At 42.9% G+C, this 72089-nt stretch overlaps 3 protein-coding genes across 3 annotated transcripts in view; 2 read left to right on the forward strand and 1 right to left on the reverse strand.

Moving 5' to 3' along the window:
• The first annotated feature begins 13942 nt into the window (after positions 1-13942).
• On the forward strand, positions 13943-26741 carry LOC113009978 (uncharacterized). The gene is made up of 6 exons (XM_026148712.1): positions 13943-13979; positions 24366-24407; positions 24496-24765; positions 24857-25096; positions 26002-26286; positions 26393-26741. The coding sequence occupies exons 1-5, from the start codon at positions 13943-13945 to the stop codon at positions 26256-26258; spliced, it is 846 nt and encodes a 281-aa protein (XP_026004497.1). The 3' UTR covers positions 26259-26286; positions 26393-26741.
• A 19238-nt stretch (positions 26742-45979) lies between these two features.
• On the forward strand, positions 45980-49430 carry LOC113014861 (CXADR-like membrane protein). The gene is made up of 6 exons (XM_026156649.1): positions 45980-46025; positions 47592-47933; positions 48008-48343; positions 48675-48759; positions 49106-49169; positions 49401-49430. The coding sequence occupies exons 1-5, from the start codon at positions 45980-45982 to the stop codon at positions 49146-49148; spliced, it is 852 nt and encodes a 283-aa protein (XP_026012434.1). The 3' UTR covers positions 49149-49169; positions 49401-49430.
• A 21160-nt stretch (positions 49431-70590) lies between these two features.
• Positions 70591-72089, reverse strand: part of LOC113014869 (uncharacterized) — a 4430-nt gene continuing 2931 nt past the window's right edge. Inside the window, exons 6-9 of the mRNA XM_026156662.1 lie at positions 71349-71651; positions 70986-71255; positions 70779-70863; positions 70591-70656 (exon numbers count right to left, since the gene is read on the reverse strand). Coding sequence (XP_026012447.1) covers positions 70591-70656; positions 70779-70863; positions 70986-71255; positions 71349-71651 — 724 coding nt within the window. The remainder of the gene's footprint in view (positions 70657-70778; positions 70864-70985; positions 71256-71348; positions 71652-72089) is intronic.

Below are 72089 nucleotides of genomic sequence, written 5' to 3' on the forward strand. Positions count from 1 at the left end.
ATTGTGAAATCTACTGCAGCATCATGCTTCCATCTGCAGACGATCAAGCTTGATTTGAACTTTTTTTTAAAAGATGTTCGTGTTTGGGCATTCTGTGAGGAGCTTGCATGTCCTCCCACAGTCCACAGATATGCATCTGAGGTCAACTGCTGACCTGCGTGGATAATTGTGGCTCTGAGTGGGAAAGTTCCACCTATTATTCTGTGAGCCAGACTCTGTGGTTCACATCAGAGAGGACAGTGCTGATGAATGTCACAAGACCTTTGCACATGCAGTAAGGAAGCATTTTCCTGTGTATGCAGATATCCTTAATTCATCCTTTTCATATAGTCAATAAGATTCTGAGAATTGTGATTTATTTTCAGTACATACGTTTTTATTGCAGCTTTTAATGACTTTGTTGAACTTGTTAGTGCTCTAGGATACGGTCTTCTTATGGTCTCTGTTCTTCTTCATTGCCCACTTTGCTGCTTCTGAAAAAGCATTCGAAACACAACAAGTTCAGTCATCAACATTCACATGAGTCTTTATATTTCCTGCTCACTAACAAATCTGAATGTCTTCCAGTCAGCAGCTCTTCATCACCCCTCAGTATCACTCCTCTGCTGTTGTGATATTGTTCTGCATTGCAGACAGGTGAATGTATACATCATCACAGCTCATTTCTTCATTGATGGAAGTTGTATTGGATCTGAATCTAAATCAGAGCTCATCATAATTAACGTCCACCAGTCTGATGAAGGTCTCTACTCATGTTCAATTCAATTCAGTTTAATGCAATCCAATTCAATTCCATTCAAATCAATTCAATTTTATTTATGTAGCGTCAAATCAAAACAACAGTTGCCTCAAGGTGCTTTATATTGTAAGGTAGACCCTACAATAATACATACAGAGAAAACCAAAACCCAACAATCAATCCATAAACAAGGGCTTCCAATGATTTTCAGGTCATTGGTCTACCGACCTAGTGCTGGACTTACCAATACTCAGCTGACGAACTTCTCTGACTCCGCTTTCACCTAACTGCTCCACCGCCGGCTGCGCTTTATCTCCACACAGCTATCGCATTCCTCCCTCGCCGAAAGTACATTCGCCGGGACTCTCGTCGGAATTTTCACCATGACGACTCTAAGCCAATACAGTCCCTCTGGTCTCGTCACCCTTCACGGAACTTCGAAAGGGATGTTGACCACAGTGTTTTAGCCAGCCTGCCCAGGTCACCAAATACCTCTCTCCAGTCTGACAGCACCGATGTCAACTTTGGCTTCCTTAACAGCCGCTCCCTTACGAGCAAGGGTCATCTCATCTTGGATCTCCTCACAGATCGTAAGTTTGACTTTTTCTGTTTGACTGACATGTGGCAACAGCCCAATGACTTTTCGCAGCTCAACGACTCCACTTTTTGTACACCTGCCAACCTCGTGGGTGCGGCCGTGGTGAAGGTCTCGCAGTAATCTATCGTGAGAACTGGAAAGTCACGCTGTCTGTACCTGTCTACAATTCCTTTGAATCCATTGTTTGTCAACTCTCAGCACCTGTTCCAACTGTTATAGCTATCATTTACCGCCCTGCAAAGTCTAATTCTGTCTTCATAAGTGACTTTGTTGATCTGCTGACTCACATAGCTGTTTCCCCAAATACCATACTTCTGGGAGACTTTAATAATCATATGGATAGCAGTGATCATCCTCTCATACAAAGACTTCTCATCCTGCTTCGATAGTTGTGGCTTTAAACAACAAATAACTTTCCTACTCATAATAAGCACCATACTTTGGACCTAGTTTGCTGCTCTGGACTTATTCCTTTCAACTGCAAAGCTGATGAACTGCTAATTTCTGATGACTTTACTTCTTTCAAAATGACCTTTTCTATAACCAAGAACCTTTGTACCATTTCTTTTCAGGAAACTGACAGACCTGGGCATCAGTTCCCTCATCTGCAAATGGTTACTGGACTTCCTGACCAACCGCCCCCAACATGTCCGGCTGGATAACCACTGCTCATCTACCATCACAATGAACACCGGTGTACCACAAGGCTGTGTGATGAGCCCTTTCCTCTACTCCCTCTTCACCCACGACTGCAGACCTGCTGATGGTTCCAACACCATCATTAAGTTTGCAGATGACACCACGGTGATTGGCCTCATCAGTGACAACGATGAGGCCGCCTAGAGGGAGGAGCATCGTCTGGCTGAGTGGTGCGACACAAACAACCTGCTGCTTAACACCGAGAAGACTAAGGAGCTCATCGTGGACTACAGGAGGAATGCTGACCCACATCCACCCATCCACATTAAGGGGACGGCTGTGGAGTGTGTGAGCAGCTTTAAGTTCCTGGGAGTCCACATCTCCGAGGATCTCACCTGGACGACCAACTGCTCCAAGCTGGTCAAGAAGGCTCAACAGCGCCTCTTCTTCTTGAGGACTCTGAGGAAGAACCACCTGTCCTCAGACATCCTGGTGAACTTCTATCGCTGCACCATCAAGAGCATCCTGACCAACTGTATAACAGTCTGGTACGGGAACTGCTCTGCCTCGGACCGGAAGGCGTTGCAGAGGGTCGTGAAAACTGCCCAGCGCATCGCCGGAGCACCACTTCCTGCCATAAAAGACATCTACAGAAAGCGGTGTCTGAAAAGGGCTGGGAAAATCATCAAAGACCCCAGTCACCCATCACATGGACTCTTCACCCTCCTGCCCTCTGGGAGGCGCTACAGGAGCCTCCGGACTAAGACCACCAGGTACCGGAACAGCTTCTTCCCCACAGCTGTCAGACTCAGATGTCGGAGTGCAGGATGCCATCCTGTACCTCCTGCATAGAGCCCACTCACACCTGGATGGGGGAAAAGGCACAGTCAGGATCCTGTTTCTTGACTTTTCCAGTGCCTTTAATACCATCCGGCCCTGTATGCTTCAGGAAAAACTGAACAGGATGGAGGTGGACCCCTGCCTGGTGGCTTGGATCTCCAACTACCTCACTGACAGACCACAGTACGTCAGGCTGAAGGACATCATGTCTGACACTGTGGTCAGCAGCACAGGAGCACCACAGGGAATTGTGCTGTCCCCTCTTCTCTTCACCCTGTACACCTCTGACTTTTGCTACAACTATGAATTATGCCACATTCAGAAGTTTGCAGATGACACAGCCATCATGGGGTGTATCTGGGATGATCAGGAAGAGGAGTACAGAAGTCTGGTGAGGAACTTTGTCGCATGGAGTCACACAAACCACCTGCAACTCAACACCTCAAAGACAAAGGAACTGGTTGTGGACTTCGGGACGTCCAGAGAAGGTCCACTGCCGGTTCAGATAGAGGGGGAGGAGGTGGTCAAGAAGTACAAGTACCTCGGGCTGTGGGTGGACAATAAACTGGACTGGTCATGCAACACAGAGCACCTGTATAAAAAAGCCCAAAGCCGACTGTACTTCCTCAGGAGGCTGAGGTCTTTTAACATCTGCAGGAAGCTCCTGAGGATGTTTTACCAGTCAGTGGTTGCTGGAGTCCTTTTCTATGCTGTGGTGTGCTGGGGGAGCAGCACAGCAAAGAAGGACTCATCCAGGCTGGAGAAACTGATCAGGAAGGCTAGCTCTGTGGTCGGCATGAAGCTGGACACTCTGGTGACAGTGGCAGAGAAAAGGACATTAAAGAAACTGCTGGACATTATGAACAATGCTGGGCATCCTCTGCACACGGCCATAAACAATCAGAAGAGTCTGTTCAGTGACAGGTTGCTTCTCCCCAAGACAAGAACTAACAGACTTAAAAACTCCTTTGTCCCACACGCCATCAAACTGTTTAACTCCTCTCTGGAGGGGAGAGGGAGGGGAGACAGGAGGACAAAGGAGGGGGGAACAACTAAGCTGTAGTGCCTCTTCACTTCACTGTGCAATACTTTTTGTTAATATCCAACGGTGCAATAGACTTTAATACTTGAAATGTGCAATTCCCTTGTATTCTTATTCCTATTTTTTCTATTTATCCCGTTGTATACTCTTTATTTATCTATGTCTCTGTATGTATATATGTGTCTATATGGTATATTTCGGTGCTGTGCTAATTGGAAACCGAATTTCCCGGAGGAACCCACCCAAGGGATTAATAAAGTTTTATCTAATCTAACATGTAGTTCCTGCTTTTCCTTATTTGTCATGGATTTGCTGTGTTATTGAGTGATGGTTCTACTTGTCAGCTCAGGTCTGTAGGTTTCTGCAAGTGTTAGCATGTCTGATGTGCTGGCAGTCACGCTTTGCTTTGTAAATTGACGCTAAGTTGTTGTTTCTTTCTGTTTGTTGTAATCTACTTTATTCATCTCTTTTCCAGAACCACAAGCAACTCCATGTCCCTGTGTGACACTAACATGCTGACGCTCGTCCTCTGTGAGCGGTTGGTGTCTTGGCTCAGGTGATCAGTTTCTGTTTCAGGTCACTTTCTACATGCTGATCATAACATGCAGGTGACCTCAGTCAGAAGGATGATCCAGGTGTTGTGTTTACCTGTCTGCTGTGGTTTCTTACAGATACCAGACTGCATCAGCTTGAAGCCTCTGTCCAGAACTGTTGGCTGGTCACGCAGATGATTAAGATGAATTCAAGGTCACCTGAACAGAGAACTGTCCCTGCAGTAGCCATTTCTGTAGTGATGTGTTTCAGTACAGTAGTTACTTTATACACAGCAAAAATGCCAGTATTGATTTTTCAGTGTTAGCAGAATTCAACAGAGTTCCGAGTTAGTTCAACACTTAATCGAGTTAAAATAACACATCGGGAGTTGATTCCTGAAAAGTGTTAGTGTGGATTTTAGTCGTTACTGCATTTTAACACTGTGGGTGTTAAATTAGACCACACCTTCATTTCCTGTGGAGCTTCGCATTTCAGAATCTTCGGTCGCCATTTTTTCTTGCTGCTGCGGTAAGTTTTATTCGGTCAAATATTAAGTTTTAGATTGATGTTAGAGCAAGTAACATGATAACTAGTAAAAAAAATAGTATTTATATCAAAATACATCATCTTTAAGTGTCATATTTGAATTTTAACTGTTTTTGTTAAGCTGGGCTACTGCTAGCTAGAACTCTGCAAAGTACCAGTTTCTTTCCTAATATTCATTTAGCATAATCTGGGTGTTGGCAGACTGTAATGAATATTACTTGTTAATATATGTCACAGTTTTTATTAAATGCCTTTTATTTATTTTCAAATTAAACTGCTAAAGCCTTAGGGTCAGTGGTCTCAAACACGCGGCCCAGAGGCCACTTACGGCCCACGTCAGGTGAGGTGAAGAAGTATAATGCAATTTGGCCCTTAAAGTGACTTTTTTTTGTCATTAGCCAAAAATGATTTAATATGAAGGCAATAAGGGCAGAGTGTTACGGGCCCTCATAGGCAGCGTAGTCCGTGCTGCGGGGAGAACGTGGAACTGCCCCTCCCGTTGTGTGTTTGAGCGCGAGAGAGGGAGAAAGTAGGAGCTGTTACCGAGGAGAAATGGAAGAAGAAAGCATGTAAATATAATAATAACCACTGCCGCCAAAATGAGTGCCTGGTTGTAAGAAAGCTGTTAAGACTCGACTGTACACTGTGTTCGCTGACAGTAAAGTTACAAGCCCGACAACCCGACGTATTAGCCAGAGGTGTCATTACCACGGTTCAGAGCCGCGGACCTGGCCGAGGTAACAAGAGAGTACAAACATGTGGTTTGATTGGCTTTGTTAGTTCAGTGAGAGTCAAAAACTAATGTGAACACTTCTTTCTGCATTTTTATTTTGTTAAATATGAACAAAATTACAGCTGCAGTGCTGCAAAGTGTCTGACCAGAAAGAGAGGACCATTGTGTTCATTTGGTAGTTCAATTAAAGGCATCGGTTAGTTAAGAGTGAGGGGGGGGGGGGGGGGGGGGGTGTTCATATTTGCAGTTTTGTCTTGTTATACAATATTTGAAACTTAAAAACGAACAAACCAAACGCTACATTGTCAGGAATATTTGTGGGTGTTTTCTTTGTGGTTTCTGTTTTTTTGAAGTAGCCCTCCAATGAGATGACAGCTCATTTAAGTTTGAGACCCTTCCTTAGGTGAACTAGGATGCTTAAGGGTAACCTGGGAGTATTTTTAAACTATAATGGCCCCTACATCTTGTAAATTATGGGAATTTCATCATAGTGCGCATTTCTGTAGCCAGTAGGTATTTTTCTTTTTTTTTCTTCTTTTTTTTAGATTTTGTTTGTGGTACATTAAGCATTTTCTAGTCTAAAAATGAATAACAGGGTTATATTAGGGTTTGTTAGAGAGTGGGGAGGGGTTTTATGGCTTAAAATATATAAAAATAATAAAATAGAAATATGGTTCCTACTAACCCCTGCGATAATTGAGACAATACTGTGTTGCAGTCATGTTACACAGCTTGTACTACTTAAAAATGGACCAAGGATGTTTTTTCTTAACAAAATTAATTTAACCCTTGTGTGGTGTTCATATTTTTGTTACTCAGCCAGTGTTCATGGGTCTGGTGGACCCGCTAGAGTTTTGGCTTTCCAAATTAACACTATTAAACAATTTTATGTTAAATTACTCAACAGATGTTTACTTCATCCCAATTACAAGCCATATGAACAGCAAACATGGTTAATTTTTTCCCTTTACCTTTGTTAGATCACATTTATGAATTAATGTGCTTCTCGTTTTTTTTTTTTTGTTGTTTTTTTTATAAAATGTTATAAAAAAATAAATCAGTTGTAATCAAGTGGAGTGAGTGGAAAGACACAACACATTTACACGTGAAGCAATATGTTTCATAACTAAATGGGATCAGCTGCTCATCAATGGTGACATTAGGCCCAGGGATGTAAAACAGAGGGAGGAGGTGCACCCACTTATCCCACACTGTCCTGATGGCATCTAGCTTGTCTCACTGCCGTCGAGCTGGTCTGTAGTGTCCGTTATCAAAACGGATAATCCTGGAAATTTTGTGGAAGTTTTCCAGAGACATTGATGCACGGAAAGGTTCTTGCCGGTTTCTGCATCCCACAGGGATTCTGTGGATTCCCCTTTGGACCTGAAAACTCCTGCAAGGATAAGAACCCCAAAGTAGGCCTTTGGGGTTCTTAGATGAATTTGGTCCATCTCCTTCCACCTCTCTCCAAAAACACACCTTCCTTCTAGATTACTGCAATCCAGAATAATTTTCTGGATGGAATCTGGGATGAAAAACTCAAATGAAGACTTGATGTCCTGCACATGAGTAACCGTCAGCCGTGTTGGCCCTGGCTTATCACAGTAACAGCTCTGCAGGGTGGCTCATTTCTTGGGTAAGAAGACCAATTTCACCAGTTATTGACATCCATATTTCTTCACTTGCTGTCTGGTGGGCTTGTTCTGGTCCTAGAGCTGGCTGCAGATGGGGTACTCGTCTTCGTTTTGTTACTAAATGGTGCTCAACCTCATCCTCTTCTTCAAAGTCACTGTCAGACTCTGAATTTTCAGAAATGTGAAATATTCTGAAACCTCTTTGTCAACATCATCATCCGAAGCTCCTCTCTCTTCCAAAATCAATTGGACGGCCCTCGCAGCAGATAATCTTTTGCCATCTTGATCAGTTGTGATAAAGAACCACACTGGCAAAGTCTTATTTACAGCATTATGCCCCTAATTTGCAGGTGGGACAGGGTATGAGAAAATAAAATTTGGATCCCTCAAGAAAGAGGGTAAAATGTGTGAGATGTAAGAGCAGACGGTGTTGATAGTTGAATTTTCAACAATGTGGCAACTTTGTGCGGAGCAGGAGGGGAAGAAAACACTATCAGCAGCACCAGAAAGGAAGACAGAGTGTGGGAACACAGGACCTGCACTTTCAACACTTTTATTGGACCTGGGTCCAGTGGACCCGAACACCTTGCATGTAATGTAAATGCGTGGGGGGAGGTACAGTATGAGGTCATTGAAAATTAGTTTGGATTTATGTTCTTCACAGAAAATAAGCCAAAGCCAATGAATTTCAGGTTGAAAAAATAATTAATTGTTTAATTTTTCTTTTGAGGAAAACTGAAAACGGGTCTCACAGACCCGAACACTATACAAGGGTTAGGCTCAGTCTAAAGGGACTAGACATGCTAGATATTTTGCAAAGAAATGGTGTTATATGCTGGACCTTATTTTACTCTTGGAAGGTGGTGATATGCTGGTTCCTGAGAAGAGATGAAGTAATCAAAGTCAGCTTTTCAAGACAGCCCCAAGACTCTTCGCAACTTGTGTTCAAATGTGAGGCCGTTGTGAGGTGATAAATGCAAGGAAGAGGCACTCAACTGACATGAAACATGTCAAAGACAATATGAAGGTGACATTTCAACATAGGCAAAAAGTGGTTCAAGAACCTGCCACAGCTTCTGCTGTCCTGGACCTTTTCCCAAGGTTTCTGGATACACCTGGCTTGGTAAGGCATAAAATGATTTAATGACTGCTTTGTGGTTCCTTTGTTTGTTTTCTTGTTAAAGTGTTGTTTCTGTTGTTACACTTTGTGTTTAAGATTGACCAAGACTTCACAATACTGTTTGTTGGGCAGGAAGTGTCTGCAAAGTTCCTTGCAAAGTGGCCAACATTCTTCAAGCCAAGGATCATCAAAGATTGCAAAAATCTGTCTCAGAGTACAGAATTGGATGAGCTGCTCATTTCTGCACAGCGTTACTCTGACGAGGCTGGTAAGTGTAAGTTGGAAATGGTAGATTTTGCATGCCTTTACAGCATTTGCTTAATTCCCACAACACAATATATCACTGGACCATACTGGTAAACCTTTACTACAAATTGGAATACAGCTGTCCATTTTCTAAATCACATTGGGTTTCTGTTCATTTCTGTATGGTATGAAAATAAGCTTACAAACATGTTAAACCTGAAATGACATTTAATGTAGTTTGAACACAAAAAAGTTACATAATCTTACTATTGTTATGACTCGATATCTACTTCACTTGGTGGCCAGAAGATTTTAAGTCTCTAGAAATGGATTTTTATACCAAAGCGCTGGTTTGGTAGTTGAAAAATTATCAGGTGTCTAAGACGTCATCATGGTATTACATAACGTGGAAAAAATGGCTGCTGGGGTCCTTTAAATGACAGTAATTGTGATGATCTTAATTCCTATTCTGTAGTTTGGGACTGCGAGGCGGCTGCCATCTTTTGCTGCTTCACTTGTTACTCCAACATCTAAGGGAAGGACGTCTTCAAAGATTAGCACATCAGATGCTGCTCACCACCTAATGAAATTCATCAAGGTATGTGTGCTTTTTAGATTTGTATATTTCTCTTTTGATGAGAACAGATGCAAAATATCAAGGGCTGATATTTTAAGATGGCAAGGTGATCCAACCTGCAGCAGATGTATCTATCGCAGACAGGCTTGGTGTTGCAGGACTGACATGTCATTGTTTCTATTAAAACTAAATGTACACATTGAAACAAAAATAATTGTGCGCGCGGAGTGAAACATTTTAATATTGTCATAATTTCCAGCAGCAAAGCCTCAACATCAGATTATCAATTTTGTTTAATGTCAATCACTTGGTTTCTTTCTCTCCCTCAGGTGGGAGGTAGCACGGAGGCTTTTCCTAAGGCTGGCCCCACTCAGCCATTCGTCCTGTGTGTTGGAGAAAGAAAGAACATCATCCAGAGTTTCTACATTGTCCTGTGTGACACAGATGGGAGATGCAGTTTTTTTGACAAGGCAAAACTTTTCAAGGCACATTTTTTATTTGCCGTGTCCTTTGATGAGGCATTGGACAACTTCTACACATTCATCCAGACCACCGTGTATGGCATTGATGTTGGCAGCTTTGAAGGACAGTCAGGGAAACAAGAGGAAGTCTTCACTGTACAGTTTAAAAATATCCACTATTCAGCACTTTGACTGGAAATGTTCACCTGTTACATTTGCAAGATACACCACACAAGTTGCTCAGTGTTATTCAGACATTTGAAGAAGTTCCAGCATGGTTTGTACCCAGGAAGGTTTTTACGTTTGACCTGTGGAGAGCCTGGATGTTCATTTATCTTTCGCACGTACTCTGGTTACAAGCGGCACTTATTCCGAGCACATGGAGACTGTGTTCACTCTGAGGTCATCAATAATTTTGAGCCTGTACCTAACGATGGAACCTCTGTTTCACAGCCTGTAAATGTGGCTCATCCCATGACAATAACTACACAGGTTCCAGTTGGAAAAAGGCAAATACTGAACATGTGCAGCTCTGTTTTTGCTCAAGTATCAAGTGAGATGCCTTTGTTCAATAAGATTGTCAATATAATTGTTAGAGATTGCAATGCTTATCTTCTAACTTGTAAGGTCTCAACAGTATATTTCAATGACCACTTAAATGCATTTGTTAATGAGGATGGATTAGATGTCTTTGCACTGATCTCTGTAGATGATCTGGTGTACTATAGACCTCATGATAGGCAATTTTCAAATGGCACTGATGACAAAATGTACATTGTCCCATACTGTAATTTTGTATAACTTGTTTACTTGTGGTCTATCTGAATACAAAGTATTTTGGAACCTTAATGTCTTGTAATGGGTAGATGTTAGGGGTTAATTGTAGCAGTAGAGATATCAGAGATTAATGGGAGTTTATTGTAATCTGGTGGTATTAATGATTTGACTGACACTAGTGTTAGTATTAGAAAATTAACACTATTCAGAGTTGAATTTTTAAACACCAGGGCTAGTGTAAAGTACCACCAACACTATTCGGTGTTAATTTTTAACACTTAACACCAGTGTAGAATATTTTTGACACTGGTCAGTGTTACTCAGTGTTAATCTTTAACTCTGTGCAGTGTCAAAATAACACTAGCTCATTGTTAAAAATATAACACTTTGAAAAGTGTTAATTTAACACTCAAAAGAGTGGACACATATAGACACTTTTCTAGTGTTAAATTTAACACTCACAGTGTTAATTTCACACTAGCGATTTTGCTGTGTAGCTGATAACAGTCTTTACAAGGTTAATGCAGCGTTCCTGTCATGATCGCTGTGTGGCAGGCAGGATGAGGACTCAAAATGCAAACTCACGGACTCAGGGGATAAACTCAAAATCACAGCCTTATTGCTGGAAGGCAGATTACAAGAAATACAAAACTTAAACTGGGAACAATAACTAACACTCGCAGAGAGACACAGGGAAATCCACGCAGCATGAGGGAGAACGCGACACAGAACTGAGGGAGACGCAGACATAAATACACAGAGGGTTAACGAGGGAAGTGGGAACACACGGGGAACACAGGTGACACAGATAATCATAACAAGACACGGCAGGAGTGAACGCAACACTAACGGGAGACGGGAAAAGTAAAACAGGAAGTACAGAGGTTCAGACAGGAGGAGAGAGAGCACGGGGAGAACACAGACATAACGGGCTGGGGAAAACATAGAATAAAACACAAAGAGAGACGAGGGCTCATAAATACACAGAGGGGCACACAGGGGGTAAGAGTCACGAAGGGAAAACACTTAGGGAACAACACAACAGGACAACTCAGGAAACATGGCCTAAATAAGGAACGAAATACAAAAATACAAGGAACTAAGAATACTGGGCCCACATGGCCCAGGACCATGACAGTTCCAGGATTCTGGTCCAGTAACTGGGGTATCTGGTCACACAGCTCCACCTCTGGTGGCAGATGTCCAGTTTCAGTTGCAAGCTTGCTATCACTCTCTTCCTATTGTTCTATTAGCTATCAATAGGAGTATCATTAGAATATAGTTTTTGACTGGACTATACGTCTCTCTAGGTATAACTCCTAAAAGAGATCTGATTGGATTTAGTGGAGACATAACTTGTCTGTTTCTTCTTTGATTCTTATCCTGAATCATTGGATTAATGGACAATCCCAAAAAGTATGTGAATAATTTCCTATTTTCTCATCCGATTTTAAGTTCCAAAGGCCTGCATTGTCCCACCTACTAAAGCCACTGACTCACACAGAAGTCTGGAATTCTTGCGATTGCCTCTCACTGGTACGGTCTTTGAAACAGATAATTGTTGTCCACACCTTGAGAGTACTTTCTATTGTTGGGTTTTTGACCGACGTTGCATTAATGAAAGGTCGTGTTGATAAAGACACGTTCTTAGCTTTACGTTCCTTAATCTGGACCCAGTTTTCTGTCATCAGTTAAGTTTTGTAATGTTTTGTAGCGGCTCTTATCGCGGTCAGCAAATCAAGCTGCATTTTGAGTTTAAGCCCAGTTTATGTGAGTGTGCATGGCTGCACACAGCAGCTTTCATTACAGGATGAAGCTTGTCATGTTCTTCTTTGTCTTATGGTGGCTAGAAATTATTTTTTGAAGTCGCACAAATAATTTGTGTGGAGCTTATTTGATGCAGAACACCTGATTGTTCTGTAAATAGTAAATCATTAAAAGAAAAGCTGCATTTTTATGCAAATAGCTGCAAATGGATTTGCTATTTGCAAAACTCGTGCACAGGTTTTTAAAATGTACAATTTATATTTTTTATTTTAAGTTCTGAAAATGATTCGTTAAACATGTTTGTGGTTGTTACAGTAAAAAAATTAAAACTTTTTCTACTGAGAGTTTGTTTTCTTTATCTGATTTTAGATCAATTGTGTTAATACAGTATGTCAAAATGAAAAAAATAACAGTAAATTCAGACATGTGAGGTTGTGCTGAAAAGAATGATACCAAACAAGGCAAAGTAAATCGTTTTTAAAGGTGAAATGTGGAGGAAACATCAAAAGCAGTCAAAAACAGCTGATTGTACCCTGGACCTCAGCAGGTAGCACACTGTTTTCTAAGTAACGCAATAGTTACTTTACCTAATATTTAGTTACTTTTAAAATATTGTAACTCAGTTACTTTATTAAAGAATTAACTAGTAAGTATAACTGATAGGTTTGTAGCTTGAACCTATTCGCTGGAACGTTGAAGACAATATAATTACACAGCAAAGCAAGACACGAAGTAGGCAAAGCTCTTCATGTTCCTCGTGCACGGGAGAGAACCGGACAGACGCCGTTCCTTCGCTTGACCCCAGTTGCTCTCGTCCGCTCCCCCGTAACACTGCTCTTTTATTGAGGTTACATGAATATGCATAGGTTCATTAACATACGACGTATACATACAAACAAAGAGCACCTTTGACCCCATAAAGACTTCCCTAAACCTGCTGGTCTGGAAGTCCAGCAGTTCATCTAAACCAAAGGCACTTAGCCTAAAACAGATAGAGCCACGTTTATCCTGCCATAAAACAATAAGACAAGGTACGACCTCTCCCATACTCCCAGGATGTAGGTGTGCACACAAAGTTTGCAGACTATTAAGGATCAAACCTCTACCAATCTACAACTAATTATAAAACTCTGAGCATATATAAGTAGATATTTCTAAGCATAAATGACGATCAACAACACAAAACCTGACAATAACTAATTACTTTTTGAAATTAACCAACACTGCTGATGTTGACCTCTCCCAGTTTGAGTTCCGACTCAACTGTCCAATCAAAGCTCTTTGTTTCTCTCTTCACTTTCTTCCAGTAAAATTTAATCACGGCTCATGTTGGATGACTTTGATCACATCACTGTAAACTTGTCCAGTCATTTTCACTCCAGGCTACATTTATATTGTGCCATATTGTAAGGTGAATACAGTATTACAACAACAGAAAGAAAACTTGAAGACTAATCCAGTGTTGGCTGTGGTTGGGAGGCCTGTGCTGTCTGAGCCTGATGCTGGATACTGGTTAACTTGTACGTGTCTGAAACACATGATCAGGACGCGACTGGCACAGGTGTTTGTCTAGGACAGCTTTTATTGTGGCGGTGCCTCCTGTCAGAGTGCTACAGCTTCCTGTTGAGAGTCTCCTGAGAGGAGGGTGAGGTCGGAGGCAGTGAGGAGCTCTGTAACGGGACTGTGAGGATGAAAATGAGGCTACTGTCTGTGATCCTGCTGCACGGTAAGAAGAATTTCCAACCTCTGATCCAGCACACACTCTGAAGGAGCTGCTTTTTCAGTGTGTGTGTCTCCTTTACACACAGAGATGCTGGCAGGGTGTCAGTATGTTCAGTATGTGTTCAGCTTCTGTCTGCTTGCTGTGCAAACACATGCAAAAGTAACACACAAACAATAACTATAATACAGAAAGGGGCCATTAGATTAATAAATAAAGTAGGGTACAGGGACCATACAAATGTACTCTTTGTCAAAATGCAAGCTATTAAATTCCAAGACTTGGTGAAGCTTAAAACAGCGCAAATAATGTATAAGGTAAGAAATAAATTGCTTCTAAAAGAAATCTGTAAATGGTTCATAGAAAGAGAAGGTGGGTATAACTTAAGAGGGAAATGGAATTTAAATACAAAGTGCTAGAACAACTTTAAAAATCTAACAGAAGAAATAAAAGAAATGAAAACATAAACCAGTTGAAAATAAAATATAAAAAACGTATTTCAAATAATTATAAGAATGAAGGAAACAGGGTTAATGCAGGACGGTGATGTTGCTGTAAATGGTGTTGTAGTTCTTTTCTGTTTTGTTTGTTTGTTTTCATAACTTGTGAATCTGCAGATTTACACATTCTGTCTTTTTCATATGAAAAACTTACTTTTGGTTCATATGTTGTTTGTTTAATTTAAGACTAAAAGAAAATTAAATGGATGAGAGGTCAAACATGAGGGGATAGGGACAAATAAAGATATACTTCTGGTTGTTTTGTAACGATTGTGAGGCACATGTGTGAAAGGAAATGAACTGAGCTGGATCACAGTGTGTGTGCATTAACTTCAGTATTGTTTGGAAAAACTTCTTCCTGAGAGAAGGTTTTCATAAACCCTGTTTCTGTGCTCACAAGTCTTTATGCATCCGAGCTGTGTGCCTTTATTTCTATTTATTTCTATTTTTGACTTACTGTTTAGAGGCTTCATTGACCAGCACCTCCATCTGACGGTGCTGGAGATTGATTTGGTGCATTTTATATTAAAAAAAAATTGTTTTGTTTTGTTTTTCAAAGGGGAAAGTCTGCACGTTCATGTGGACACAAGCCTGTTCATGATACGAGTCAGGGTGATGCGGGGGTGGGATTGACAGTTTCTAATGAAAAGGACACAGAAAGAGAAAGAGAAGGATGAGACCGTTACACTAGTCTGTACTTGTCAAAACTGGCATCTTACACCATGAAACTGTTCTTACACTGTTGTTTTATAACCTGTTCAAAACACTGACATGAGTCCACTATCAGATAAGATCATTAGTAACCTTCACTGTTTCTGTGCTGTGATGAAACCTGACTGAAACTCTTCCAATAAACCATTCCTCTGCAGATGATCTGTTAGCTGTTTGACAACTACTCTTTCAAGGATGTTTGATATGAAAGGAAGGTTGGAGATTGGCCTATAATTAGCTAAGACTGCTGGGTCTAGAGATGCTTTTTGAGTAAAGGTTTAACTACAGCCAGCTTGAAGGCCTGTGGTACATAGCTGATCATTAGAGATAGGTTGATCATATTTAAGATCGAAGAATTAATTAATGGCAGGACTTCTCTTGGCAGTCTTTACAGATTATTTTTTTCAAGAGTAATTAGTTACTTTATTACTAGGGATGGGTACCGGTATTCGGTACCATTATTGCACCGGTTCTGACATAAAGGGTAGTAACCAGACCGAAAGGCAGCGTACATTTCGTTTTTTGTTTTTTTTGGTAGTGATGTGCGGATCGATCCTGAAATATCGATTCCTCCGATACCAATCATTTATGTTCTAGAATCGATTCTCACATTAAAATATCAATATTTTAGTAATTTTGAGTAAATTTGTAGTTTATCATTAACAGGAACACAGTGGAAAGAAACTATAACATTGGATTGTCTACATTTGAAGGAACTACTTCCTCTTCCGCCTTTCATAGTCATGTGCGAAATACGGCTGTATAAACATGTTGCAGCCCCTTGGCGCGCGCACTCACAACAATGGCTGAGTGTAATTGGACTTATGTGCGGACTTATTTTACCTCCACAAACAGCTGACACGTGGTTTGCAATCCATGTGGCAAAAAAGTGAGGTATTGCTGCAACATCACTAACCTTGTCAAACACCTCAGAGTAAATCATATCACAGAATATGACGAGCGTATGTTGAGGCGAACTGAAGAGGAGGACAGGGACAGGTGCTGCTAGGGCGAGACAGACGTCTCTCACGGAGTCCTTTAGTGCTGCAGGCAGGCAACGTGTTCAAATAACACAACTTCAGTTTTTTTATTTCTATATGATGAACTCTGCATTATTAAGTGATAAGAACAAGTAATCTGATGTCCTGTAATCATTATGACGCTATAATTTGAGATACAATAAATAAAATACGTTTTTGTACAAAGTATCGTATCGGATCAGTATCGTCGATACCACCCTGAATATTACTTGGAAAGGAAATCTTAACCCTACCATAGAACCAAGTCTGCCAGAGCTTATATTATATTTTTACCTGCTGTGGAGCCATTTTTGGGAGCATTTGAAGTTGCTATACATCAATACAACCATTACAGCCTAAATTTTAATAATATGTCTGCATTAAGTGCATAGTAATTACATAAATTGCAAAAAAGTGCAATAAACTACAAAAAAATTGAAAATCGTTTTTGCTTTTTTTAACATATATTTGTAGTTAGAGAAATTTAAGAGGCTTATCCCTCAAAACTGTAAATACAAAAAAGTTGCACAAAATAGTTTCCCACCACAGGAAATTTATTTTGAGTGTCTTCATGGTTTTATTTTTGAAATACACCAATTTCTATACACTGCAGGAAAAACGAAAATAAATATTATAGTGCAAATTTGCAAAAAAAAAAACAGCATGTGCATCAAAATAAACTATTTCCAGCAGTGCAATATGAGTCCTAAGCATCCCAGAAACAACACAGAAAGTCATAAAGTCAAACATAACTTTTAAAAACACCAGTATAGGCTCATGAGGCCTTGATGGTAAAAAACTACATTTCCGCGAAAATGACGTCACTTCCGGTTTCGGGCAGGTAATGGCGGACATGCGATAGTTCGTGCTGATGGACTAGGAAGTGTTACAAACAGCTGATCGGATCGGCAAAGCGTGTTTCTGGAATATTATGTTTTTTTTCCTTCAAGTGCTTTTTATGCAGTTTTTGCAAAGCTATATGTGGAAGGAAACTGTGACCAAGGACAAGCTGATGGCATAAGATGTAAGTACAACTCCTTTCATATGCAAAAAAAATTATTGTGCTAGCTCACGTGGTTGCAGTGCTACCGGGATTTAAAAATAGTTACGCAAAACGGAGCGTGCCCGCTCTGACCGGTTTTAAAGGGTTAAATAATCAGGCCCCATCTTATCTTAATGACCTTGTAGTACCATATCACTCTATTAGAGCACTTCACTCTCGCTCTGCAGGCCTACTTGTTGTTCCTAGAGTATTTAAAAGTAGAATGGGAGGCAGAGCCTTCAGTTTTCAGGCCCATCTTCTGTGGAACCAGCTTCCAGTTTGGATTCAGGAGACAGACACTATCTCTACTTTTAAGTTTAGGCTTCAAACTTTCCTTTTTGCTAAAGCATATAGTTAGGGCTGGACCAGGTGACCCTGAATCCTCCCTTAGTTATGCTGCAATAGACGTAGGCTGCCGGAGGATTCCCATGATGCATTGAGTTTTTCCTTTCCAGCCACCTGTCTCACTCACTATGTATTAATAGACCTCTCTGCATTGAATCATATCTGTTATTAACCTCTGTCTCTCTTCCACAGCATGTCTTTATCCTGTCTTCCTTCTCTCACCCCAACCGGTCGCAGCAGATGGCCCCGCCCCTCCCTGAGCCTGGTTCTGCCGGAGGTTTCTTCCTGTTAAAAGGGAGTTTTTCCTTCCCACTGTCGCCAAAGTGCTTGCTCATAGGGGGTTATATGATTGTTGGGTTTTTCTCTGTATCTATGAAGCGCCTTGAGACGACTTATGTTGTGATGTGGTGCTATATAAATAAAATTGAATTGAATTGGATGTTATTCCATCCAAATTCTCATTATAATCAGCTTGAATCTGTTATATATAATCTTTGATTTTGACTTTGCGTGCACAACCAATCAGAAAAATGAGAACAGCCAAAGTGATAATGTAAGGTTTGGCATCTAGGGCAACCCTAAGATCACTAGAAGATCAGCAGATGTAGTGGTGGGCAGATCAATCCAAGTATCGTTAACATTGATTTATATGGATCAGTACAAGTGTAATGAGATCGGTGCTTCAGTTTCTGTTTCTCTCCTGTATGCACTGATGAGGTTTCATCAGAGGCGGCCTGGCTGCTGCTTCTTTCAAGTGTCACAGCCAGGGCCGGTTCCCTTTTCTCCCGTCTTGTACTTTGATGTTTTCCTGTCACATGACCCAACAGCGCTAGGCAAACAAGCAAGCAGGTTCAGCTAGCCAGGCCCGCTCAGCACTGCATCAATGACAGAGAATATCCTGGTAGATAGCTGTGGGAATAGTAATAATATTGTTATCTTCAGACTTAATTTTCACAGTGCAACTGGCTCATTCTTATTTATCCAACTGAAAAAGTATTTTTGCTAAGACCCTTATCTAATACATTTACCTTAGTGACGCTCATGAACACCACAGTCACTGCAGATGGATAGAAAGATACTTTATTGATCCCACAAATGAAATATTTGTGTTACAGCAGCATCAGTCTACAAATAACAGAGCTAAAATAATAATAAAAAACGAATGTAAAAATGAAATTAATTAAAAGCAGTAAAGTTCAGACTGACACAGGAAGAATTTTATGTTCTTCATGGCAGCAGGGTTGAATCTGTCTGAGGGATGAGGAAGCTCTGCTGCCTCAGCAGTGAGGACTGTGATGGTTGTGCATGATAGAGAGCAGTTTGTTCAGTGACCTCCGACCCTCACTGGCTCAAGACATTCTAAATAATTCACCACAGTGCTGCAAGCTAACCTGTTTATCCTGCACAAAAAAACTACCCAGGATTTTCATGTATTAATGGAAGAACATGAAATAAGTATACCTTACTTTGTTTTGCAAGACATTTCACAATATGAAAGTACATCACATACAGATAAGGCTGCCACAAACGATTATTTTGATAGTCCACTAGTCACTAATCGGAAGATTAGTTAGACTAATCATATCATGCATCCATTGGACGTACAACGTGCACCAGCACGCATCTGCTCTAATATAACTATCATTAGCTTAGAGCTTTAAGTGATTAAGATATGTGCTATCTAAAAATAAAGACAAGATGACAGTTTTAGATTTAGATTAGATTTAGATTTAAGTATTTATTGTCATTGTCAGAAAACAATGAAATTGCGTTTGGAGCTTCCGTACAACCCGGAGCTTCCGTACAACCCAAGATGGCGGCGCGCACAGACGCAGCGGCCCGGAGCTCCTACATTTTTGCACTTTTGGTGGTACTGGGTATTATTTCACACAGTCTGGGGTTACTTCAATACAACAGAGACGATCTACTACAACTAAGCCGTGGAGATCTTCAACTAACATCCGAGTATCTCATCCCCCCCGGAGTTCGTTAAGCAACCCCCGGGGCTACCCGCAACAGCAAGCCGCAGGAGGAGACGTTGCGAGCAGAGGCAGAAGAGGGGCAGGCGGGGAGGCTTGTGGGCACGGCTAAAGACTAGTCCGTTTAAACCACCACTCCCAACCATATTCCTCTCCAATGCCCGTTCAATCCGTTACAAACTGGATGAAATACGACTGCAGATCGCCACTAGACGGACTTTTAATAACTGTTCGTGCATGACAGTTTATTGACTTTAAATTAAATTTGCAGATTGTTTCGGTGAAGTTTAATAAAGTCGGCCGTCTGCTCCTTGCTATCTAAATGTCATGGTCCGCGGCCCGGCCGTGGCTGTTAACTCCACACCTGCACCCCATCCCAGGCGATCATCAGGTGGACTATTTGATCCAGCCCAGCCTGCTGCTCCACGCCAGTCCGTAGTCGTCTCACAGCGGTAACGTACACCTACGGGAAAGCGATTGTGAAAACTCATCTGTCCGAACTAGCGCTAATTCCTGTGCACTCAGATAACAACTCGCCGTGTTTTTTTGAGCCACCTGCCTGTCCACCTGCCCGTCTGGAATTTGGATCGCCTTCAGTACTCGCCACCTCGACTTTCCTTGAGCTGCCCCGCGGACACTCACCCCTCCCTCTGGCTCCCACAGCCCCGCTGTCACCGTAAGACTCATACTCTTCCCCCACGTATGCTGCTATTTCCCCGCGCCCCAATAATTCTTTTCCTTTTTCTGTTGCAGCCTCCCACAGTCCTGTTTTCGGCGTTCCTGCGTGACTCAACTCCCGGTCCCTTGGTTTCTCTAGTTTCACGTGTGTTTTCCTTCTACCCTCCCGGGACACCTTCAGTTAAAATAAAGTTTATTTTCTCATACTCCTGTGTGTGTTGGCTCTGCTTCTGGGTCCAGCTTGTGCGCAGAACTTCGGTTCATGACAATAAAATATAACAGGACATTCTCGAGCATGGCAGCACGGTGGCACGGTGGTTAGCACTGGTGCCACACAGCAAGAAGGTCCTGAGTTCAATTCCAACATCATTCTTTCTGTGTGGAGTTTGCATGTTCTCCCCGTGTTTGCGTGGGTTCCCTTCGGGTACTCCGGCTTCCTCCCACCATCCAAAGACATGCAGCTTGTGGGAATAGGCTAATTGGATAATCCAAATTGTCACTAGGTGTGAATGTGAGTGTGAATGGTTGTCTGTCCCTGTGTGTTGGCCCTGCGACAGACTGGCGACCTGTCCAGGGTGTACCCCGCCTCTCGCCCTATGACAGCTGGGATAGGCTCCAGCGACCCTGAAAAGGATAAGCGGAAGCGAATGGATGGATGGATTCTCAAGCATCTCACACTTCTGATAATCAGCTGTCTGCTTGACGTTTATTCAGCTGTGTTAAAACTACAACTTTAATCTCAGCCAAACCGATTTACTCAGGAACAAATAAAATACTGAAAAAAATGTTTTAAGTTATCTAAGTGACTTATGCATCATGTTTAACCTGAGTAGGGAAAGACGGCGGTGGGTTTGAAAATGATTTGCCGGGAGTCTGGTGCTCTCACGGCTCTAGTGAGCCTAGCCCCCGGCTAGCTATCGAGCTAGTGTTTAACAGACGTCTCCGAAAACATCGGAGCGCTTTTGAAAATATGTGGTGTCTTCCCTGGTGAACATCAAGTTCACCAAGGAAGACACAAAGGACAACTGTTTGCCTTTCCTGGACTGCGCTGTGCACATTGAAGAGAACAGCAACCTCAACATTGAAGTTTACCGGAAGCCCACACACACGGACCAGTACCTCCTCTTTGACTCCCATCACCCTCTGGAACACAAACTTGGAGTAATTAGGACCCTACACCACCGGGCAGAACATGTTCCCTCTAAGCCTGAAGGAAAAAAGAAGGAACACACACATGTAAAGGAAGCTCTCAAAACGTGCGGCTATCCTAAATGGGCGTTCTTAAAGTCAGCAAAGAGGCACAGAAAAGAAGACCAGACACCAGCTAGGGAGGATAAGAAGGACAGACGCAACAACATCGTCATCCCCTGTGTAGCCGGTGTATCAGAAAAACTCAGGAGAGTTTTCTCCAAGCATGACATCCCGGTGCATTTCAGACCCAGCAACACGCTCAGACAAAAACTGGTTCACCCGAAAGACAAAACGCCAAAACACAGACTTAACAATGTGGTGTATGCTGTACAGTGCAGCGAGGAATGCCCAGACCGCTACATTGGAGAGACCAAACAGCCACTTCACAAGCGCATGGCACAACATAGAAGAGCCACCTCCACAGGACAAGACTCAGCCTTCCATCTGCATCTTAAGGATAAAGGACACTCTTTCGAGGATGCCAATGTTCACATTTTGGACAGAGAGGACAGATGGTTTGAAAGAGGAGTGAAAGAAGCATCTATGTCCACTGTGAGCGACCGTCTTTGAACAGAGGCGGGGGTTTACGACACCAACTCTCTGCCATCTATAATCCAGTTTTGAGATCCCTTCCCAGACACCTTAACGCCCACTCACATCCTGGGCCATCTGATCTCAGGAATTCACATGATAAGGTGGGGCCAGGTTTCACAATGAACGCACCCGAAACTCTGGCTGATTGGGACCCACACCCAGTTTCACACCTTGGCTCAGGCGATTAGAGGATCATCAGGGGGTCCTTTTGTCCCTCTGTGGGGGGAAACTCCCACTAGGTTTATATCTGGGACTCTCCACCATTTGACCTTAGAACTGAAGAAGCTTCTCGGATGAGAGGTGAAACGTCTTCAAGTAACTTAAAGAAGTCCAGACGCTTTTCTTTGCAAGCTCCTTTGACTACGATGACCTGGATGACTGAGAACCTTCACAGATATGTGCTGTCTTGATAAACTGAGCAGATATTTGAGGTTTACACAGCTACATTCTCGCCTGTTAAACATTTATTTTGTGACCCAGAAAGAATAATAAAAGTAGTAGAACTAACTAGCTGCCGCCATTGTTGGCAACTGGGACACAGCTTCTTCTTCTCCGGGGTTTAATGGCAGCTGGCATCCTTGTACATGCAGTGCTGCCATCTTCTGTTTCTATCTGTTATTACACTCTTAAATCCTGCTACTTATTCCTGCATCTTTTGTGATCTTACAAAGCTTCAAACGACGTGTCGACTATTAAATTAGTCGACGATTTTGATAGTCGACGTAATCGTGACTAGTCAGCTAATCGTAGAAGCCATACATACAGATGATTCAAGTCCTGACTTCTTTATACTTCCAGTTCATGACATCACACTAAGCAGTCCTTCTCTTTAAATCTAAGCTCTCTTCTTCCTCTCCTGTCCTTCTTTCTTATCTTTCTCCATCTCTGAGTGACATTAGCTCTCTTTCTTTCCTCTCTTTGAAATACAGCAGCTGGACCGTTAACTGTAACACACTGTGAGACAAACTGCACACAAATAGTTTGTGTGTTTGCTGATGTTTGTTGTGCTCATAGAAACGCTGCATTTGAAATGACCTGACATATAATAAACCGTTACTCCCTTTATGCTCACTCCTCTTCAGCAGGGCTAGCTAGATGCTGAAGTAGCGCTAACACAACTTACCTTACAAGGTCCCTTTACTACGGTTCAAGCCGTGCACCTGTTTTATATATGCGCTGAATAGTTTTCTATACCAGATCGCTACAAAAGGTGCAGCCTTACCTAATGTCCACCTACTGTTACTCGTGTATATTAAGATTTAAACATCTATTTTGTATTGGTATGGCGAGTAGCCTTCAGTAATAGTAATATATCTCACAGCAATAGTACATTCATGCAGTTATAAAACGCATGATAATATATAAAGTAATCCAAAGTATTCAGAATACATTACTCACATTGAGTAACGTAATGGAATACGTTACAAAATAAATTTTTGGGGCATGTATTTTTCTAATCTGTAGTGGAATACATTTTAAGAGTAACCTTCCCAACACTGGATTTAAGTATACTTTACTTTGTTTGACAGCATGAAAGATCGTCACAGACAGGTCCAATATGTGATTAAAATCATGGCTTGTTTACATTTCCAGTTCATGACATCACACTAAGCGATCCTTCTCTTTAAATCTAAGCTCTCTACGGCCTCTCATGTGCTTCTTTCTTATCTTCTTATCTTTCTCCATCTCTGAGTGATGTTAGCTCTCTTTCTTTCCTCTCTTTGAAATACAGCAGCTGGACCGTTAACTGTAACACACTGTGAGACAAACTGCACACAAACCGTTTGTGTGTTTGCTGATGTTTGTTGTGCTCATAGAAACGCTGCATTTGAAATGACCTGACTTATAATAAACCGTTACTCCCTTTATGCTCGCTCCTCTTCAGCAGGGCTAGCTAGATGCTGAAGTACTGTGACTTATTGCCCCGCCCACTTTTACCACTTAAGCACAGTAACAAAGTATCTGTACTTTGGTAATGCCCACCTCTGTTGATAAATCATGCAGGGTTTATGCAATTTTTTTTTTTTTACACACCCTATAAGAGAATGAAGCTCGTACACCAGGAGTGTCAAACTCCAGGTCTCGAGAGCCTGCAGGTTTTATATCTCACCCTGGGTAAACACACCTGAATCAGATGATTAGTTCATTACCAGGCCTCTGCAGAACTTCAAGACATCTTGAGGAAGTTACTTAGCCATTTAAATCAGCTGTATTAGATCAAGGACATGTCTAAAACCTGCAGGACACCGGCCCTCGAGGCCTGAGTTGGCCAACCCCGTAGTACATCCTCACACTTTCTCTGACCTTCAGTGACCTCTGTCCTCCTGTTGCAGGTGTGTGTGTGCTGCATCTCTCTGCACTGACTGTTTCTGCAGGTGAGTCGATGGAAGTGAAAACCATCAGTGAGACTCCAACAAGAAGACAAATCCATTTACTCTGTCTGTGTATCTGTCTGCCCTTCAGTCTCGCTGAGTGTAGCGCCAAATTCAACAACGTTCTTCACTGGTAGTGGTCTATCCGTTCTGACTTGTGATGATGATAATGGAAAAACAGTTGATGGATGGACAGTGAAGAGGACCAGAGGAGGACGCACTGAGATGTGTGGAGCAGCTGCAGGATTTGTTCTTAAAAATTCTCAGTGTCATCTCATGTTGGACAAAGCCTCTGATGGAGCTTACTTCTGTGAAAGCTCATCAGGACAGCGTAGTGATGAAGTCAACATCATTGTTTCAGGTACAGATGTTCCAGCTGTGTCTGTATGACTCTGTGTGTTGGTGAAAGTCTGTCTCTGTATCACTCTGTTTGTGTCTCTGTTGATAAGCAGGTTCCCTGATGCTGGACATCCCTTCATCTCCTGTGTGGACAGGAAGTAATGTGACTCTGCTCTGTCAATCCAGAGAGGGTAAACAGGGGAACTCAGATTTTTATAAAAGTGTTGAAAGGATTGGATTTGATCCTGAAGGAAAGTGGATTCTCATTAATGTTCAGAAGTCTGATGAAGGTCTCTACTCGTGCTCAGCTGGTGTTGATAAGAAGTCTCCTGAATTCAGACTTACAGTCAGAGGTCAGTGCAATGATCTTTCTTATTCAACCTGTTTTCCTGGACTTTAGTAGAAATGTCATAGAGATCAATGAAAGGTGGTAGGTTATATCTTACTTTATCGATACATGTTCTCTTAATGTATTCAGGTCACATAAACAGAGCAGCCAGAGAAAATTATCCCATCATTACAAAGGTTGGAATATTAAAGAAGGAACAAAGAAGTCCATCTTCACTGTGGTGGCACAAAACCTCTATTTGACTTTAAAACTCTGCTGGATTCACTAAAGAGACTCAGTGTCAGGTTGTGACTGACAGATGTGAACATTAGTTTCTTTTCAGGCCCATGTTTCTCTTTCAAGAGGAGAATATTTAATATAAATATAAATGTGAGTCACTAAGGTTTAACCACAGAGAAAAGCACATCTCATTGCTGCTGTGAAAGATGCAGGGAGTCTGTTTGGAATGAGACCATCTCCTCTGCTGATCGGGCCCACCACAGTTGACACACCTGTCCATTGGTATTGTAGGCAGGCTTGCAGTCATGTGTGTGAGGACAGTACAGGAGAGGACTCAGGATAGGCAGAATCCCTCGATCCAATCGTCTGCAGTTGATCCTGATCTAACTCGTTTATTCTTTAATGCTGATTTCTGTCTGCGGTCTTGAGATGAATATGAGAGAAGAAGATGGGTACGCCCAGACCGTCACTGCACTCCTCTCCATCCTGTGCCTGATAAAGTCCATAAATAAAGACTTTCATGACAGATAGTCTCAGTGTATCCTCAGTGTAACCTGAAGATCCTTTCTTTAGTCTTTCAAGAATTCAGACAGCTCTGTCTATCAGTGAGGAAGCTTCCAGAGACTACTGGAACTGATGAGCTGACCAGATAATAAACTGACTGAACCATCTTTGTCATTGTTCCTGCAGATCCTCCCGCAGATCCTCCTCCTAATGTAAAAGCTCCTTCTTCTACCCCAATCACTCACTCTTCCAGAACATCAAGCCCCCAAAGTACCAGTAAAAAAGACCCTGAAAATACAAATAAAAAAAAACCTCGTGGTAACAATAAACCAAAAAAGCAAGATGAGGAGGATGGGTGGTACTGGTCCCCATCCTCTGGCCCTCCTCTCACAGCCTCCATCATGTCAGGTCTGGTTTCTGTGGTTCTCCTGGTTCTGGTTTGAGTTCTGCTCCTTTGGAGGAAGCTAAAAGGTAAGACGTGTGTCAGCTGAGTCACAGAGCACATACATGTGTGTGTTAGGGAAGGTCAAAGGTCACCAGCTTCGAGCTGAAATCACTGATGTTTGTCTCTGAACAGGAAAGTGAGGACGCACTCTGCCTTATGGAGGACCTTCATCCTACTGTCTCTGATTGGCTGCTGTTCTGTGACATCATTGGCCCCTCCTGAAGCTCCAGTATAAAAGCAGGGGGTGTGTCAGCTTTGCTGTTGTATCTTTACTGTGGGCCTGTGATTTTACATGTTTGGTCTTATTATGCAGCACTTTGTGGGGTTTTTTTTAAAAATGCTTTTAAGTAAAATATTTTGGGATGTTTAAAGGTTTTCCTGCAGCTCTGCAATGACTTGTATTGTCAGACATGACAGCTGTGACTGTGTGTGTATTACACAGGTTTTGCGCTGTAATAATAAACTATTAAAGTTTCTCACCACAAACACATTAATGTCCGAGTCTTTGTTCAAGACTGCTGGAGAACAGCTGGTCTCCAAGCACAGCACCATGACAGGGTTGCAGTCAGTAGAAAAAACAGAAGATGTTCCTGCTCATCAGTGGGATGATATGTGATCAAGACTGTTAAACGGATGTTAATCCAGCCGCCGACCACGCCCACACTGCCTCAGCTCCCCAAATGTTTTAAAGTTAATGTTACAAAGGTTCCTGTTTCTTCCTGCCCCCTTTTCCCCTTACTCTCCCTCACCTCACCAGACTTGCATTGTTTCCATTTCTCTCCTTTGAAAGGCTCTAGTTTGCCCTCAATTGCACTCATCTGGCACACATCATATAAGGACTGCACACACTTACAGATCACTTTTTTTGCTTCCACATGAGGCAGCAGCTAAGAGTTTAGCCATGTGTGTCTCCCTTTAAGTTACGCTACATTACCTTCTTGATGCGTTGAAGTTGGGCACTGAGGAGGACTGAATAAAATAAAAAAACAAAAGACACATTGTAAATATGATACTTCACTAAAATCATTTTCTTTAACTTTGACTGATCTTTTCATTTTAAAATGTCCTAAGTTAAGTCGTTTAAACTAGAATTCAGGGACATTGCAGCTGCCATTCCATCTTTGTACCAGTAGGTGTCAGTGTTAAACCACAGTTTGCTCTTTTGTTGGCAGTGTCCAGGTGTGACAGTGGGATACGCGATGACTCTGTTTGATAACAGAAAATATGTGAGATGTGTTTGGGAAAAGTTGGTGCACAGCTGTAATAATGTCAAGTAACGAAAGACTGCATAAGTATGAGGAGGAGGAGATAATGGTGACAAGCCACGCCTCCCCGTCTAACCGTTCCTCTCCTGTTTACAGGACACATGTATAACTGTCCACAGGTGCTGTGATAACTCTGTACCACAATAACAATAATGTTATATTGGTGTCATGACGATCTGAGAAAACTTAAATCACGACTTTAATTTACTGCAGTGCTTCTGTTATATCTCCAGCTTCTTTACTTTGATATTTAATCAGATCTCTAACTGATATTTTTTTTCTTTTTTACAGGCATTTTGTATTCTTTGAACATCCACCACTTGTTTTTATGTTTTCTACTAAATGTTTGATCTTTGGATTTGTATCACACAAAGTTACAATGTTGTTAGATGCTTTATTATTAAGATATTTGGGTGATATAAGGACTCACAGTCCAGATCCATGGTGTGGATGAGTATTTCTTTTGTGTCTTTACTGGATCCAGCTGTTGTGTGTATGCAACATAGGAATCTGTCTCCTTACGCCGTTCATCTCTGTTCCACTGAAGTTAATAACCAGATCACATCTGTCTGCATGAACCTGGAAATCCACCATCCTAATGGTCCCGTGTCTTCTGTCCACTGAACATCAAACAGGACTGAGAGCATCTCTGCTGTGCACACTGTTCACCATCATCATGGATCCATTGCTGAAACTCATGAACAGTGATTGGTTGGATTCTGTGTAGATCAGGACATAACTGTAGTATGATCAGTGTTGCCTGTAATATACGTGACCTAAAGCCCCATCCTTCTTTTATTGAAATAATGTGAAATCTTACAGCATCACACTTCCATCTACAGATGATCAAGCTTGGTTTAAACTTTCTTTTTTATAAAGAGGTTCACACGCGGTAAAATCTTGGGTGCCAGGAGGGGGGCAGCGTTCACCATCAATGAGATATCTTCCAATCACTCAGTTGTAAGGGCAGCTTTTATTGTGGAAGGTAGTGATGGTAAATTTGATTCTTTTTCCTGAATCGAGTTTGAACGAGTCAATCACCAAAGTGAATCGGGTTTTTTGAGTCACTGAGGCTACGTCCACACGTACACGGGCCAAAGCAACAGGTGGCGATATACTCCTAACAGTGTAGAAATGTTGGCCAATCAGAAGTCCTGAAATTCTCCCGGAGTCACCATTCTCCTGAATTTCTCCAGATTTTCCACCCGGACAACAAAATTGAAAAACCATATCGCAGAATTCATAGCGCGGCCCAGCCAATTCCAGTTTCCAGATACTTAGTTTTAATATTACTCTTATTTCTCTTTCTGGGTCGCAAAATTTTTTTTTACCATGTTTTCAGGTGAGAATGTAGCTGTGTAAACTTCAAATATCTGAGCCGACCGACACATCGTCTTCAAACCCCCGCGGTCTTTCGCTACTTGGGTTAAACATGATATATAAGTCACTTTGATAACTTAAAAATGTTATTGTTTGGCTTTTTCAGTGTTTTATTTGTTCGTGAGTAAATCGGTTTGGCTGAGATTAAAGTTATTAGATTAGATTAAATTAAACTTTATTAATCCCTCAGGAGGGTTACTCCGGGGTTTTCACACAGCTCAATAAACGTCAAACAGGAAATGATTAAACAGAAGAGTGAGACGGTTGAGAGTTTACATCAGTGCCCGGTTATATTTTAGAGAGCAAGGAGCAGACGGCAGAGTTTCACTCCACTGACGGAGCTCGTGACGTACTACCCGGCTTTCTTTAGACCACGAAGGCCGGGTCCTCAGGTGGAAGCAGCCTCTGAATTTGGACACCCCCGCTGTTTCCGTGTCGGCCATTGAAAACGGTGACATTTAACGTATTTTATCCGATAAATAAACACTGTAAAATATATTTACCCCCCAACAGCCCTTTTGAATGTCTCCCTAGTATGGCACCAACACCTCACTCTTGGAGCACTTTTTCCCACATGTATCCCAAACCACGTCTGTGGAGGTAAAATACACTGACTCACATGACAATTTTCCGCACATGACTCCGATTACGCTCAGCCATTGTTGTGAGTGCGCACGCCAAAGCGCTGCGAGACATTTATACAGCCGTATTTCACACATGACTATGAAAGGCGAAAGAGGAAGTAGTTCCTTTGAATGTAGACAATCCGAATGTTATAGTTTCTTTCCACTGTGTTCCTGTTAATGATAAACTACAAATTTACTCTAAATTACTAAAATATCGATATTTTAATGTGAGAATCGATTCTAGAACATAAATGATTGGTATCGGAGGAATCAATATTTCAGGATCGATCTGCACATCACTACCTCGGTGGGAAAGAGTAAACAAAGCTGGGGCATAGAAGCAGAACTGAGTCGTATGTGTGGAGGGACAGTAACTGTGTGTGTATGTAAGCATTTAAACACTGCATAGAGTAGAATTAACAGTAGCAGTATTGTAGAAATTCATTTCACCGAAACAATAACGTAACAATAACAATAACGTAACAATAACAGTGTGACGTCAAAAAATGCGCACACCTTTGACGCTGCGTTTTCTTCGTTTTCCTCATGCAAAAACGAGTTGCGAGTTTTCGAAAATATCCACCCTGTCATGGTCCTGAGTCTGAGGACTCAGTGTTTTCTGTTTCCTTATGCTTTTGTTCATTCCGAGTGTGTATCCTGTTGTGATTTTGCCATTTGTTAGGCTTCTGTTCTTTGCCTGCCTGCTCCCACTTCTCTGTCTGTCCACGGTGTTATTGTGTCTGCTCATGAGTCTGCCTGTCAAGTTCAGTGTCCTGTCTGGTTCTCTGTGTCTGTTAGTTTCCTGTTTTATTCTGAAAGTTCATGTCTCATGTCAGTGTTCAGTTTTACCTCTCCCCTATCTCGTTAGCCTAATTGTTCCCAGCTGTGTCTCCCTCCTGTGGCCCACTCCCTGATTACTCCCCGTGTATTTAAGCCCTGTGTTTTCCTGTGCTCTCTGTCGCGTCCTCTGTTAGGTGGAGGGGAGGATCCAAGTGCAGGACTCGAACACAGAATTGTGAATCAAAACCACAGCTTTATTGCTGACATGAGAAATGAACGTGAAGTGCCATGAAAACAGAAACCAATAACACACAGGCATAAACTGAGGGTGAACAGACATTAACGACACGACACTGACATAAAGACACACTGGGCTTAAATACACTGAGGGAGTCATCAAGGAATTAGAGACAGAAGGGGGACACAGCTGGGAGGAATAAGACCTAACGAGACAGGGAGAGCGAAGCCGGAACACTGACATCAGACAGGAACAAGAACCTTCAAAGTAAAACAGGAAACAAAACACACTTTACTAAGACACAGACTAGACAGAGACAGACCTGACACTGACCAAAGTCTACTAAATGATAATCATAATCACAACAGTATCAGATCATAAATCATAATATAGAAAAACATCAAGATAACTAAAACACCAAAAGAAAATCCATGATGCAAAAGTACCAAAACATAATGAACTCAAAATACTGGGTCCAACGGACCCAGAACCGTGACATTAACTCCATGTCTGTCTGCATCATTCTGTGTAACCCGGTGTTCAGTCTGCGTCTCTCCGCCATCTTTCATTGTGTATTTTGTTCCTCCCCCCGTGCGTGTTTGGCTTAAGTTGAGTTCTTTAGTTTTCCCCAGTTTAGTTTGGTTTTCTCCCCGCTCTGCTCTTCCTGTTTTTGTCACCTTATCACCTCTGTAAATAAACATTCACTTGCACCCCAGTCAGTGCCTGCATCTTGGATCCTTTTCTCAATTCACCACACGACTGCTGTGCAGCCGTGACACACCCTGGCAGGCGTTTTTAGAAGTCTCCGTTTTCAGTGACCGAAAACACAGTTTATGTGTGGACGAAAGGTGCAAACGCATAGAGAAATCTGCGTTTTCAAAAATACCCAGGTACGTGTGGACGTAGCCTAAGTCAGTTGACCAGAGAGTGCAAAAAATGTACTTTTTTCACTCAAACTTAATTTGTTTCTCTTTTTTTATGTATATCCTACTACTAAGATGAGTGATTGAAAAAGAAAAACAACTATTTTTATTGAGCAAAAAAATTTCTAAAAGGAACATTTATTTTATTTCTTTTTATTTGTATTTTATTAGTATTTTCCTCAAATGTGTCAAATATATATTTTCTCATCTAAATGTCCACTGAGCTGTGAGCCAGGGGGCAGTAAAGCGCCTTAACATTGGTTGCCAACCAAGAAAAAGAAGAAGAAGCTGTGAGCCAGGAGGGAGGGGATTGGTGAGTCCTGAGTGATTCGTTCGTGCTATGATTAGTAGCTCAAATGTGCTGTTAGCATGCTAGCTGAGCGATGCTACTGTGAACTGAGGAGCTATTGTCTTGATGTGAACTTCTACTCAAGGTTTTTTCTTCCAGTTCAGAGCAGAAATGTTTTTGTTAAGAAACTGTTTTTTTTTTCCCCACAATTTTAATTATAAGCTAGATATATTTCTACTAATGAAATTAGGTTGCTAATAGAAATAGGGATGAGTCAATGAGTCAGTTGGGCTTGTGAATAGTGATTCACGAGTTAGTAAAGTGATTCTCGAGTATTAAACGATTCGTTCATGATTCGCGCATCACTAGTGGAAGGGCCTCCTGTCAGAGAGGTGCAACTTCCTGTTGAGTTTCCTGGGAGGAGGGTGAGGTCAGCAGCAGTGAGGAGCTCTAAAACGGGAATGTGAGGATGAAGATGGGACTGCTGTCTGTGATCCTCCTGCACAGGAAGAAGAGCTTCCTGTCTGTGATCATCACACACTGAGCACGCAGATCTAAGGCTTTAAGTGGGATTGTTGCTTTGGGTTTCTAACCGAGATCAGAGTGTGTGTGTGCATAGACTTCAACATACTATACTTTTCCAGCCTCTAAAGTCTGTTAGAGTGCTACAAACTGTCCACTATAAAAAAAAGGGCTGTGGTGAAGCAAACCATAAACCTCCTAACACACGTCCCCCAAACCCTGCTACAGGCAAGCAGCGATCAGTGATCAGCATATTGACTGTCTTGATCAATGCTGCAATAAGTGTTATATGTAAACCTGAAAATGTTCGATTGTTGTATTTTTAAAGCTTGTAGTGTATTTGAATTTTATTTTTCAGTTATCAGACTGCTTTAGGTCAAAGTTGTAGGTAGACAAAGGTTCAAAATGGAAAAATAAGCACACATTTAACACAATTACCTTCAGTTATTATGAAAGTGTAATCTTTCAGAGTTTACTTCTTTTCCGATTACACCATTTGTGGATATTTCTGGCAATATGGGGCAGCTGGTCATATTTGCTCAGTCCAGCACACAACTAAAACTTGCAGGATACCGGCCGGAGTTCAACACCTGTGGTGTAGATGGACCATTACTCAAAAAAGCACATTTTGAAAAGCTTTCAATATATAAAGGAAAAATATCCCAGCATGTTTCAAAACTTTGGATCATAAAACTTAAAAAACAATGCTGTGGTCACCAAGTCTGACGAAAAGCAAACAGACGATGCAGCTCGTTCTGTTTGACCAGTGGTTCCCAAACTTTCTTTGCTGGACCCCCCTTTGTTTTACAAGAAAAATGTTTGTGCCCCCCCCACGCACGAACACATCCTCCAACCACACACACCCATATTTTGCTCAATTGCGGTTTATTTCACACCTCAAACATTTAGTAAACAATTAAGCAAATACAAGTAAATTGCAATAAATTACAGGTAGTAAGAAAATAAACTACTAACTCTTTTATGCTACGTCCGCACCTACACGGGTATTTTTGAAAACGCTGCTGTTTCGTCCACACGTAAACGGCGTTTCAAATCACCGAAAACGGAGATTTTTTAAAACGGAGATTTTTTAAAACTCCTTTTTTGCGTTTACGTGTGGACGAGGAATACAGAGTTCATCACGCAACATCAAAGATATGAGTCCTTTTTTTCACGTCACGCTGTGCGCCACGTTATTGTTTACGTGAGATGAATTGCTGAATGGCAGATAAACAGTATTTTGTCTCTATCGTCAGAAGTGTTGGGACTACCGCGTTATTAAGTAACGTGTTACAGTAACTACGTTATTATTGTGGTAACGAGCACGGTAACTAGTTATTATGCCAAAATCAGGAACGCGTTACTCGTTACTGGGATTTAGATAGGCTCGTTACTCGTTACTTCGTGTGGTGGCTATCGCGGAGCTTCCACAGATTCAGTAACATTAGCAAGTGGTGGAGGCCAGCAGGTGGATGAAGGAAAAGGGAGGCAGAAGGAAAAGAGACCCGAAGCGGCCGCCCAGTGAACTGAACTTCAGGTAAGAAGTTATGACCTGCAGTCCATCTGGGTCAGATATAAACCAAGTTTAGGTGGAGTTTATTTTCGTTATGCTGACTTTTTCGTACTGCGTGCTAGCTAGCATGACGGAGTTTCTATACAGCTGGGTGGGTGCTATGTTACTGATGTTGAACTTTATTTTGTTCATAAGGTTAGTTAGTAGAGTTGCCAACCGTCCCGTAAAAAACGGAATCGTCTCGTATTCAGAGAAAATATTACGCGTTTCTTATTGAGGTGAAAAGGAACAGTTTGTCCCGAACTTCAGCTACAATGAAAAAGACACAAAGCTGGAGTTATTCTGTCTTTCCTGCACAGCTGCCTCTTCTTCTCTCATTCTCTCACCCTCCCTCTCCTGTTTCTACTTCAATCATGAAACTGATCAATGATCAGCTGATCTGCTTTTCTCTCTTGTTTGTTTATCGCCCACTTTGCGCCAGAAAGAGGAAACCAGCAGATGTCGCGCTAAACAACAGCAGCACGTTTAAGTTTGATCAGCTGTTGTTAGAATTTATTTAATATTAATTTCTAGTATCAGCTGATGTTTGCTGGAGCCACAGCTGTAAAGCTGCTGGTCATGATGTCGGTTTGGATATGTGGTGAGAGGGAAACATGAAGTTGAAACCAGGAGACGTCCTTACTGAATCATCAGAGCTGAACAGGTGATAGAGAAACAGGTTTACCTTTTAGGTGACATGAATGAGTTGAAGGGAAGTTATGAACTGTTTCTGAGAGACAAATAACACCAGGATCCTTTTTTAGGTAGCTGACAGCTGGTAACTATGCAGGGGCGGGTCTAGCAAAGTGTTGCCAGGGGGCCAGGTAGGGCTCTATTCAAATTCCCCAGGACGGTTTTTTTGTCCCAGTCCAGCTCTGTATGCAGCTCATCTGCAGTCTGGTGTTACCAACATCTTCCTATTCAGAATATGTTTGAAAACATGTTCAGCTATGCTTCATCTCCTGCTTTGCATTTGTGTAGGCACCCGTGCTAGCAGTGTCCAAGCGTTTGTTTATTGGTTTTGTTTTTTCCCCCCTTTGGGAAGGTCTGGTCTAGCACAACCCCTTACTGGAATGAGACAATTCTACAACAACAGGAAAAGCAAGACGCAAGTCACCAGAGCTCTTTTTGTTACTTGTGCACGAGGGAGAGAACTCTGTGTGTCCTCCAGTGTCTCTGTCTGTCAGTCCAAACCTTCAGCAGGTCTTCAGAGGATCTTCTTCAGTGTATCTGAGTTGTGTTGATGATGGACAGACAGCTGATGGATGGACAGTGAAGAGGAGCAGAGGAGGACTCACTGAGGACTGTGGAGCAGCTGCAGGCTTTGGGAGGGTTCATGGTTCCTCCTGTGTTCTGGATCGCTCCATCTCCTCTGGGGGAAGTTACTTCTGTGAGAACTCATCTGGACAGCAGAGCGATGAAGTGTCCATCAGTGTTTCAGGTACAGACAGTCAGCTGTTCCAGCTGTGTCTCCGTTATCATTAACTCTGTCTCTGCATCAATGTTTCTGTGTCTGTTCCTCAGATAAAGGGCTGGTCCAGGAGACCCCTGCAGTGAGGAGAGGCGATGATGTGTTTCTGCCTTGCAGACGGGTGCATGGGGACATCATCACAGCTCATTTCTTCATTAATGGAAGTCATGCCGATGAACAACCTCGTCCTTAATTCTTCTTCATTCTGTCTTTTTTTTTTCAGACATGACAGATGTGACTGTGTATGTATTACACAGTTTCTCTGCTTTAGTGATAAAATGGTAAAATGGTAAATGGCCTGTATTTATATAGCGCTTTACTAGTCCCTAAGGATCCCAAAGCGCTTTACATATCCAGTCATCCACCCATTCACACACACATTCACTATTAACTATTAAAGTTTCTCACCACAAACATTCCTGTCTGAGTCTTTGTCCAAATGAACTCTGCCTGCTAAGAGTTTCCATCCATAATTCCATAATTGTCTTTGTAAGTTGTAAGCTGTTCCCTGTTAATGAGTTTCATTGAGGTTTATTTGTTATTTTGGGGAAAATTATATCTGAAATCACATTGAAAAAATTACACTTAGCACCTAGCGTCAATCAATATTAAAGTGGATAAGATATCTATTAACACTCACTGTATGAACCTTTCTATTTCACGCTACCCTTTCAACATCACGGCTCACACCTGCAAAAGCGCTTAATCATGGCTTGTTTTTGTTGTGTTTGGTGGTTGTAGATAATGGTTTCTATGAGCTTTTAGCTGAGATTCAGAGGTTTCTGTGGAACGTTTATTTCTGACCTGTGCTATAACTGATTGAACGTGATCTCCCCCTTTTGCCCCCGGTACCAGGGGCGTGGAGCTTAACAGGATTCAATAATTCATCCCTGAAGTTAAACTCTTACACGTCAAACACAAAGCTGATGTCACGATCAAGACAGTGAATCCGTTTAATTGTCAAGGAACTCAAAGCATTAGCACCATCTTGCATAACAATGTAAATGACCTTATTAAGCCTAATGACACAATGACATTAAATAAATGGCATCATAAGGTTATGTGAGGCAGCAAAATTTTACCCCAACCCACACAAACATATTAAAAATAGATAATAAAGGGAAACAGTGTAGCTGCACTTTGTGTTAAATCTCTTACAGAAACTCAAACGACATCTCAGCTGCTTTAAAGCATACATGACTTTAAACATCTGTCACAGCAGCAGGTTTGGTCAGTGACGCTGGAGGTGTGAACAGGGAAGTGGCGGTGCTGTCGCTGAAGTCCTTGTTCTGTCGCACTTCAGTCGGTCGTCATCCAGACAGCATGAAGACTGCATGTGTCTGTCTGCTCCTCGGTGAGTCCATCACACACTTCCTACTCTCAGCTCTAACCAGTGTTGGGAAGGTTGCTTTTAAAATGTATTCCACTACAGATTACAGAATACATGCCCAAAAATGCATTTTGTAACGTATTCAGAATACATTACTCAATTCAGAATACTCTGGATTACTTAATATATTATCATGCTTCCTAAAACTACATGAATGTACTATTGCTGTGTGATATATTACTATTACTGAAGGCTACTCGCCATATCAATACAAACTAGATGTTTAAATCTTAATATACATGAGTAACAGTAGGTGGACATTAGGTAAGGCTGCACTTTTTGCAGCGATCTTGTATAGAAAACTATTCAGCGGCAGGTCCGCGGCTCGAGCCGTATTAAAGGGACCTCTGGTTAATACGTCGGGTTCGTGTCGGGCTCGTAGCTGAAAACTAGCTTTACTTTGTTGTCTGGGTCAACTTTGCAAGCGAGAGACAGAGAGAGGTCGAGTCTTAATAGTTCAATTACAACTGGGCTCGTCAGTCGTCAGGCACTCTTTGGTTATTATTATATTTACATGCTTCATACATGATATACCTGTAACACTCTCTCAATTGCCTCCATATAATTTTTTGAATAATAATTTTTACAAATATTTCTTCACATCATTTATGCAGGCCGCAAGTAGAGGTGACATGGGCCGTGAGATTGAGACACGGGCATTTGAGCCTCTTAATGCATGTTTTGTTTGAGTTTCCACTGGCGTGAAATTACCAAAAATAGAGAGGGGACAGCCTAACATATGAAACGGGAAAAGAACGATGTGTAGTCCATTTATTTCAACAAAGTAACTGTATTCTGAAAACCACCTTTTTAAACGATAACTGTAACAGAATACAGTTACTCACATTTCCCAGTAACTAATTACTGATTACTTCCCCCCAAAAGTAATCCCGTTACTTTACTGATTACTTATTTTCAAAAGTAATTAATTACTTAGTTACTTAGTTACTTTTTAAAAACACGATTTACAACCTGAATAGGTGATAAAGTGATACATCTTTCAGCCCAATTCTACTTTTTCTGTATAATCCATCATACAAAATGTAATCAAATGGAAAAGTCTCTTTTTTTTAACTTGTTTTATCAGTTATATGCAACATTCTCTGCCTGGAAGAAATTTATTTAACATTTAAACCTATTTTCTGCACATTCCAGCACATAAAATAAAATAGGTTTTTGTGTTTACACTCACTCTTTCAAATACATGCAAGTGAAACACAGCAGAAAATAAATAAAAATTAAAGACTCAGCGGTCCTGTTGCTCTATTTTCACCTGTAAAGCTGTAAAGCAGGAGTGGGGTAGGCGGAGGTTTACCCTGGTGCAGGTGTGCCGCGGCGGTCAGTGGAAGAATCCACGAGATTCTCTGTGAATTGGTAGCGCACTCCCGGTGCTTGCTTGGAGGTTTAGGAGGGCGGGGGGGGGGGGGTTTGCTGTAAAAAGAAGTTTTCTTCCCACAGCACAACGGACACTAACGTTTTTGTCACTTTTTATGGAATCAAACTCAAAGTAAGGTCAGTACTTCCACATAGGGATGGGTATCATTTAGGTTTTATCCTATACCAGTACAAAACCGTTCCTTTTCAAATGGTGCCGGTGCTTAGACGGTACTCAAACCGGTGCTTAAAGAATGGAGAACACAAACTTTGTCCAAAAACCTCTCATGTTCAGCTGTTTTTTTTCGTAAAAAGATAACAATGTTAGCCTTTTCTGCAGCTATAGGGTATATATGGTATCACTCTTGGCTGGAAGCAGTGATTAAACAATGGAAAAAACACAAACTTTGTCCAAAAACCTCTCATGTTCAGCTGTTTTTCACTTTTTCTTTGGTCATTTTAGCCTTTTTGGCCAAGGTGAAGGGAGTATCTGCCATCATCATCTGCCATGGGTTTTTCTCTGTACCTATGAAGCGCCTTGAGGCAACTTTTGTTGTGATTTGGCGCTATATAAAAAATTAAAAGTGAATTGAATTGAAAATTGAATTTAGGCCCACAATACTTTATAGTTTTGCTTCATCTCATTGAGGTTTGCATCATTCATTCTAAGGAGCTTGGAAAGAAAAGCATCTAGACTTCTTTAAGTTTCTTGAAGAGGTTTCATCCGAGAAGCTTCTTCTGTTTTAGGGTCAAATGGTGGAGAGTCCCAGATTTAAGCCCCGAGGGAGTGTCCCCCCTCAACGGGGACAATTGACCCCTGTTGATCCTCTACCTAATCACATGAGCCTAGGTGTGAAAATGGGTGTAGGTCACAATCAGCCAAGATTTCACGTGAATTCATTGTCAAACCTGGCTCCACCCTATCATGTGATTTCCTGAGGTCAGATGGCTCAGATGGCCCAGGATGTGAGTGGGCGTTAAGGATTCTGGGAAAGGATCTCAACACTGGATTATAGATAGCAGATAGTTGCTGTGGCTTTTTTCACTCCTCTTTAAAACCATCTATCTTCTCTGTCCAAAATGTGAACTTTGGCATCCACACACAGTGACCTTTGCCCCTTAGATGCAGCTAGACCGCCGAGTCTTGTCCCATCTATGTTGTGCCATGAATCTGAATCTGCCCAAATAGCAAAATTGGTATGGCCCCGAACTGGCCCACACAATGTGCTTACACATGGCCCACATACTGCAAAGAATGACGGCCCTTCAATGGCCCAGATCTGGTTTGCCAGAGGTGGCCCACACATGGGCCAGCACAAAGCCAGTTGATTCTGGCCCCAGATGTCAGCCTAATGTGTATCTTAATCACCTTAATGTGCCAGAACATTATAATGCAAAAGAAACACGACAAAACTCTGTTCAGACAGTGAATGGACTGATTCCTATATAGCACTTTTCTACTCTCCCAGATTACTCAAAGTGCTCTATACAATAGCAGACCCCCCAAAATCACTACCTTTATAATTCTCTGTGTCCACAAGGCACCAAAAGACGGGTGCAGCCTGCTTTGAGGTTGAGGTGATTTTGCAACGTTAGGCGTTCAGTCTCTCTTTCCAGCAGTAATGTATCAGTTTTGCATCCAGTTTTATTTAGTAGCTTCTAACAACTTTCAGACGGTTAATGAATGGAGCAGTTTCACTATTATACATTTTTGATGTTAGTTCACTGTATTTGATGAGGCTATATTCTCAGGAATTATAGTAATTCCCACACAGTGACCTCTGACCTTTACTGACCTTTGTCCTCCTGTTGCAGGTGTGTGTGTGCTGCTGCTGTCTGCACTGACTGTTTCTGCAGGTGAGTTGATGAAGTGAAAACAATCAGTGAGACTCCAACAAGAACACAAATACATTTACTCTGTGTGTGTGTGTGTGCGCGTGTGTGCGTGTGTGTGCGTGTGTGTGTGTGTGTGTGTGTGTGTGTGCGCGCGCGTGTGTGTGTGTGTGTGTGTGTGTGTGTGTGTGTGTGTGTGTGTGTGTGTGTGTGTCCTCCAGTGTCTCTGTCTGTCAGTCCAAACCTTCAGCAGGTCTTCAGTGGATCTTCTTCAGTGTCTCTGAGTTGTGTTGATGATGGACAGACAGCTGATGGATGGACAGTGAAGAGGACCAGAGGAGGACTCACTGAGGACTGTGGAGCAGCTGGAGGCTTTGGGAGGGTTCATGGCTCCTCCTGTGTTCTGGATCGCTCCGTCTCCTCTGGGGGAAGTTACTTCTGTGAGAACTCATCTGGACAGCAGAGTAATGAAGTGTCCATCAGTGTTTCAGGTACAGACAGTCAGCTGTTCCAGCTGTGTCTCTGTGCAGATGTTTCCAGAGGTTGGATGTAAAATTCCTGTTTTGTGACATTGTTACAAAGACATTGTGTCATGCTCTGTTTGTGTTTCTGTAGGTTAGATAAACATGTGATCCTGGAGATTCCTGCACTTCCTGTGAGGACAGGAAGTAACATGACCTTGCGTTGCAGACGAACGAATGGTGCCACAGTCAGAGCTTATTTCTTCATTAATGGAAGTCATGTTGGGTCTGAATCTAAATCGGAGCTCATCATCACAAATGTCCAGCAGTCTGATGAAGGTCTCTACTCATGTTCTACTGACACATTTGGAGAATCTCATCCGAGCTTTCTGCGGGTCAGAGGTCAGAACACTGACATCACCTTTGTTTTAATGACAAGCACTCACCTGCTGACCTGATAATGAACTGACTGAACCATCTTCATCCTCACCACAGCCTGCACCTCTCCTGTTAACTCTCCCGATACTTCTGCATGTCCGTGTACTGGGACAGCATCGCCTCCTCTCTCCTCCTCCTCCTCCTCCTCCATCGTTGCCATGATAGCTGGTCTGGTTTCTGTGATTCTTCTGGTTCTAGTTCTGCTTGGAGCTCTGCTCCTCTATAGGAAATTAAAAGGTATAAAGTCTTTTCGATTTAACAGTTTGCAGTTAGATCAGTGTGGATCATATAAGAGTCTACAAGAGTGCAGCAGTGTCACATTCCTAAACCGTCCTCTGAAAGGCAGTGGGAAACCATTTTAACAGTGCTTCAGATGCTTTGCGATAATAATAATAATAACAACAACAACAACAACAACAACAACAACAACAATAATAATAATAATAATAATAACAATAATAATAATAATAAAAATAAAAATGATGTGACAGCTGTTTCTCCTCTACCATCATGATCAGTGCCCGGGTCTATAAAGGGGTTCACTCTGTTAACTTGTTAGAGTTTAAACCAGTGCAGGACCAGAGTACTGTTTAGTTTACTTGCTCTTGTACTTTAAGAATTAAGTAATTATTTAATTAATCTTTAGCTGAGTGTTAATGTCCACTCTGGGCTCTACAATATATTTTGCATTAGAGTTTAAACAAGTAAGACCTGTGTGGTTTCATCTGCTTCTGACATACTTTATAATGTGAAAGTTTATGAGCTCTCATCTCTGTCAACAGGAAGCAGCCCATGTGTAAACTTCTTATCCTGTGGTCTACATACCTTATATGTACCTGTGTCTGTGGCACAGGGGGATGTTTTCAGTATTTACCGGTCCCTGCTTCAAATACGTGAATAACAGAATGCTGGATGAGTCACACTCAGTCACAGCTGAGTCTGGACACCGGAAACAAAGCTCCCCACAGGAGTTTCCGCACCGGAAGTAGCATATGCTAACGTGCAAATAGTCTATAGGCAGAATGCTACCAGTATAGCTCTAAAGAATGTAGCATCATAGGCAGTGTAGTCCGTGCTGCAGGGAGAATGGACTGTCATACTCGTTATGTGTCTGTGAGCGAGGGAGGGAGAAAAAGGAAAAGTACGAGTTGTCATCGAGCAGAAACGGGAGCTGGAAGCATGTAAATATAATAACAACCACTGCAGCCAAGAAGAGTGCCTGACGAGCCCAGCTGTAAGTAAGCTATTAAGACTCGTAGGGCTGCTCAATTAATCGAATTTTAATCACGATTACGATCTGGGCTTTCAACGATCATTAAAAATGACTGAGCCAATTATTAGCCCCTCCCTCGTGCTTTACTCTCGCGCTGCTCCATGTGGCAAATCGAGCGCACCTCTCTGCATTTCGAACACGCACCACAACAATTAAGAGGACCCAAGGGAAGCTCGGAAAGCTCGGAAAGCTAAGCAGAAGTTATTTGGAGAGGAGAGTGACTGCCGTTGGTTGAAAAGAGAGGTAAAAAAAACAAACTTCAGTGGTGTGGAAACATTATGGGTTCGCGGAGTCAGACGTGGATCAAGTAGACATAGTGGTCGTGTCCAAATTCATGGGCTGCATCCTCCTGAGGCCGCATTTGTAGACCGATTACGTCACAGCGACGCGCCGAAGGCTGTCCAAATTCGTAGACTCCTCCGAATGCAGCCGACAAATGCGTCCTCCTTTTCCCCGAATTTGAAGGATGGGTCGGGTGTGTCCTTTGTGGCCTACCATATCCCAGAATTCATAGCACGGCCCAGCCAAACTCCAGTTTCCAACAATGGCGGCCGCTACTAAGTTTTAAAATTACTCATACTAATCTTTCTGGCTCACAAAATAAACTTTTAACATATTTTCAGGCGAGGAAGTAGCTGTGTAAACATCAAATATCTGCTCGGTTTATCAAGATATCGCATATTTGCAAAAGTGCTTCGACATTTTCAGAGACATCTGCTACCCACCAGCTCGACAGCTAGCCGGGAGCTCGAGGGTTACTGATGCGGCCGAGAGAACGGCACAACTCCCGGCACATCATTTTCAGATCACCGCGGACTTTCGCTGCTCGGGTTAAACGTAAAATATAAGTCACTTAGACAATCTAAAAATGTTATTGTTGGGCTTTTTTTCAGTGTTTTGTTTGTTCGTGAGTAAATCGGTTTGGCTGAGATTAAAGTTATTAGATTAGATAAAATAAAACTTTATTAATCCCCCGGGTGGGTTTATCGAGGAAAACATCTTATTTTACTGTCACTATATATCATTCATAAAGCACCGTCATTATTTCATCGTTACTTCATTAGTCTGTATTACTTATCTTCAGTTTATCATGTATCATTTATCGTTTATTTCAGAGCACGTAGGATAAAACCCATTCTAGATGTAATACTCTATTATGAAAAAACCACCAGTTTCGCTGTGGGTCCAGTCAGGCCGCAGTAAAAAGTCATATGAGGACACGGTGAACTTTTGTTGGCTTGGACCTACACTCACAAAACTACACAACATATCACACACTTTTTTTTCTCTAAAGTAGCAGCTGATGTCTATATAAGGAGAACTTTTGGAGTGAGGGGAACTTCCTGAGTTCTGAGAACTGACTGATACTTATCATGTGACTTGACGTCATCATTGCAATAAAAACCTTGTGAAGAGATTGTTCGAGGGAGATCAGCTCTTAAAGGCTTGTGATGCTCATCTTCCCCATATGTACATATGCATAATAAAAATCACTATTTTGACATCTACTGAGGACCATGCAGTCGTTTGTCTCCTCCTCAAAAACTCGAACCTTGACAGGTTCCTCCTTGGTTTTTACACAGCTGACTAAACGTGAAACAGAAAACTGATTAAACAGAAGTGTGAGACAGTCGAGAATTTACGCCAGTGTCCTGTTATATTTTAGATAGCAAGGATCAGACGGCTGAGTTTATTAAACTCCACCAAGACAGCGGTGACGCTAATCAGAAGGCTAGACCGTCCAATTTCACGGCCGTTTACTTCCGGCCTACCCGACCTTCTGAGGACCCGGCCCACGTAGACCGCGAAGGCCGGGTCCTCAGAAGGATGCAGCCCATGAATTTGGACACGACCGCCGTGTAAACTTTGCTACGGTGTCATAGCTGCACCACAGAGCAACACTGCAAAGTTCACTAAACATAGATGTTTAGATTTTTCATTTATTTTTTATATTGCAAACATTTGCACTGTTATCAGTATTTGCACACTGTTTTATATTATTTTTTAAAGTCATTATTCAATACATTGTTATTGTTAACCCTTTAAATCCCTGTAGAACCGGAACCGTAAGCTAGCGCAATAATTTTTTTGCATATGAAACCAGAGGAGTTGTACTTACATCTTATGCCATCAGCTTGTCCTAGGTCACGGTTTCCTTCCACATAAAGCTTTGCAAAAATTGCATTAAACGCGCTTGCAGGAACAAAAATATAATATTCCAGAAACAGGCTTTGCCGATCCGATCAGCTGTTCGTAACACTTCCCACATTGAAAAAGACGTCAAGACGAACTATCGCATGTCCGCCATTTCCTGTTCGAAACCGGAAGTGACGTCATTTTTCGCAGAAAATGTAGTTTTTTACTTGTAGGCCTTAAAAGCCTATACTGGTGTTTTTATAAGTCATTTTTGCCTTTTCTGAATAGTTTCTGGGATGCTTAGAACTCGAATTGCACTGCTGGAAATAGTTTATTTTGATGCACATGCTGTTTTCTTTGCAAATTTGCATCATAGGATTGTTTTTTGTTTTTCCTGCAGTATATAAAAATTGCTGTATCTCCAAAATAAAACTATGAAGACACTCAAAATAAATTTCCTGTGGTGGGAAACTATTTTTTGCAACTTTTTTGTATTTAAAGTTTTGAGGGATAAACCTCTTAAATTTCTCCAAGTAGAAATATATGTAAAAAAACAAAAACGATTTTTTTGTAGTTTATTGCACTTTTTGCAATTAATGTAATTACTATGGACTTAATGCATACATATTATTAAAATATGGGCTATAACAGTTGTATTGATATATAGCAACTTGAAATGCTCCCAAAAATGGCACTACAGCATGTAAAAAAAATAATATAAGCTCTGGCGGACTTGGTTCTATGGTAGGTCTTAAAGGGTTAAATAAATATCGTCAAATAATCGAGATCTCAATTTCAGTGAAAATAATCGTGATTATCATTTTTGCCATAATCGAGCAGCCCTAAAGACTCGACTGTACACTGTGTTCGTGTTTTCCTCCAAAAACAATAAGCTCCATTGCAGCAGCCTTTCAACTCCTCTCCCTGTCTCTCGCTAGCAAACTTGACCCAGACAACAAAGTAAAGCTATTTTTCGGCTACGAGCCCGACACGAACCCAACGTATTAGCCAGAGGTCCCTTTACTACGGTTCTGAGCCGCGGACCTTCAGTAATAGTAATAAATCACACAGCAATAGTACATTCACGTAGTTGTAAACAGCATGATAATATATTAAGTAATCCAAAGTATTCAGAATACTCTGATTGAGTAACGTAACGGAATACGTTACAGAATACATTTCGGGGCATGTATTCTGTATTCTGTAATGGAATATATTTTAAAAGTAACCTTCCCAACACTGTTTATAGTAAATCCCAAAAAGTTGATTCTGTTCATCTGGAAGTCACATTTTCAGTGGGAGAAACATTTCATTGTGTGTGCTCAGCCCGTGTGAGGTTTATGTGTGTATAGATGTGTGTATTACTTTGTGTGCCTCCGACTGAGTGTGAAAGAAACTCATCCCAACACCTTCCTACCAAGTCCAAGGTGTTCTGGTTGTGGTGTTTAGAGCTGCCTACCAGTGGGTTCAGGATCGAAGCCAAAAACTTTGATCTTTCAGTTTCAGTACTGAGTAAAAAAATGTGTGGTTTATTTTAATCAATGGGTTTGAAAAGCAAGGGCTGAAATTTCTTTGAGTTTCTCTGTAAGCACTCATTTAAATCCTGCTGTTAAAGGTATTTTACTATTTATTTGAATTTTTCTAAACATCTGCTAGTGCAAACTCACCTGCAGCTAGAGTATCATTGAGAGAGTGAAGAGCTGGTCCAGTTTCAGTGACCTAGAAGAAAACCACATTGTTCTTCCTCTATCCAAAGTACGACTAACCGATGGACTCTCCCTTCCAGCACCGTGGCACAGACTTTCCCAGGGAGGGTGAGAAGTGTGATCCTCCTACAGCTGGAACACACCCTCAGGTCCCCCTTCTTAACCTCCTGAGACCCGAACAACAAATCACCAGATTTATTTTTACCTGATTTTTGTTTCTAAGAAAATGAGAGCCACATATGAGGATATTTGTTTAAAATTTCAATAGAACAGTAACAGTATAATGTCCTCGTAAGTGGATATCAGGGGTATGTAGAGCGAGATTTAGTATTTTGGTCTAAATAACCCAAAATGTGATGTCCACATATGTGGATGCCAGGTCCTAGGAGGTTAACCATCTTAAAGCCAACCAGACTCTGCTTCTTGGAGTGGAGTCCTGCTGACTCCAACTACACACAAGGCCCATGACAGAATCCCAACAAGACAGTTTTTTTTCCATGGCTTCTCTGAACTCCTCCCACATCCTAGTTTTTCCTTCAGCTACCACCCAAGCCACGTTCTGCTTAACCTGTTGGTACTCATCAGCTGCCTCCTACGTCCCACAGGGAAACAGAGCCCGATAGGACTCTTTCTTCTGCCTGATGTCTCAGTCAGAATGCTGTAGTTGATGGGAGTTGACGATCTTAGAGACCAGGACTTCTGCCAGGCATTCCCAGAGAAACCTTACTATATATTTAGGTGCGCCAGGTCTCCAATGCATACAGTGTCCAAGACATTCGGCTTCAGATTGATCATCAATCACATGCATACACGTGCTTACAAGTGCACACACCTACACACATAGTGCCTTGTCTTTTGTAACCATAGGGGGGTTTTACAATGGGAGGTGCTTGTGTGTACTGTAACTGTTTTCAATAAAAGGCGGTAAGTTGAGTCGAGGTCGTCTGTGGTTGGATTCAGTGCTTTCCTGAGACACCAAGCGGGCCTCCCTTGGTAGCAAGTAAAAGATGTTCGTCTTGTTTGTCGTTAACAAGAATAAGTTTCTTAACCAGCGGGGCCTGTGGAAGCACAGACCCAGCATCTGTCATATTGTCCGTTTGTCTATTCTGGCAAGTACATTGAAAGTAAAGCAAAAGATGGAGTACTTTTCCTTGTATATGTATACACATAAAGGGCCAACAAATGTGCCTGTGTGAACATTCACATTAAATAAATATTGTACCTGGAACTGCTTATATCCCTCATACACGCTCCTACAGGCTTTGGGGGTTTACGATGATGCACTAAACCAATTTTTTTTCATGCCCATATTTCACTCCCTGTATGTTCATACGCCACTAGTTCATATCCTGAACTTTGTCTTCTCTCTGCTGCAGTTTGTTGTTTGTCCTGTTTGTTATGTGTGGTCTCTCTGATCTTCTTCCTCTACCCCCTCACCAGCCAAAAGATGGCTACACCTCCTTAATCCTGTTTCTATTGGAAGTATCTTCTTTTAAAATGAATGAGATTACCTGATCAGTGTGGTTCTCTCTTTGGTATTTTAGAGTTATTTTCATTGTAAAGCACTCGGATGTACTTTTGTCGGGATCTGACACTACATAAATCAAACTGATATGAATTAACTGCAGCACATAACTTCTGCCTGTCTGTACAACTTGTTTCTCCTTTCTTCAGTCTACGAGCTTCAGACAGTGGAGGTGACACCGGGGGTGAAGCGTGTTCTGCTTCCCTTCAAAACCACAGCTGACCTGCCTGAGGACGTCAGAGTGGAGTGGAGACGTTCAGACCTTGAAGATGTGAAGGTCCTTGTTTATGAGAACAGCCAAAAAAAGCATGAAGAGCAACACCAGGACTATCAAGGCCGCCCTGAGATGAATGAAGAGCTACTGAGAACCGGAGACCTCAGTCTGACCCTGAAAGACCTCCGACCTACTGACAGTGGAGTCTACACCTGCACCGTCTACAAAAATGATGGAGCCATCCTGAAACAGAAAGTAGTGATACTCACTATCAGAGGTCAGTAAACTCATCTGAGGTCAGTAAATGTATAACTTGTGTCTGTATTTACAGCTCATGTTGTATTTTATCAGGCTACAAGGTGGAAATAGTCGAAGTAACAAAGGGGAAGAAGTCTGTGCTGCTGCCCTTTAAAACCACTCTTGATCTACCCGATGATGTCACAATCGAGTGGAGGCGTGCTGATGCCAAAGTCACAGTCCACACCTATCAGCACGGCCAAAACCTGCTAGAAAAACAGGGACAGGATTACAGAGGTCGCACAGAGATGAATGAGGAGCCACTGAGGACTGGAGACCTCAGTCTGACCCTGAAAGACCCCCAAAACACCCACAGTGGTTTCTACATGTGCACAGTCTCCCAGGGTGAAGACATCCTGAGACAGAAAACTGTGACGCTTACTGTCAGAGGTCAGTGAATGCAGCTTCCTCCACCCACTGCTCTTTTAGTTGAGGAACTGCTGTGAAAACATCAAGTGTCCATTTTTGTTGAGTGTCAGATGCCAAATAGATTCACTTAATACACTCATTCTGAAACAATATTTAAATGTTAACCATTAGTGTAATTTCATGGTTCTGCTTTGTCTTGAAATGAGGAAAGGTTCCCATAGTTTTCTTTGATATCACTGAGTAATGGTTGCAGTCCTGATTCTGATGTTTCAAATATTCTTGATAACTCGCACCAGAGATTGAAGACAAGTTAAATGAGACTCTGAATCAATGTTGTCTGTTTCCTCTGCAGGAAAACATGGTGCAAGCTTTACAGAGCAGTTTCAAGGCTTCAGAAATAAGAAAAAACCCATGACTGATGGACCTTTTTCCACTGTGTAAAGTCCTCTTCCTCTTCCTCTTCTTGTTGTTGTCTGTTGTAAAGTTGGTGTGAAATGTAAAGACTGGAGCTGGACCATTTATAATGAATCTTTAACTCAGTGCACATCCTGCAGGTTTAAATCCAATATTTGCTAAAACCTCAGCTCACATCAGAACCTGAATCATTCATCCTTCTTTCAATCTTCTTTACTGATCAAGTTTGTTTTATTTATATTAAATATCTAAGTGTAATCATGTGACTCATTATTTGGATCTTGGTGTCAAACTGGAAATAACAATGTTACATATGTTGGTCTTTTTCTTGCTTCTTCCTGGCTGACTGTTCTGTCTTCTCTGGACCAGGATTCATGAATCTGTTCCACTCACTACTAAAGAAGCAAGTTAAATGGAGGAGAAGAGCTGGCAGGTAGGTCATTGTGCACAGCCGTCCTTCTCACAAATGTTTGATTCAAATTACATGCAGATCTGTGTTTGATCCAGTGTGTATCTCTGACTGACTGTTCTCTCTCACCTTTGGAAAAGGACGATCTTTTGGATTACCTTTATATTGGGGCCACTTAGTTTTCCCTGTATACTCCTCTTTGGTTCCACTTTTAGAAAACATAATCTCGGATGGACACCTGCTCATTCTCTGCAGCTGGATCCTTCACTTCCTGTCTGACAGACGCCAAGTGGTCAGACTTGGCAGCATCACCTCATCCCCCGTCACACTGAACACTGGTGCTCCACAGGGGTGTGTACTGAGCCCTCTCCTGTACTCACTCTACACCTACGACTGCACAGCCACTAACAACTCCAACATCATTGTGAAGTATGTGGACAACACCACAGTGGTGGGTCTTATCACCAACGGTGATGAAATGGCTTACAGGGAGGAGGTCACTGTTGCCGAGACAACCATCTTACCCTCAACATTGCAAAGACAAAGGAGTTGATAATGGACTTCTGGAGGTGCAGAGAAGTACACACCCCCATCACCATCAACGAAGCTGCTGTGGAGAGAGTAAGCAGCTTCCGTTTCCTGGGTGTACATCTGGAAGACGATCTCACATAGTCAGTACACACAAACAAAACAGTCTCCTTCTTTCTCAGGAGACTGAAAAGATTTGGCGTAAGCCCCCATATCCTCAGGACCTTCTACCGCTGTGCCACTGAGAGCATCCTCACTGGATGCATCGCCACCTGGTATGGCAACAGCACTGCTTACAACTGCAAAGCTCATCAAAGAGTAGTGCGGTGTGCTGAACGGATAATTGGAGGTGAGCTTCCCTCCCTCCAGGACATCTACAGGTCGACATTCGTGTAATTGTCGATTTCGACACTATGCATATTCAGTAATGCACATACACTCTTATATTTTTACATGTATTTATCCATTCATATATTTTGCTTTGTTCTTATGTTTTTGTATTTTGCACACCTGTTGCTTGTGAAGCTTGCACACAAGAATTTCACTCTCATGTGCTGTTCCAGTGTACCAGTAATGGGATGTGACAATAAAAGTGATTTGATTTGATTAGAAGTTTAAAGACGGTCTGTCTTTCAAGCTTTGAGAGTTCCTAGTGCATACATCTGACATGTTTTCTTTGGATTTTCTTTATTGATTGTCTGGGTCAGCTGCTACAACTACTCAGATTCATGAGCATGTGGATGCCGAGGGTCCGGGCTGATGCAAAAATGTTTATGTACCCCCTCTGCTGAGTTCTCCTGATACAATTTACTTTCTCTAGTAAAATTAGGTCTGAGACTTCATTAATGATAAAGTTAAAGCTCTGATAGATTGTTGCAGTAGCGACCCAAGCTCATTAAGCAGACCAACTTGTGTTATTACAGACCTAATAGGCTGTTGTCTTACTGACCATGAAAGCAACCCTGGGTAAGATATTGATCCTAAGATATTGTTTTGGTCTCAAGTGGTCTCGATGACCGACCTCGTCAGGTACCCTTCATGTCCCTTTTGGAGCTAAAAAGAGGTCAGGCTAGCTTTCCTGCTTGTCAATACAAATGAACATGTGTAGACCTTCAGTGTGCTCACAGACATGCTCCAGTGTGAGGGGAGTTCATTGATCAAGTCTGCACCTGGGCCCTGTTTCAGGAAGCCGGTTTGGAAAACTCAGAGTGAAAAACGATACGCAGGGTTGAGTAACCCCGAACTGTCCAACTCGGAATATTCCGTTTCAGAAAGGCTGATAACAATTAGTTCAGTCAACGCGGAGTTGCTTTAACCCCAAGTGAAGCGCGCGGACGAGGATACATAAAGCCCTGATAAGCGGAGCACAGATTAAGCGAGTCACCATGGAGACGGAGGGAAAGAAGGCGCGGTCAATGTATCTTACAGCGCTTGAGGCCGAAATTCTGATGGCAGCATATGCCGATAACATGCAAATTCCGCGGAAAAAAGTAACACAGCCACAGCTGCAAAAGACAGGGAGCATGCATGGCAAAACATAGCCGACACAGTCAATGCATGAGTGTTAATATAAACATTGATCTAGGGATTTCCACCCATTTAACACGTTATTTTATCAAATGTTATTTTATTTGTTATTTTATACATTTTATTTCGTGATGTGATGTGAGCGCAGGTGCAACCCAACAGGCCCCAAACGTGCCTGGCAGCAAGTAAAAATGAAATATAAAAATATAGTCCAAACAGGTGAGGTGTAATTGTATTATGAGCCATAGTGCTTGGTCTGTTTGTCCCATGTAAATCAATTGCAGTTAGAGGCTACATTAATTTTCTGTCTGTAAGCACTTATTGAAATTATCTGAGCACATTACAAGTACATATTTGCTTACTCTGTATGCTCAAATGTGGCCCGTTATAGCCAACAGAAAAAAAGCGGAGGCCCGAAAAACAGGTGGGGGTCCTCCACCACTCACAGAGGCTGAGCAGTTGGCCCTCAGCCAAAACAGTGGGCGCCCTGTGGCCGAAGGCATCTCTGCGGGGACATCCTCTGAGGCAATAACCCCGCAAGACACAAGTGCCTACATAAGAGGTAAATCCAAAATAATACATGATGTGCATACATCCTTTCTTCACAGTCACCTTTGCAGTGCTGCTCATTCATTTGATAAACTCTTTACCATAATGGATTATTTTGTAGTGAAGTTATTTTCCGACTGATTTTGCCTTCCCTCAGCCTTGGTTGTCTTTGAGAGCATAATGACAATGAAGTGTAAGGTGCTTGGTATGTTTGTTAATTGCCATTTGGTCCCTTGTAAGTTATAAGTGACCTGTATAAACCTCATATTCTATCAGTTGATGGTGGTGGTGTACTGCATCTGATGCAGCCTCCTGTTGAGCCAGACCAACATGCAGTTGTGAGTAATACACCACAGATTATATGAGTTTACAGTAGAACAGCAATGTTGTTTATTTCTTTACTGCAGGAAAATAATGAAGAAACATTGACAGCTGTTACAGAGGAGGAAGCAACAGAGACACTTTATGAGGTTTACATCTTTTAATACTTTGTGTACAGGAAATACAGGCGACCAATAAAGCCAGTTGAACAAAAAATCTGTTTATTCTTCTTTCAACATGTTGAGGTGATGGGTCAAAAGAAATGATTGTGACATATGGTGTCTCTGACTGCACTTCCATCTTGTATGTCCGTGGGAGGGTCAGGATGTTCATGGTTTGGATCACTGCTGATGTTTGGTTCAGAAGGACAGTGTTCTCCTCTAATTGTGGCAATGTTGTGAAGAATCACACATGCCACAATAATGTCACATGCCCTTTCTGGGGTGACCCTGAGTCTTTGCAGGCACTGGAACCGGGCCTTAAGCATTCCGATAGTCATTTCAATTCTGGCTCTTGTCCTGCAATTAGCCAGATTATATCGCTGCTGTGGGCCCGGTTCAGGGTCAGGGTAAGGGGTAAGCAAATAGGGTAAACATGGATACCCCCTATCACCAAGCAAGTAGCCAGTGAACTCTCCTAAGACAGAAGGATACACTTCAGTTCAAATGTCCCTGAAGCAATTGGTCTTTATATATTTTAAGGTATTCTCAACTCACCATGTCCAAATTTTGTGCTCAGTGTACATTCACGGAATATTTGTGAGTCATGGACAGAGCCTGGCCACTTGGCTTCCACATTTGTGATAATGTTGGCAGCATCATATATGATCTTCACAGTGCAGAGAACACAAATTAGCATCCATTACTATGATGAAATAATTTGTTAGTTTGAAATGCTACAGGGAACTATGTACCTGCACATTAATGCTGTGGAAAGACTTCCTGTTCACATAGTCTCCTTCATTTACTGGAGGAGCAATGACTGGAATGTGAGTGCCATCTGTACAGCCAATCACGCCTGGGAACCCTGAAAATAAATGTAAAATTTAAGTAGTAGTCCAAGTATCACCACATCATGAATTAAGTTTTGTTCATCCTGATACCTGCAATTTTGTGGAATCCCTCTTTGATAAATCTTGTGGGTCTATGACCGGGGAACACCACAGACGAGTACAGGAGATGTTTCAGTGCAACTGTAACATTCCTGACTGCCCGACAGACGGTAGCCTTGGAAACGTGCTCAGCGTCACCAATATTATACAGAAAGCTCCCATTTGAAAAAAACCGAAGTGCAATACAAATAATATGTAATGAACTGAGAGCATGTCCGCGATGTGTCACATGCGTAATATATGGCCTGAGGATGTTATCCAAATAACTTATAGATTGTGCTGAAAAACGGTAACGTTCGCACAGGAAATCATCAGGAAATGATAAAATGTCCGAACGCGCTCTGATCACTCTCTCCCGGCGGAGAGCTCTGCGGAGAATTTGGGCTTCACGATCTACTGGCTCTTCAAGGAAGGGACACGCCATGTCTGACACTTCCTACAGTCAGGTTTCCGACAAAGGGGCGGAGACAGTCAGGGTTAGTTGTAGTAAACCTGCTAGGGGGCAGGTTAGCTTCACGGAGTGTGTCGTCATAGTGACTCACTGAGGCTTCATCTGAACTCGCTTTGTGAAACCGAAAACCCAGAGTTTTCGTTAACTCAGGGTATACTTACTCAGTTTTTCCACTAAACCGGCTTCCTGAAACAGGGCCCTGGAGAAAAAGTGTCTCCTCTTTATTACACTGTGACTTGTAAGAGACATTTTTACATTCTTATACCTGTTGTTGTCTCCATCCATCCATCCATTTGCTTCCGCTTCTCCTTTTCAGGGTCGCGGGGGGCGCTGGAGCCTATCCCAGCTGTCATAGGGCGAGAGGCGGGGTACACCCTGGACAGGTCGCCAGTCTGTCGCAGGGCCAACACACAAGGACAGACAACCATTCACACTCACATTCATTCACGCATTCACACCTAGTGGCAATTTGGATTATCCAATTAACCTATCCCCACAAGCTGCATGTCTTTGGACGGTGGGAGGAAGCCGGAGTACCCGGAGAGAACCCACGCAAACACGGGGAGAACATGCAAACTCCAGAAAGACAGAAAGACCCCGGCCTGATGGTGGAATTGAACTCGGGACCTTCTTGCTGTGCGGCAACAGTGCTAACCACCGTGCCACCGTGCTGCCCTCTGTTGTTGTCTGTGAAGTAAATATACAAAGCAGGTCACGATGCAGTTTAAAGTAACCTGTGTAAAAGTGACTTTGTTGTCTGGCTTCTGAAGATGGTCCAGTTTATACAATACAGATACATTAGATTAGCTCTCTTCGTATTTAATGTTTTAATTTATTTTCATGAATTTATTTAATTAAAAAGGAGAGACTTTAGAGAAATCCCCCCCCCCTGTCAAAAGTTGGCTATCAATCCAGTCCATATGCTCTGGCATAGGCCCCGCCCACTGATCACCCGGCAGTGCATGAACTTGACTTTTACTTTCATCTTTCTGCACATTCACAGTTCCAGCTCATGTTTGTACTGCAGGTTATCAGAAATGACCATCAATGCTGAAGCAATGAAGATGTGACAATGACCGATAGTGAAACTGAGACACTGACCAGAGAAGTTCAGAATTCTGGTCAGACCAGAGTCCTGGTCAAACACAAAAACACAAAAATAAAAACAAATAGTGGATTTGTATGATCTCTGTAACCAGTTTTATGGATTGTCCTTATGGCCCCTTTTTGTAATAGAAAGATTGATGATAGCGAACATTTGTAAGTATTGCCCGAAACCTCTGCACAGTAATTCAAATACGGTGCAATCAGGGAACAATAGAGAATGTGGAGTGATTTGTGGTCCAGAATGTGTTTTACTTTACTCAAGATTGAGACACTTCTTGAAATTTTGTTATGTATATGATTTATATGAGACTTCCAGTTTAATTTATCATCTATAATCACACCAAGAAACTTATGTTCAAGTACTCTTTCAATTTCCACACCATCTAAATGAATATGCACTTGTGCATTTCTAAGGGAATTCCCAAATAAGATAATTTTAGTTTTACTTAGATTTAGCGATAGTTTGTTCCTGTTAAACCATTTTTTAATTTTGCACATTTCTGAAGTAATTGTATCCAGCAGCTCCTTTAGATTCCCCCCAGAACAAAAAACATTTGTGTGATTTGCAAATAATACTAATTTTAATATATCAGATGCCTTACAAATATCATTTATATAAATAACAAATAATTTTGGACCCAGTATAGAGCCTTGTGGAACACCACAAGCAATGTCCAAGCATGATGAGGAATGGACACCCAGCTTCACAAATTGTTTCCTGTCACTGAAATAATTTTTCACCCATTGCAGTACAACCCCCCTGATCCCGTACCGTTCCAGTTTATTAATTATTATGTCATGATTGATTGTGTCGAATGCTTTCTTGAGATCCAGAAATACTCCAGCTGCATACTGTTTCTGATCTATAGCATTTGTAATCTCCTCAATTGATTCAATTAATGCCAGAGATGTTGATCTTTTTGATCTGTATCCATATTGACTGTCAGAGAGTAATTTATATTTATCTAAGAATTTGTCTAATCGTTTATTAAACAGGTTTTCTAGGATTTTGGAGAATTGTGGTAGTAAAGAAACAGGCCTGTAATTTGTGAAGTGGCGTCTATCCCCGGTTTTATACAGCGGCACAACTTTAGCTATTTTCATTTTGTTTGGCACTTTTCCCGTCTGAAATGATAAGTTGCAAATATATGTTAGAGGTCCTACAATTCCTTCAATGACCTTCTTGACGATTTTCATGTCAATATCATGACAATCAGTAGATGTTTTATATTTACACATGTGTACAATGTCAATTATTTCTTTTTCCTCCACTGGTGTGAGGAACATTGAGTTAGGGTTCCTATCAATCAGGTTTTCACTTGTATCGGTTACAGTCCACTGATGACAGTGACTCAGGAATTTGTTCTGCCAGTTTTGGTCCAATATTTACAAAATAATGATTAAAGCTGTTGACCTTATCAGCAGTGTTTTCCATAATATTTCCATTGTCGATAAAGTATTGTGGATAACTTTGTTGTCCAGAATTATTTTTAATGATACCGTTTAAAACATCCCATATTCCCTTCATATTATGTTTATTGTTGTTCAATATTTTACTATAATACTCCTTTCTACATACACGTATAATATTGGTCAACTTATTTTTGTATTTTTTATATTTATTTTCAGCATCTTTTGTTCTTTGTTTTAGGTATTCCCTATAGAGTGTATTTTTCTTTTTACATGCATTTTGTAAACCCTTAGTGATCCATGGTCTATCTGAATATTTGTGCTTTCTGTTGTATTTTATTGTTGGACAGTTTTTATCATACAATTCTTAAAAATATGCCATATGCAATATCAGTATCAGTTTCTTTGTACACATTGTCCCAGTCCTGATTTAATAGATCATTCTTAAATGCATTCATAGTTTCTTCTGTCCTTACACGTCTGTATCTCAGTTGTTCTTCATGCTGATTTCTCTTATAATTGGTGTCATAAACTGCAAAAACTGGTAGGTGATCACTGATGTCATTAATTAATATTCCGCTCACAATGTTGTTTTCCATATTGTTAGTGAAAATTTTGTCAAGTAAGGTGGCACAATGTGGTGTAATTCTGCTAGGCCTGGTTATTTTAGGAATACAGCTAAATACAGCTAATTATTACATTTTTCTCTTTTTCCTTATAAATTTCAATTGTTATACATTGTAATAAATTATCAATTACAGTTGTCATACTTTCTACCACCTTGTAATTTAGGTTTTTATCCACATACACAGCTACTCCCCCTCCACTCTTGTTCCTTCTATTTACAAAATTCACTTCATATCCCTCCAGTCCAAAGTCCAGTCCTTTCTCCGCATTGATCCATGTTTCAGAAATGGCACACATGGATCAATGCTTGCCATTAATATATATGCTTGCAGAAGGAAGGTCATGACATTTCATACATTGGAATAAATGTCTTCATTTTGATATTTTATAATGTAAAAGAGCACATGTCACATATCATTGTGTGACATTTATCATTATCATCGTTTATTTATAAATAAGAGTTTAATAAAGACACGGCACGCTTAATTTCTTAGGCATGAAGATAGAGCGACCTTTATCCAGAAGTGACAATTATGCTTGTGGCTAAACCATTCTAAACAGACTTCCAAAATCTTAGAGTGCATGATGCTGTGTCAGTAAAGGGTGACTTATTACACAGAGTTTATTACACAGGTGTGCCCTTGTTTAATGAACCATCTGTTGGGGTTCATGGATTTGACACCTTAGCATTGTGAAAGCGGGTGTACATGCTTCTGGCTGAGCACAAGATTTCTGCTTTCAACTTCAAATTTCACTTCTAAATGAAATTCAAAATGTTTTTGTAAATATGTCTAATTTGACTTCTAAGGCGCACACACACACACACACACACACACACACACTCACACTCACACACACACCAGGACAGTGAAAAAGAGGATAGTTTACTACACATCATAAAACACAATCATTAATCTTTAATGATCCTGTTCTACCTTTCTGTTCTGAGTTTAGAGATTTCACTAGCTCTGCTAACAGTCAGCATGCAGAGTGCACCCAGGGGGTTACGTTAACCGGTTTGTTTACATATTCCACTCTCCGTGTTCCACATGTTGGATTCACAGATTCTCATTTTCACCGAACGATCGTCTCTTTCCGCCTGGTCTTGTGTCTCTGTGCTTCTGCAACATAAAGAACGAGCTGACATTTTTCTCACGAAACCAGCGATCAGCTCAACAGACCCTCAGTTTACCTGCATGCATCCTCCAACTCATCTGTCAGCTGTTTAACACCTGCTGCTAATTCAAGAAACACGCCCACGTTACCTGGTGATAGTCACAGTTTAACTGGGCAGCCGGTGCTTGATATAAAGCAATGTCAGCGCATTTTTCTGCACAAGATAAGTAAATATAGTGTTTTCCCAGAGCGCAGAGCTGCTGCAGCTTGTTTCCTTACAGAGCACTTTATAGGCGAACCAGCTTCATCAGCTGCTGATGTCCAATCACCGGCACACAGCTTTGAACCTCAGCTGAGTTTTAGCTCTCAGTGGTTAAACGCTGGACTTCATTCACTCAGGTTCTGTCTGTCGGGTCACGTTTACTTCGCTGTTTTATTTACAACTGAGCAAATCGGTTTGGCTGAGGTTAAAGTTATGTGAAACCGGGAAGGAAAAAGGAAACGAGAAAACAAAAAAAAAATTCAAAGTGGAATCCCAGACTAAAACACAAACATATGAGACCAACTAACCCAACCCTGGGGGACAAGCAAAAAGTCCAATATTCAAAGTTTCAGGAGGCAGACCCAGATGACAGCAGTACAAGAGTTCACACGGTTCAGGTGGCCGACCAGGAGGCCAACGGTTCAGTAGTCCATAGTTCAAGGGTTCAGGGGGCCAGCCACGAGTCCAACGGTGGCGATGGAGCAGATCAGGAGGCCAACAACGTGGAAAATGGCAGTGGCGAAGCAGGCATGGCTGACCACACCTGGAGAGCCTGGCTGGCTGCCGGCGGCGACTTGGGTATGTACGAAGACGGTCAGGGGGCTTGGCTGGTGGCTGGCGGCGGCGTGGGCACGTACAAAGACCGTCGGGCGGCTTGGCTGGCGGCCGGCGGCGATGTGGGCGCGTACGAAGACCGTCGGGCGGCTTGGCTGGCGGCCGGCTTGGCTGGCGGGCGGCGGCGACGTGGGCGCGTACGAAGACCGTCGGGCGACTTGGCTGGCGGCCGGCGGCGTGAACAAGAATTGGCTGGTGGTCGATGGCGTGGACGATAATCCTTGGATGGTTTGGTTGGTTTCCGTCGACAGGCTGTCCTGACAGGCTCCAGAAACAGCCGTGCTGGACCTGGACGTGGCTTGGCAGGTGGAAGGAGACCAGGCTGAGGCGTGGCAGGCACAGGCGAGGCGTTGTCCTCCGGCTGGGTCGCGTCGAGACCAGACGAGGCGTCGTCCTCCGGCTGAGGCGTGGCAGGGCCAGAAGCCGAGGCTGGACCAGGCGTGGCAGAAGCAGTGGCATGGGCTGGACCAGACGAGGATGAAGACTCAGATGAAGCTGGACCAGGCGACGGCGTGGGCGGAGACACGGAGGCCGCAGCTGGCGTGGATGAAGACACGGCTGCTGCAAACGTGGATGAGGCTGCTGGTGGAGCAGCTGGTGACTGAACGGGCCCCTCGGACCCTCCAGCGGAGACAGGAGGCTGAACGGGCCCCTCGGACCCTCCAGCGGAGACAGGTGGCTGAACGGGCTCGCCAGAACCCCCAGCGGAAGAGGCGTGAGGCTGAACGGGCTCCTCGGGCCCTCCAGCTGACGAGGCGTGAGGCTGGACGGGCTCCTCAGGCCCTCCAGTTGACGAGGCATGAGGCTGGTGCGGTTCTCCTGAACCCCCAGCTGACGAGGAAGGTTGCTGGATGGGCTCCTTGGGCCCTCCAGCTGACGTGGCATGGGGCTGGATGGGCTCCTCGGGCCCTCCAGCTGACGTGGCATGGGGCTGGACGGGCTCCTCGGGCCCTCCAGCGGACACTGGAAAAGGCTGCACAAACTGCAACTCAGCCCCTGGCTCCAACCTGGCCTGGATTACAGTCCCACAGCGGCTTAGCTGAGCCTGATGGCTAGCATTTCCAGTGCAAACAGTCTTATAATTTTGGCTTCTTGGAAGCATAGTTCGTGGCATGATCATCGTACAGAGAAGCTAGATAATTTTGCAAAGGGATAAGATGGTCCGTGGAAGACTTGGCCGAAACATTCTCAGTCTTAGTAACTTCAAAATCATAAACAATCTTTTTATAGCCGGGCCCATGAACTGGTAAGGCAGTGTTACTTTTAATATTCACCTTAGAAAAAACATGAGGAGCCAAAATATAGTCACTCACTTCAAACCTTTGTGAGGTACGTTGACGACGTGAACGCCGCTTTTTTCTAGAAGCAGTTGTGACTGAAGCAGGGCTAATTGTGGGGTCTGGCTCCTCATCCTCTGACCACAACCTCGCCAGAAATGAGGCTGGAGATATGAAGTCTGAATGAGAATGTGAGGGTGAGTGACTAATCCGTGATGGCGAAGAGGAAACTGGCGAGCTGGGGGGCAGTGCCGGCACCGAAGGGAGGGGCGCTGTGGCAAACCTCAGCGAGCCGACACGGACACACTCAGGTTCTAGAGGCAGTGGTGGAGACGACTGGTTGTGGGGTTGCTGTGACTGGTAGGCGCTGGAGGCCATTACATGACTCGACAGATCCTGGGCCTGCAGCATCTCCTTTATCCTTGTAAAAGCATCAACTATGGCAGGTGAGTCTGGGAGCTGGAGGAGGCGGGGATCCCTCTTCATAATAGCCTCAGCGACGTTTACCATTACAAGCTTGCTCTTCAAATCGGGTGCTGTGAGGACGCGGTTGAGGATTGCTTGGATCCGAGCCATCTCCTCCAGACACTCAGTGAGAGCTGAGTCTGCTGGGTCCATGACTGGTCAGATCGTTCTGTCACAATCAGCAGGGCTGACTGTGTGTAGAGTGAAGGGTGGACCCAAATGCAGACGGAAACAAAATGTGAAACATGACTTGAATAACAGAAAACGAGCCATTTATTGAGGCTGGCAAAATAGCTGTAAAGAAAAGGCAAAATGCAAGGCTAACAATAAACTAAACTGGGTGAGCTAAATTAACTTAAAAACCTACAACAGGAATATGGACTTGACATGAGGAAACTTGACGCAACTTCTTGGCTTGCAAACAAAGCAGACAATCTGACAATGACATACTGAAAACACAGGACTTAATACACAGGAGGTGATTAGTAGGGGTGCAACGACACACAAAATTCACGGTTCGATTCGGTTCGATACTTTGGTGTCACGGTTCGATATTTTTTCGATACAAAAAAAATGTTCATGCCTTTTTAATTTGTCATTTATTAAAATTATAAATATATATTTTAACTCAAAAGTACAGTTTTTAAATTTAACCCTAACCCTTGTGCGTGTTTTTTATTTTGACAGCGAATGCGCACCTGCGGACCACTTATGTGCACCCCTGGTTATTTAGCTCATCATATTGCAGCCACAGAAATTCTTTTGTCCATGAAACCATAAAGCTGCACTTTCTTTTTGCCTTATAGTCTGATTTGTCATAACTTCTCCGTTTTGCGGTAAGTTTTTCTTTGGCTGTCACTTCTTCACCCTGACCTGTCTTATTTGGCTCAGCAGAACTGAAATATATATCTGTCTGTGAAGGTTCTCAGTCATCCAGGTCATCGTAGTCAAATATATATCCTGCTGCTTTTACACACGCACTCACATAACGCTCAGCGATTCTCTGCGCGATCAACCTCTCACATGTTTAAGCTTGCTGCGGGAGATTTCACTTGTCATGTTTGCATAGTAAGCTAACGATTAATAAGACGATGTCAGAGGAATTGGTGCGCAAATTATCATCACTCACAGATCAGTGCTGTCGCTCTCTATACACAGTTCGCACGATTGCAAAGTGAAAGCAAAAAAACAAGCGCAAATTCAAACGCGATTTCAATATGTCACATATTGACAGTGGCTCACCGATGCCAATGACATAATTACCCAGCTACATTTCTGAAAGAATGCAAAAGCATTGACATATATTTTTCCTTCCTACAATAGCCCGACGGGCAGGGAAGAGATAGATTTTGGTAGCCTGACTGAAAAAATCGCTAACCCCGGGACGTCGGGCTATATTCTCAGCAGCATATTAAACAGCTGTCTAAATGACTCGGCTAAAGTTAGTAGCATGCTTGCTTGTTTTTGTCTGCTTCCACTTGTCTTTGCACTAGGATGATGTCGGCGTAAATGTGCAGTCATATTCGTTGTGTTCCCACTAGTGCTTTCAGGTTAATCTCGTTGAAATGACCTTAACGCCACAACACGGCAAATCTCCGTTAACCAGCTACCGCCAATCGCCCCGTGCATGGGGCTAGACAGCCAACACGTTAACGAGCTAACTGCGCTAACACACTAGTTCCCACCCATGTAATTGAGCATTGCATGGCACATCCAACATACTGTTTTACTTTAGTCCATGACGCGCTTACCTTCAGGGTCATACGTCACATGAAAACCAAAATAATTCCAAACGCCAGATCTGAATGAGGGTGGGGGAGGTCCATGTTGCAAGGAGAGCTTAACTTCTGTCTCGCTAGCTTGCCCTGCTCTCTTCCTTCTGACGATGCTGTCTGTGTTGAGCGCTCAGTGGATCTGCGCTCGACAGTGCAGTCTAGGCGGAGTAGTCGAACGCAGATTCACTGAGCGCTCAACACAGACAGCATCGTCAGAAGGAAAGTTGATAAAATAAATTACAAATTTTGTATTGTTCGATACATATGCGTACCGAACCGAAAGCACTGTATCGAACGGTTCAATATCGATACGAATATCGTTGCACCCCTAGTGATTAGGGGAAGTGGGAACACATGGAGGAACAGCTGACTGACATGAACCTAATGACAGGACAGGGGAAGTGAAACTAAATACAATGAACAAAGAACACACGACTCCTTCAAAATAAGACATAAAACACTGAAACTAGACATGACAACACAAGCTTAACAGACCTAACACGTGATGAATGATACAAGAACTCAAACATAGAAACCAAGGAAACAATAAATAATAACTGCCTTTCCTTAACTAAAGCTAAATAGGAATGACACAAACTAATCACATATCTAAAATGAGACAAATACAAAATGAACTCAGAGCACTGGGTCAGAGACCCAGCCTGTGACATTATGTTTCATAACTGCATAGTTTTACAGACGTTTAATGGTTCACTGGCACATGTGTTAGACTGAACTATTCATTTTTCTTTATCTGGTGTGTTTTGGATTTAACAGTGAATTTTGAGATTAAACTGACTTTTAAAATGTTTTATACAAAGAGGAAAGAGAAGGCGCATTTCCACCGAGAGGAGCAGTTTGCAACAGCATGTTCATCATGAAGTCTGCAACCTGCACAGAAATATTATATCGTCTGTTTTTTTTAATAGTTATTCAACTGTATTCTAAGCACCAGCTGTCTGTTAGAATGTGATTTTTTTCTCTCTCTCTTTTTTTTTTTGCTTTTTCGGTCATGTTATGTTTACCTGTCAAAGGCTTGTTACAAACTATGAAACACATCGTGCAGACTTCTGGATGTTAGAAGAAAACTAATACTGCTCATGAAGGAGACTAAAGGCAGGAAGGTGTCCTTTAAAACTAAACATGTTAATAGGACCTCCCTATTTATATCATAGTTTATGATATAGCACGTGTATTTCAGTAATAGCCTGCTGATTTCAGTGTAGTGGTGAACAGTCGCACAGCTCACATAGGCGTTATCTGTGATACTCCTTAACTATAATTTATCCAAGTTAACTTCAGTTAACCATTCAGACGGTTCTTTTGCAATGAAAAACATAAACACCCATGCTGCCGGTAGGTTTCCTCAGTGCCAGCTGTTAACATTATAGCTGATTATGCGGTAACCATGGTAACCACGGACTCTGAGCGGCTGGATTGACGGAGGTCAGACAACAATTTTACATGTATGATCTTAAAACAGGACACAGCCACTATACGTGCTGGCCTCATATCAAATGTGAAGGCAGACTGAGTCTGTGTTTGACGTTTTTTATATCTAATCTTCCTCTCAAACATTTAAACAGCAGCGAGTCTGCAGCTGAGGGAATACAAACTCAGGTCTGCTCGTTTCTTGGATTCATTTGGTGATTTATTAAATGTATAACTATTATTCTAATCTGCTGCTGGGTCTCTTACACTTTTCTTTATGCTGTATATTTTCACGTCTCTGGAATAGTTGGCAGTTAGATAGTCAGCTGGGAAACTTTGTGTTAACTCATGGAGCTGAGGATATCGTGGATATGCTGACCTCGCTCCGTGGTGTACAGGGCCGTTTACTCTCATGATTAATATTCACAATAAAAATATTAGCCGAACATCATGAAGTCTATATGTTTTTCATAGTGTCGAACAACCTTTGTACAGTTAAAGCCAGCAGTTACTACATGACAGAAACACCAACGTTATCTCTTTTATGCGTTTATACACAGGTCACGCTGATTACTGAACAAAAACCCAAAGATCAGATGTTAAACAGATTTATTTGCTCTCTGTCCTCCTTAAACATGTTTTTAATGTTAGTTATAATTCAGAATTGGTGACTGAAACACGTAGGACACATAAGAACATCAGGAAATAAAACACCGATAAATATAACCTCAGTAAAAGAAGTCAGCGGGGGTTACTACAGCTGTGTACCGGGGCCTGCACTTTGTCAGGGGTAATAACAGCTCGATTGCTTGCGAGGCGAGCGGGTCTATCCACGCTTTGCCGTGAGACTGGGCAGACATCTCCGAAATCATCAAAGCACTTTTGCAAAGAGGCTGTATCTTGACAAACCGACTAGGCACATGAAGATTAAACCGCTACATGCTCGGCTAAAAAAACATTAAAACGGTATTTGGTAACACACAAACAGGGTTTTTCAAAGTTCAGTTCTGTTAGCTTCCACATGCCGGTTGTTGTGTGCTAGAAACAATGGCCACCAGGCCAAAGCAATGGTTTTGACTCGATCAGCGTTAACCCCGCCCCCTGAGTTTGATGGGTGAGGCTGACAGATAAAATTAATCCAAGATGAGAGCCAGGCGCCAGGACTGCCAAAATGAAATAAATAAATATATCATTAAATAATTAATTAAATGTGTCAATAATTAATTAAATGTGAAATACATGAATAATTAATTAAATGTGTCAATAATTAATTACATGTGTCATAACTATCTATTTAATTAATTAATTCCAATTTTAATTAATTATTGCCACATTTAATTAAATATTTAATGGTGTATTTAATTAATTCATTATGGCGTGCTTAGGGCGTCGGGGGGTTCCCCGGAGGCATCTTCCTTGGGGGGCTCAACCCGAGGTAGCGGTCATGTCCGGTTGGGGGCTCTTTTCTGACTGTTTCCTCGTGGCTGCGTGCAGCGGGGCTAGGGGAGGGTCTGTGCTGACGGACGTGGGTTACTGACCTGGTAGCCTGGCTGCAGCTGGGTGGGTCCGTGATGGGCGTGAGGTTCTGGGGGCGCTCCATCTCTGGGCTGGGGCCCTGGTCGGGCCTCGGGGCCTTGGGTCCTGGTTTGTGTGTTGCCGGGGTTGTGGGCGGGTGGGTGCATGGGGGCCCATCCCTGGCGCATGGTGCCGCCGGTGTGTCGAGCCACCTGGGGGGCTCTTCAACTGGTGGGGGAGATTGTCACACCTTGCAGGAGCTTTCCTCTCCTCAGGAACTCTCTGCAGGAGGGGGAGATACAGGAGAGGTGGAGGAAGATCTCAGCCTGGGCGTCTATTGTCTCATGTAATCTGGAAGATGAGTGGATGGGGGGGTGGGTGCAGTTTTCTCTGTGGTGGGGTTGGGTGAACTGTCCCGGGCTCTGTGGGGCCGGGAGGCGCTGCTGCACTGGGCCCCGGTCTGGATGGGCCTGGGCCCCCTTTCCCTGGCGGGTCACGGAGTATGGGAGTGCCTACTGGGGTCAGCGGGGGAGCTGGCCCCAGGGAGGGGTCACCTGCCCCTCCCTTCCTTCCCTCCCCATCTCCAGCTGCCTCCCTCTTCCCGCTCCACCACAACCACCCACACATGCAGGGCCTTGGAGTAGGGGTATGTCACCAGGGTGCAGAGGAAGCTACCCCCCCCCCCCCCCCCCCCCCCTGTCCCCTTCTGGCTGCCTCTGCCTCAATTTTATCTCACAACTTAGACATTCACATTACTCACACTCTCATTACACATACATATAGGATCTTGGGGGTGGGCACGATACACGGAATCCAAATTACCATCAGGGTGTACACCTCACCCCTGGCGTCGTTGCCCACCTCTCAATTTTAAATACACGTAGACATTGAGGGCTAGCAGGAGGGACTATGCGCTTACCTGCTGCTCTCTGGCAGGTAGCTCCATGCCCTCCTGGGTTTTAAATGCACCTTAGAACACACATGCATCAACACTACAATGAGCGGGTGGAGGGAGGTTTGGAGTCTTCTCTCACCACCGTTCTCTGCGGCCTGCTGGAGCGGGGGGGCTAGGAGGAGTTGGCCGTCCGACTGCGGTCTGGGGTGTGGGGCCTCCCTGCTGCTACGGAGTCGGGGTGGTCTGTCTCTCCCCACCGCAGGGAAAAGGGTAACACCACCTGGGTCTGGGTGCAGTTCCCCCCTCCAGGGGCAAGGGTACCTAGACCCGGTTCGTAGAGTACGCTTGGGGAGTGTGATCGTGTATACAGCGTCTTTTTATGTCTGTCTCCACATCGGTTGAGTGTGGAGTAAGTGCATATGGGAGCATGAGGGTGGGAATGGATGTTTGTATCTGTGTGTGCCTGTATGTCTGTGTCTATATGTCAGGTTGGGTATCAGACGCCACCTCTCTGGGGACATCTCAGGCCCTCCAAGGTTTAATAATAATAATAATAATAATGGATTGGATTTATATAGCGCTTTTTAAGGCACCCAAAGCGCTTTACAATACCACTATTCATTCACTCTCACATTCATACACTGGTGGAGGCAGCTACAGTTGTAGCCACAGCTGCCCTGGGGCAGACTGACAGAAGCGAGGCTGCCATATCGCGCCATCGGCCCCTCTGGCCAACACCAGTAGGCGGTAGGTGAAGTGTCTTGCCCAGGGACACAACGACCAGGACAGAGAGCCCAGGGATCGAACCAGCGACCTTCCGGTTACAGATGCGATTCCCAACCCCCTGAGCCACGGTCGCCCACGTTTGGAGGCCTATCTCCACCCACCACCACTTCCCCTGCCAGTGACGGACTCCCTCAGGTGTCGGTGCGTTGGTGGTTCTTTGTATCTGGGGGTGGGCGTCCGGGTACACACCGGCTCACTCCTTGGCGGCCGCTTATTGGGGCTCGCTCGGGCCACTTCGGAGGTGGGGTGCTCCCGGCCTGGGGCTCGGTCACTCGGGCACAGCTGGCTGCCGGCGGAGCTCACGGGCGCGTCACTGCAACTCCCCCTGGCTTCTGCTCCGCGGCTGCTGAATGAGCCCTCATCTGGGACTCTCCTCAGCTCTTACTGGGACAGTGGCACGGCTGCCCCTCTGTGGGTCTTCCTTGGTCTCTTGTGTTCTGGGGGCCTCTGGATGTCTGGAGTTTTGATCTCCTCCATACCTGCTTGATACCATAGAGGACAGGGCTGTGGCCCCCCACACTCCCTAGCAGATCATTACATGGAGGAAACCTTTGGAATACAAGCATGCTGATCCACACAGGTATGCACACAGGTGTACACATGGGTATTCACAGACGCGGGCTACAGCTTTCTTGGCTGCTGCCTCAAAGCACACTGTGCGCTGTCTATCTTGCGTGCTGCACAATATCGTTTATTATTTAGTAACTATTGATATCTACTGCTAGCTAGTTTATTGTGATGGTGCTGTATTTATTATGTTGCTCTTTGTTGTTTGCTTTCTCTTCTGTTTTTTTTTCTCCATACAGGTGACCCAGGTGTTTTTTTTTTTGTTTGTTTGTTTTTTTCTCTCTTCCCCCCCTTCTCACCGTCTCTTCTCCCCTTTGGTTTTCTTTCTCTCCCTCTCTTTCTTTCATTCTTTCCCCCTGTCCTATCCCACAGTCATGTCTGTCCCGTTTGCAACTGAAAATAAAATAAATTCATAATTATAATAAAGGTCAATCAAATGGACCAATATGGCAAGGCCATGATGATCCACTTGGTAAAATAAATCCGCTTGGCATCTTTCTTGGCCTTAAGACAACAATTCTGATGGCTATAGATCCAAACGGGACAAAAAAAAAAAAAAAAATTTATTCATTATGGCAGTCCTGGCGTTCCATAGTCTGAGAGATAGGCGGTAAACCAGGTAAGTGGGCTATGACTAATACCAATAGAAGCTAACCTGTTCAGGAGAATATTGTGAGAAATGGTATCAAACGCCACACTAAGATCAAGAAGGATAAGAATGGATAGGAGACCAGAATCACCTGCCATCAGAGGGCCATTAGTAATTCTTAACAGAGCAGTTTCTGTGTTATGATTGGGGCGGAAACCAGATTGAAATTGTTCATAGAGATTATGGTCATTGAGATGTAAATGAAGCTGGGCGGCGACAACTTTTTCAAGAATTTTTGAAATAAAGGGGAGATTTGATATAGGGCGAAGATTATCAAAGTTATTGGGGTCTGCACCTGTCATGAACTGGCTGTGTGGAGGCAGATGAGGACCCAAACGCAAAACTCACGGAGACAAAAATCTGAACTCAAAATCACTGCTTTATTGCAGGCTTCACAAAGAAACAGAACTAAACTGGGAATGCTAATTGAGGACCGAGGGAACACAGAAAAGCACACAGGTTCGGGGAGGAGACATAGACGACGCGACCCTGAACTGAGGGAGACATGCACATAAATACACAGAGGGTGACACAGATAATCATAATGCCTCCGGTGAATTATCGCGAGACCTCCGCCCCTCCCCGAGATGCGAGGTTGACAAGTGTAAACAAACTCAGATGGAGTGGAGTAGTTGAGAGAAACAAAGTCATTAGGCTTGTTTCAGTCAAACAAAGAAAGTCCAACTTGCGATCACAGAGGAGATGTCCCTTACCAGTGAGAGAGCGGATGTTTAATAGACCGAAGTTGATGCTGGAGTTACCATGCCTGACAGTCATAGGGCGAGATGCAGGGTACACCTCAGACAGGTCGCCAGTCTGTCGCAGGGCTAACACAAAGGTTAATTTAAAAATCGAAATTGCCCATAGGTGTGAATGCGGGAGTGAATGTGAGTCTGTTCCTATCCCCACAGGTCTTATATTCTAAGGTAAAGACTGTACAATAATACAGTGACTCATAATTAAATGCAGAGTGTATAAGCACATGGTGAGTGAAAAAGAAACACCCAGTGGATAATAGTAATTTCTTAGCAGTCAACATCTATTGCAGCATAACTAAGGGAGGATTCAGGGTCACCTGGTCCAGCCCTAACTATATGCTTTAGCAAAAAGGAAAGTTTTAAGCCTAATCTTAAAAGTAGAGATAGTGTCTGTCTCCTGAATCCTAACAGGAAGCCAATGGAAATAAAATAAAATAAATTCATAATTATAATAAAGGTCAATCAAATGGACCAATATGGCAAGGCCATGATGATCCACTTGGTAAAATAAATCCGCTTGGCATCTTTCTTGGCCTTAAGACAACAATACTGATGGCTATAGATCCAAACGGGACACAAAAAAAAATGTTGCTTAAGACAACAATTCTGAAATAATAAAAAATAAAGGGGGTAGAAAACTGGGCGACACTTGATGGTTTAAACATGCGAGAAGCAGTAGGAGGACACAAGTAGTGATGTTACAGGGAAAAGAAGTTTCAAACAATACAGGCAAATGATCAGGAAAGACGACATCATAAATTTGAAGATTATAAACAGGTAAACCATGAGACAAAACCAGAGTGTGTCCATGTTTATGAGTGGGACCAGTGACAGACTGCAACACATTAAAAGCATCAAGTAGGTTTAAAAAGTCCTTTGCCAGTGGTTTAGTAGGACAACACACATGAATATCACCCAGGATTAAACTTTGTCCTACTTTGTCATTATTTCAGCCAAGAACTCAGAGAAGTCATGAACAAAGTTGCTGTTATATTTAGGTGGACGGTAGATCAGCGCACAGAGAACAGGATGACCAGGCTCAAACATATTCAGGTCAAAACTGGAGAAAGTGACAGGTGACAGTTGGCGAAAAGTATTTCTGTAAACTGTGGCCACTCCTCCACCTAGGCCCGTAGTCCTCGGTGAGTTAAAATACGAACAGTTTGGCGGTGACAGTTCTGAGAAAGCGCTTAACTCACCGTCACTTAGCCAGGTTTCTGTCACACAGAGGAAATCAACATGAACGTTTTATTTGCTAACGACCGAGCGTTAACAAGGGCGATCCTGGTAGGGTCCATCAGACCGGTGACAGCCATCCAGGGAACCGGTTTCAGTGGCCACAGATTCTGCGGATTCACTGCAGCGAAGACGAGGTGAGAGAAGGCGGGGACGCTGGATCTCCTCAGCCGAGCCGACCACAGGTGCCGATAGATACTTACTTAAATTAAATTTAAATTATATCAAATTGTTTAGTATGAAGCAATTGTGAGAGTTTTTACTGAGACCATAAAACTACATCTCCCTGATGATGACGACCATGACGACGATGTTTAAAGATGATGGCGAGTGCTTCACCAGATCTCAAACTGGCGTGTGCTTCCTTGAAGCTGCTCATGATGATGAATGATACGACCAGGATGATACATGATGACCAGGAGAATGATGGATGATGATAAATGACGATGGTGATGATGGCGAGCGCTTCACCAGATCTCAAACTGCGTGTGCTCCTTGAAGGCTGCTCTGTGCACGATGTTGTTGCTGAGAGTCTAGAAAGAGACCAAAGCAGAGAGCAGACGTCACTCACACAGAACAACATGATCCACCCGTGAGCTCAGGCTGTGAATGATTCCTCTCAGAGTCTGAGAAGAAACTCCTCATGTTGGCTCACCGCACACAGTGGATGGAGGGGTTGAATGGAGAGCAGCTGCAGTAACACATCGGTCGAAGCATCAGTGATCTGATTGTGACTCAGACTGTAACACAAACACAACATGTGGCTCTAACTGATCGCTGCACATTATATTACTGTAGTGTGTGGTGAACAGGCTGATGGTTGTTGGTGCCTCCCACAGGAGGATCAGTGTGTGACACTCACTCTAGGACTTGGACTTTGTGCAGATGTGTGATGAGAGGGAGCAGCAGCTGGTCAGTGAGCTGACAGTGACTGAGGTCCAGCTCTGTCAGCCCTTCACACGAGTCCAGCATCTGGACCAAAGCCCCGCAGACCCTCTGATCCAGCGTGCTGTGACTGAGATCCAGCTCTCCACCCAGGGCTGTACACAGGGACACCGCCCGCCTCACTGCGTCCCTCTCACTGTTCACAGGAACCAGAGACAGCAGCTGGAGGAGGACAGTGTTACTGACTCTAAACAGGACAAACAGAGAAACTGTCAGGATGCATCAACACCAGCGTGAACAAGGTTCTCTCTGGTTCAGACTCTTCGGTGGTCTTTCCCACCTGAGGCGGACCCTGTGGAGGACAGGAAACAGCAGGTCCAGCACGCTGTCCTCCACCTCACAGTCTCGCAGGTCCAGCTGTGTGTCCCGGCTGCCCTGTGTCAGGATGGTGGAGACGGCCCTGCTGTCATCAGCAGTCAGACTCAGAGGCTCAGTCTGATCCTCCTCCGGTAGCTCCACACAGGAGGAGCAGGACAGATCCAAGCTGTGCTGCAGAGTCCTCAGCAGGCCTGACGCTGCCTCCTGCTGGACGTCACAGGCAGCACAGCAGTGGATGAACCTCAGCAGCTGGTTCCTGTCAACACTGGAAAGAAACGCATGGAGACAGAAAATCTCAAATGATAGATGCTGCAAACAAACTGCTGGCTTCAATAAAATGTGTTGATCTTTAAAACTAAAGGATTTTAAGAACAGCATCTATGAACTAGCAGCAGACACATTATTGTAATTAGATGTTGGATTTATGCACAGCACTCATGTTATTAAGACAAAGTCACACTGAGCCCAGTTTCCCTGCTTGGGCTGATTGTGCAGGTGGATGTTAACAGATAACAGCTTTAAATGAATAAGGACTCTGTTCATCTGGTAACTCGTTGTTCATAATTTACTGCATTTATCAGATTAAAAGCATCATTTGTCAGCAGTGATGAAGAGTAAATGTCTCCTTTGTGTCCAGGAAGCCACAGAAACACAGCATGTAGCAGATTATTTTAATGGGTCCAGTTCAAATGTGTCTGCAGAC

The sequence above is a fragment of the Astatotilapia calliptera genome, chromosome 3 (assembly GCF_900246225.1).
Source record: "Astatotilapia calliptera chromosome 3, fAstCal1.2, whole genome shotgun sequence".
Taxonomy (NCBI): Eukaryota; Metazoa; Chordata; class Actinopteri; order Cichliformes; family Cichlidae; genus Astatotilapia; species Astatotilapia calliptera.

Excerpts from the sequence above, each read along its gene's own strand:
- LOC113009978 (XM_026148712.1), top strand. The coding sequence starts at position 13,943 with ATGAAAATGAGGCTACTGTCTGTGATCCTGCTGCACG. Across the intron at positions 13,980-24,365 it reads GTCTGTGATCCTGCTGCACG|GTGTGTGTGTGCTGCATCTC; the intron begins GTAAGAAGAATT and ends CTCCTGTTGCAG. Across the intron at positions 24,408-24,495 it reads TGCACTGACTGTTTCTGCAG|TCTCGCTGAGTGTAGCGCCA; the intron begins GTGAGTCGATGG and ends TCTGCCCTTCAG.
- LOC113014861 (XM_026156649.1), top strand. The coding sequence starts at position 45,980 with ATGGACTCTCCCTTCCAGCACCGTGGCACAGACTTTCCCAGGGAGG. Across the intron at positions 46,026-47,591 it reads CACAGACTTTCCCAGGGAGG|TCTACGAGCTTCAGACAGTG; the intron begins GTGAGAAGTGTG and ends TCCTTTCTTCAG. Across the intron at positions 48,344-48,674 it reads TGTGACGCTTACTGTCAGAG|GAAAACATGGTGCAAGCTTT; the intron begins GTCAGTGAATGC and ends TTTCCTCTGCAG.